General features: G+C 43.6%; 1 protein-coding gene across 1 annotated transcript; it reads left to right on the top strand.

Moving 5' to 3' along the window:
- The first annotated feature begins 37,710 nt into the window (after positions 1–37,710).
- On the top strand, positions 37,711–62,065 carry WSCD1 (WSC domain containing 1). Its single transcript, XM_062012476.1, has 10 exons — positions 37,711–37,817; positions 38,039–38,083; positions 45,865–46,539; positions 49,320–49,434; positions 49,956–50,140; positions 52,385–52,506; positions 57,303–57,468; positions 58,947–59,111; positions 59,754–59,954; positions 61,671–62,065. The coding sequence occupies exons 3-10, from the start codon at positions 46,113–46,115 to the stop codon at positions 62,021–62,023; spliced, it is 1,734 nt and encodes a 577-aa protein (XP_061868460.1). The 5' UTR covers positions 37,711–37,817; positions 38,039–38,083; positions 45,865–46,112; the 3' UTR covers positions 62,024–62,065.
- Positions 62,066–72,089: the final 10,024 nt, after the last annotated feature.

The following is a 72,089-nucleotide window of genomic DNA, read 5'->3' as shown; positions in this document are numbered from 1 at the left end:
ATGTACCCCAGCTACTCCTCTCATCCTGCAAATGCCGAGTGAGCCTCTCTCATGGATCTCCAGTCATGCAGATAATTTTGCTCTTAATTAAACAAATGCCACAATGACAGCTGGGAATTAGCAGCTGTAGCTTGACCAAGTATGATACTTCCTTTAATTAAAAGAAAAACTCTCAAAATCTCCCTAATGAAATGTCTGTTCTGATAAGACAGAACAGCTATGCCTTTGCAAAGCAAGACATAAGTGAGCAGCACAGCAACAAGCACAGCCAACTCAGTCAATGCCATTTTCTTGCATGAAAATACTTAAATTAACAAGAAAAAAAGCTGCAGAAGTTGCAAGAAGTCAACTCGCCAATCGATTTTCCACTTGACTCTGCAGAGTGTCATTCCTGAGCAATGACTGGGAAATGTATAGCATCCAAATTACATACAGGAGCGTGACACTACAGATACTGAACTTGATTTAACTGAGATAGCTCTAAGTAAAACACACAATGTATTTTATTTCACAAGGAGGCAAGGACCTGCAAAAGAGGATATAAAAGCAGCCAGAGGTTCAAATATTTGTGGGGTTTTTTTTAATATTTTCTCTTTTGCCAGCCTCAGGACTACCCAACATAGCAACGTTCTTTACACATCCTTACACACCAGACTCTCTCTCTCAATAGAGAGAGTCTCCATCTTTAAATAGTTGCATATTTTATCTGTTTTTACTCTAAATAAGATCAGATATGTAAAGAGATGCCCACTGGAATAAAATTTCCTCCTACTCATTCGGCTCTCAGTGTTCCCCCCCGGACCCAGCCACTAAAACGCTTTTCATGTCAAGCAAGGGAGCATGAGGAGGGCTCTGCACCCGCCTGTGCTCCCGCAGGATCCTCCTGCTGTGAGCCGGGGCAGAGGCAGACGTGGAGCATCTCGTGCCTGCCCCAGCATGCCGCCAGCACACTGCACTGCACATAAACACAAGTGTCTCATTCAGTTTGTCCCTTGCCAAATAATGTGATCAGACATCTATAACTATTAGCAAGCAATTCAGACAAACTACAGGAGCAGAAACCATTAGGAGCTCGTGCAAAGAGTAGCCAAAGAAAGCAAACATTCAGAGCTGAGGTTGCTGCTGTCTGAGACAGGGATTTTCCCAATCTTTCACAGTCCTTGTGGAAATTATCATTTGCCTCCAGAAACCCATTTCATGATAAATTTGGAAGACGTCACACACCATCTTTGATGTCTTGTGGACTCTGGGTTTTGCCATAGGGAGTAAATGCACAAAAAGTGGAAACTAGGTCAGGTTACTAAGGACAAGTACAAAAACATAAGACAAATGTACAAGGACAAACCCACAAAAGCCAGGAAACCAGGGCAGATAAATTCACAGCAGAAATCCAGGCTAACCAAATTATTCTATTGTACCACTTCCAAAACAAAGCCTAGGTAGCTGAACTTATACCTGTGAAAAGGGGACAACCACTGTCGTGAAAAGGAGTGGCAGAGATGAGGCCTTGCATGCCCACAGCTCACCTGGGCTTGCTGAGCTGCTCCCTGTGGTACTGAGAAACCTGTCCAAGGCTACTGGGAGCCACGTTCACTGTGGCTAGGCCAAGAGGTCGGGGATGGAGGCACCTCAGGGGCTGCTCTGGGGTGGGATCAGGAGGAGGAAGTGATGCATTTTATTAGGATAGGTTTTGGTTTGGTTTTGTTCTATTTTTTTTCCAAAAACCAGTCTGATGAAAATTATCCGTGAGAGATGATGACCTTCATTTCATTTCAGATGAGCAATGTGTATTCAAGGCCAATTATTTTGCTTTTAGCAGTAGCAAACCCATCTAACATTTCTTCAGCATTAGAGGATGTTTATTAGGGTTTATGTGCCTACACAAAAACAAGGAGTCAGACACTCAACTGGTACAAACTGATTTTGTTCCAAGAACTTTGAGCACCACAAATCATTGTAAAAGCAATTAATACAACAGCAGAACTCCCAGCTCTTGTTGATGTGACAGATAACCTGATGTGACAAACATAAGACAATTACTGTCAACACCACATTGACTTTAAGGGTATTTCCAAGAACAACGTCTACAAAGTTTCCAAAAGCGGGGACATAGGGTCCTCTCGATTTATTGCATGTAACTACCTATATTATACCAGTACCTGGGGTGTGTCTGGAAGAGTAACTTTTTTTGTGATAGCACACTCCTTGCCAGTCCAGAAGGCAGTTTGTGCACTTGCGCTATGGATGTCCTCAGTGCCCTGGTTTGCCTCAGGTCTGCACTGTGACTTTCCACATTAATCCAGCTCCCCAAGCCTCTGCCATAAGGCACAGTGCACGTTCCTGTCCTCTTTAAAAAAGCACTCAGAGATCTAGGGGAGCAAAGTGCTGTTTGGTAACAAAATTGCCTTTTCATCATCAAAGTGTATGTGTTTAAAAAAAGATCATTAAGTTTACTCCATGAGCAAAATCAGAACTCCCCAAAGCTTGGCATCCTGGCTCTGGCATATAGTCCTCCACCCTTTTGTCTTTTCACTAAAGGAGAGGGTAGAAAAAGAACCTGCAATCAATCCCACTCTGCTGCAGAAAGGTCAGCGTTCCCCAGCGCTGCGGCCTGACCCGCCCCAGCTGCTGCCCCCATGTCTCACCCTTGTCTGGAAAGGAGGTGAGGCCCATTTAATAGGAAGCAAACCATTCTGGCATCAGTGTTTTCCAGCAAACAATAAGGTTTGCACTGCAATAACAAACACAAGGATGGAGAACAGAGTTGCACTTGGTCGACTCTGATTTGTTGGTAAATAATAAATCAGCTGAACATTTTCCAAGGATGCACAGGACTTAGCTATGAGCAGGAGGAGTTGGTCTCCCTGAAAGGCCATTTGCAACAGTCTGGTTTTTTAGGCTGTGCAGGTGAGAGCACTCCATCCCTGGGGACCCTGCAGACCTGGGGCAGAGGGAAGCATTTTTCCACCTAAGCATGCAGCAGAGTCAGCAGTGCCCAGAATCCAGCAGGTTCAGCTTTGCTGGGGTCTGAACCTGGAACATACTGGGCAGTAATGTTGATACACGTGCCCAAGAGACATGCCTCGCTCCAAGAAACGCTTGTGCACTGCTATCACCTGGCTCTCAAGTCCCAGGGAACTCCCCTGGGCTATGGAGCAAACTTCACTACCATATTTATTACACTTTGATGTATTTCTGCATTGTTCTCAATGCCATGTACAGAACCAAAGAGCTGTATTATTCATGAGAAATAAATATTAATATATATCAAGAAATATTTATGCATGCATAAAGGGAGGATAGCAATAGATCATGGCCAAAGAGTGGCAGTGTATGTCTTTGCACTGGGGAACTTGGCAAACAGTATAAATACATCAACCAGACACACAAATGTACTCTCTCTCTGGAGCCCAAATATAATACCAAGTGTAAACACTCAGTGTTAATATCAGTTACAGGACAATGGATTTTTTTTTTTAAACCACAGTAAAATAAAGCCAGGTGACTCCGAGGGTCAGGATGCTGCTGCACTCAGTCCAGAGAGATGTCCTCTGGAGTGGGACTGTCTGTCATTTCGGCCAGGTTTGCCCACAGAATGGGTGCAGGGCACAGCTGGATCACTGATCTCAGGGTAAGTTTTGGTCAGTGTTTGCAGGACATCTGCACTGCAACTCCTCACATGCTTTTGCCTGCTGTTACCTTCCTTTGGAAAACATTATCTGGTGTACAACATCTTGGTCTTTGTTTGCTGTAATCCAAAATTATACAAGCAGATGGAGATGTGTGTGCATCCACAGCCCCAGAGGAGCCGTCTCTCACCCAGAACAGTCTCCAGCCATCACTACCTGGCACTGAAGGCTGGTGCAAGCTCTGGGTGGTTCAGAGCACTCCCTTTGCACAACACAGTGCCCTGGTCTGGCACCCAGGACAGCCCTCCCAAACTTCACCAAGGCCTCTGGGTCCCTGACAGCAACATGACACTTGCTCCTGCTCGAGGCACAGGGAGGGGAGGGAGGTGATGCCCTCTCAGGTACCCAAGCCTGCACTAGCACTGCAGGGACAGATTTTCCACACATATCACTCATCTTCTCATGAAAGCTCTCCTCCAGTCTCCAAACCTGGTGATAAACTGCAGTCACAAGGTGATACCTGGCTGGTATCATCCCAGTTCCAGGCTGCAGCCTTCACTAGAGTAGTCCAATCCAGTGATTGGACTTTTCTTGATAATTGCTGAAGAGTTCTGCTAAATTGCACAGCAGCAAGACAAAAATGCCACAGGAAACAAGGAACAGTAGATAAAAGTTTTGTCTACCTATACAAAAATCAATCAGTCAAACGAGCCCAGTTCTTTTGAACTGAGTTACAAACAATGACATTTTCAGGCCCTTTACCAGCATGGAGAAAAAACTGCTGAGGTTCAAGCAATCCAAACTTTGACCTTCGTAACAGTCTGCTGCTCACAAGCATAACTGATCATCACTTCCCAGGGAGCAGTTGGCCTGTTGCCCTCTTACCCAGCCAAGCAGCCCCAGCAGCAGAAGCAGGGCTCCAGGTCTCCTCCTGGCTGCCAAACTCTCCCCTCACCCACTTAAACAGCACAACAGCCCCTCCATCTGCCAGAGGCACGTGTGCCATCTCCTATTCAGCTCCCAGGTAGAGGGATATCTAAATTAGTTTTGAACAATTTCAGATTTGTTCCTGGTGGGGAATGCAGCAGTTTCAGCACTTGTCTGACAAGAGCAGTAAACACTGCTGCCAGGGAGTGGGTTCACCCCTCCCGACACACCTCTTATGTTCTTTCCAAGCAAGTGAATGGTCAATCACTTAACAGGAATACTTTTTCTCACCGTGGCTATTATTTAAAGTTTTATTTAAGGGTTGCTTTACCCATTTCCTTTCCTTGCTCTCACACTAATGTTTGGAGGAATACGTTAAGCATCCCACTGGGCACCAGCCCCCTGCACCCTGCTGCTGCCAGTGTCTTTAGAAAGTTTATCTGTTGCACTTTCACCTTAACAGACCTCCAACTTCAAGGTTCTGTTCCTCATCATATGATTTCTCCGCCCTTGAGTACCTTTCTGTCACTTGCTTCCACAAAGCATCTGTGTATTCTGGAGCAGGCAGTAATCTCAACTCACTACTCCTCACTTCCCCCATTGCCTTCCGTGACCTGCTCCTCACCTCACAGATAAACACAGACACTAGAAAGAAGCCATCTCCATACTGCTCATATTTCCTCTAAATGCACCACTTCTTAGGCTACTAACACTTTAAAAAAGACACTCTCACGTGAGAAAGGCTGATGGGAGACAACAAGCAGCAGTATTTATGCAATGTCATGTTGAGTCCCTGTCACAAGAGATTAACTAAAAGAAGGGGGCACAGCCAACCATGTCGAGAATAGTTAGAAAAGCTGAAAGTCAATGAGAAATTAAGGCTCACCAGGGAAGTAGAGGCTGTTGGTAATCAGAATGTACCACCGTATGTTTTAATAACCTCAGATTTCTCACACGTCTCCAGGGAACCTCAGAGGGGTTTTCATGGTTTTCACTCAGTTTTCAAACTTATGGCTGTTCTCATCAATAAAAGATTTGGTTTACTCACTGTGGCAACTGCATAATGAAAAACAGGTGCAGCTATGACATATTTCTCTTTAATTACTATTTGTAGAGTGAAAAAAAGAATTAATTATTCTGCTTTGTTAGAACAGGATGAACCACCTACTAATTACAATCTTGATTTTAATTCAGGTGATGTTGCACAACATGCTATTAGTCCAAGTAAATATTAACACTGTTTTAATCATTTTTTGTTATCTTCCTTGCATAAAACATCTACCTGAAGAGGCTACACACACATAAATTACCAAGTTCGAGCTTTTTCCTCTCAAACACCTAATCCAGAGACACAAATCACTTTTTCCCCCCGTTAGAATGAAAGAGGAGTTGTGTTGTGTCCCTTCCCCTCCCCTACAGCTATTTTCTCTAGCATCAAGTTTGTCTTTATGACTTCCAGGTAAACAGTGTGAATTCAAGGAAAACTTAAGTCTTCTGTCATTTATTCATACTATCCTTCAAAGTCAAACCACTCACAAATTCACAAACATTTCCTTGTTTTAAATGTGTATAAGCATGGACAGATAAGCCTGTTAAATGTTAGCCCTGCTAAGAAGCTTTCTGATGGTCAATTTTTCATCCCTGCCAGGGGTCTGATGTCCAAATCTCACCAAAAAAACAGAAGAAACACAGAAATTCCTACCCACAAAGGAGCTGTGTTAACAGTTACTGAATGCAAGCTTGTGATGAGCCACGCAGAAGGCTCCAGTATTACTAAATTATGCATGGTTGTGCATTCAGCAGATCCTTCCTTTATTTGCAAGAGTTTCACTTGCCAGAGCACTCTAGGGGAGAAGGGGAGGCTCCTGTAAAAACGAATAGTCAACCAAAGACAGAGGCTTTCACTAATTAACTGATAGAGTTTCTTTACTCCTTTCTTCTTCCTCTTTCTCCCTCTCCTCCCACCCCTTTTTAAGCAACCCTCAGGGGCTGAGGAAGAAGCAAGCAGCAGGCTCAGTTTGCAGAGTGATGCAGGGCTGCATCTCCTCCTCCCTCTGGCAGCTGGTGCCAACCGGACCATCCTCACACTCCCCACCCTAACTAGGCTTGAAAGGAGTGACCCAACTCTGGACCCTAAGTTAGCTCATCCTGCCTAACAGCTCTGGAAATACATGGAAGAAGGAGGATGCCATCAGGTATTTCTTTGGCATTGCTTCTTTCCCGGGCCTCCATTTCTAATACAGATTTTTCTACAAGGAACTCAAAGAAATACCAGTAAAGCAGGGAGAAAACTCAAGTGCTCACTCTGATGGTTTGAAGCACAGTACAGATTAATTGTGGTTCTCCAGTGCTGGAAACTCTAACCTATGAATACATAATCATCATAGATAACTGCTGAACAAAACAGTTGCTCAGGCACCCCATTACATGTATTTATAGTGGTGGCAATCCAGGAAAAAAAGAAATACTGCTTTACACAGAGAGTTAAAAAGTGATGCAATTTGCAACACACATACATGCATTAAACAACCATAAAGCTCCCCCCCTGCTTTGGCACAGTATTGTAATATATGTTGGCATTATGTCAGCAAGAGCAGTTTCCTAGTTTCAGTCACATTAATGTTCATCCTAATGAACTCTCTGGAGGAACCGTCATAAATGACAGACTATCGTAAAAGAGCTTTGCTTCCAATAAAGGCCAGAGATAGCACACACTATGATTATATTCAAGGGACAAGCTCTGATCTGTGATGTTTTGAGGCAAGGCAGTGATATTTCTGGTTTATCAGTTATTCATTGGGTTAAGATTGCTCCTTTCATCTCCGCAGTAGCATTTGAAGTAGGATTCATGGAAAAGAACTTTAAAGATGTCCTCCAAAGTTATTAGAAATAATAATTGAAATAGTTCTTTCAGCTGACAATAAAGTCAATGGCTAAAATTATTCAAGCTTTTAAAAATCAGATAATAAACTATCTCTCTTCCTACTGGTAATCAGCTCATTTGGTTGCAAAGATCTCCCTAATAAATTCAGCTTGATTAACTCCAGAGGGTTATTCAGTGTTATGCAGTTTATTTTTGGTGTTTTTTTGGTGGGTTTTGGGGGTTTTAATTGTATAGACACAAGAGAAGAGAGATGTGACCACATAAATAGCAACTGAAGTCTAGTTTCCAGAAAAACACTCAAGGTTCAGGATCCAGATTGCAGCCCCCATGCTGCAGCCCTCCTCTCCCTTGGTGTAGGATATAAGCCCACATAACTGAACACAGGAAAAAACAGCCTGACACAGAATAACTTCTTCATCACTTCCATGGCCAGCAAAGGACAAGACACCAAACACATACATCAAAGCTAATAACACTCCTCTGGAACCATTATGTGCTGGGATCCACGTTCTGCCTCCTCTCTGACCAGCACTGTGCCAGCAGAGCAGGCAAAGGGAAGTGCAGTGCCCTGAGCTCTGCCACAGCTACTCAGGAAAACAAACACTACTGCAGTTTTGCATTTCCCCTCCTTGCTCTCTGTTTCTTTGCTTTCTCCTCTAAGCCTTACAAAGGAGTGACCAATATGAGCTAATACAGCCTCCTCTGAGATGAAAGCAATTTTACATCTCAACCATCCTGACAGCACATCTTCAGCAAGCCATTAAAGTCTGAAGTTTAGTGGGGGCAGGATACAGCAAGGCCTGTCACAGTCACCAGTGAGCTGGTTCCACAGCTTACCTGCCAGCAGCAATCAGGCACCAAGGAATTCCTCTGCTGCAGATCTAAAAAAAAAGTAAAGAGAAATCAATCACCATCATCTCAATGTGAGAAAATCCCCAGTGCTCGAGACGTGCTGGGTAACTCATCACTTCCTCATAATATATATCAGTCTCTTGCTCTTAATCAAAAATAAAACCACCAAGAACTGAACACGTGGAAGTTCTTTCTCTGTGGAGCACTTCCATTCCATTCCCCTCTGCTCCCCCTGAAAAAAAACCCCTCATGATAACTATTATAAAGCAGCCCACCCCAAGAGGTCAAGCATGTTTCAGTCTTAAAAGAACAGAAACCCAGGTGATAACACGAAAGCAAGTCTTCTCCTGGAGTTCAGAGCAAGAAAGCTCTGGAGACAGCCCAGGGTTGAGGCTTCCAGGCATCTTCAGAAGAGCTTTAAATTGTGTCAGCCAACACACCACACCACCACAGTGAACCAGAGCCCCTTCATCAATAATAAGCCAATTTTCAGTTACAGTTACCCAAATCTCTCAGACAGCTATAGAAACCCAGGACACATGAGAACAAAGACTAAGAAGAGGTACCTCCCTGTATTTTATCTACCTATTAATACACACCTCCTGAAGCGACTCAATTGAGACAACACTCTGTTGACCCTGACAGCTGTCGGGTTGATGGTGCCCACCTGAGCTCTGACTTGACCCACCTGAGTTCTGACTTGACCCCAGAGGTGCCTTGCAGTGTCTGTGCTACAGAAGGAGCTGAAGTCACGCACAGGAGCAGCTGTCTGTCTTCTACAGGGACAAAGAGAGGTGAGGAGAACCCCTCTGGAATATGTAAAGCAGCAGGACTCAGCTCCACAGCAAGAGACAAGCTAGATCACAAACCACAGCAGTTGCATGTGTGCTGCACTGCAGGGTAATTAAATCACCACATTGGCACCTGTAATTGGAAAGGAGAGCCAGGTGTGGGGTTTGCAATTTTGAAAAGCAAGCTTTATTTTTTTAGGCTTCCTAAACAGCAGAAATCCACATGCAAATACTACACTGCCTTCTTCGTTGTTTGTTCATGAAAAATAAACCAAAGATTCTTTTGAAAAACTATCCTGAATCCATGTATTTCTAGCTTTTACTCACTGCTTGTACAAATGCCATGGTCCCAGAATACCCTCCCATCTGCTAGATGCTTGCAGAAAGTTTGGTTTGCCCTCATTTACCATGTTAATGAGCTGCCCTGAAGCTTACCTTTCACTGCTCACCTTTTATTTGTTTATCAACTCTTTCTTGCCATATATGCTAATTATTGCAGACACTTTTTGTTTAAGGATGATTTGCTCCTTTCCTGCCAATCCTCTCATTCTATTTGACCCAGAAGTGAAGCTGCTTATCAAAGTAAACACAATCTGCTTGGTTTGCATATGTAAGAACAAAGACAGTAACTGGGAAACAAACGGGCAATGTTACAGGGTGTTCCTGCTCTGCACATTCTCCACCTCTACCCTACTAGAAAGAAGGAGTATTTAGTTAGAGGAGAAGAGGAAGCTCAGTCTCTCCTTCATCAGCTGCCCCACGTTGCACACAAGTAATGGTTTGCATGGAGAATACTACTCTGGAAAGAGGTGGAATATGAGCATTGTTTATGTAAAGTAGCAGATGGTGGAATTACATAATCTGAAATGTTATATATGTGTATAGATATTTATGTGTCAATTCACCGAGGCTGTAGGGAATCACATCTTGGTGACAATGCCTTTTGATAGCTGTAGTGTGATTCTATAAACTCTGTGACAAGTTGAACATATTTTTGGCTGTTACGTCTCAGGAACAAAAAAATTAGGTGCAGATGTCCATCTCAAACCTTATCCCAGAAGAAACAAAAAGAAAATACTTTGTGCTAAAACTCATCAGAGAGAAAGTGAAGAAACTGTCATTGCTTCGTTTCAGAAAGTGTTTGCAAGGTTAGTATTCTGCAGCCACAGCTACAACTGCAACTGCAAAACTTTACAGCCATTTTCACAGGAAAGATACTTTAGGGTAGCATAACCCAGCTCTGGAGGTGTTTGGGAATGAGGCAGAGGGGCCTTTGCTGCAGCAGGACGTGCTGCACCTCCTGCACTTGTACCGGGCACACACTGAAGCTCTGCTCTCCCACCGTCATGTCCCAGAGCCTTTCCAAGGGCTGAGGCCTGCCTGAGCTGAGCAGTGCTGGCTTGGAGGCAGACCTGGCACTGCCTGGAGAGCAGCAGCACCATCAGGTTAATTCCCCACTGCGGCAGATGGCAGAATTACAGCAGAAAGAAGCCCCACAGCACATCAAGGTAATTCCCTTCAGCAGCTCCCATGCTCTTAAAAGGTCTCTGTAGCGCTAGTGCTACAAACCATGCGAGAGCAAAACTTCCCAGCACTGACTCTGCTGTTGTAATAAAAGCCTGTAACACAGTTGTTAAAGTCTAAATGCCACTCAAAGGAATTAATGTGAAGAAATACTTTGAGCTTCCTTTTGGAGAACTTCAGGCTTTCAAAGCAGCACAGAAAGAGTACAGTTGCTCCTGCCCCTCCTCCCTGATACCAACACTAAGAGGAAAAACTCTGCCTGACCAGGATACAAACAGTTATTCACCATATATAAATAAAGCTTACTTCAGGAAGTGATCTTGAAGGCACTTAGGATAATCCTAGTGGTAAGTACCAAACTGGCTGCTGAGTGTTTGCCAGACTGGGATTTAAAACAGTATTTATTTAATTTGTAAGTGTATAGCATGCTTTGATGAGTAACTGTCTGAGGTCAGACATAAGGAGTCACCACTGAGATCAGCTCCCATGACAGCAGCGATATAAATAGCTAAACCTGGAAAAGAACATGAAATACCAGGTTTGTGCTGCATGCTGAAATCCTTTGAAAATCTGTCCAGATCTGATGGATGATAGTGATGCTCTGAAATCCAAGCCTGGAAAGGCACTGCTGCAGTACTGGGTAACTACCCAAGACCTGTTGGTAGTTGCTCCAGGTGTGAGATATGTGTTGTTTGAAACCTGCTGCTGCTTGTCCTCCACTGCACCGAGCCTGAGTCCGCAGGGACAGCCCCGCTGCAGGCAGCCTGTGTCACACACTGCCAGCACCAGGAAGCGATGGGAGACACTGTGGATCCCAGCTGTCCATGCTGAAATGACCGTGGTACACAGGCCATCCAACTGGAGGTAACTGTCCTCACCTGTACAGGAGGAAGAACAACCGTGACCCATATATTCAGAAAAAGTGGCATATGTCATTGCTGATGTGTGACCTGTCCCCCAAAACACAGCACTGTCTCCACCATATACATCATAACGCTTATAACAGCTAAAGACTTGCTGAAGAGCTGGACCACACTACTCAAAAGCCACAGTCTCTCAGGTGTGGTGCAGGCATGTGGCACCAGCCCCTGAGCAGCACAGCCCCGGGAGGACAGACCCTGACAGCAGGTGCCTGGATCAGCATCTATCTCTGCATTGCTGATGCCATCAGAAATGGGCTCCACACTTGCTGTTTCAGCACAGGAGTAGTTACTACCACATATCTCCTGATGATAATCAAGCCACTTTGGAAGGGGTGAATACGGACATCATCCCTGGAAGTTGGCATTACGCTTGAAAATGGCTGCTGGCCTTTACACGCAGAAAGAAACAAGAGCAAGCTTTGAGTGCACAGTAATTTAAAACGTAATTTTCATCTTCTGCTAGGACTCACGTGGGATTTATGCTATTAAATATTAAATACCAAGACCTTTATGCAACGAGGCAGCTTTATTGAATAAAATTATATCAAACAATGAAACCCCAAGCTTTGCAGATATTAACCATCTAACAGCTTTCAGGAAAATCGCAGTGTACAGATGGGGAGGAGATGCATCTTCCAGTCAGTAACTCTCCTGACCTTGGGAGCAGTGGGTAACTGCATGCCCAATGCACACCAGGGACTGGGGGGGGCTCCTTCTGATGTGACACTGCACTGACGTCTCTTCACTTAGACAAGACTCACATAAAACAAGGTATTTCTGAAGTTCAGCTCATTTTCCAATTTGCATGAAGTCCAAGAGCAAATTAAGATTTTTTTTCCCTTGCATTGCACTCTAGGGAATTATTTTGAATATTCTGCATGAGAATAGTGATTACTTTGCTGGGACTGGCTGTCACAGGGACATGGTGCTGATTTCCTTCCATGTCTGGATGGCAATGCAAGCACTTCTCGAGCAATTACCAAAACTGACTTCTAATTAACATTAGTGCCACTAAATCTCAATTCTCCAGCACTTGCAAATAAACAAGCACAACAGAACCCCAAATACGGACAAGATAAATGTGCTGTAGTAAATAAATATGCACCAGGTTTGTTATCTTTATTTATATTTGTAATCTTGAGGAGGGAAGAGGAAATGCTTTCCATGGCTCAGTGGCATGACTTCAAGGAATTCTGTTCCTCTCCTTGGTCTTAGCCCTAGCCCTCAGCTTCTCAAAACCCAAGCACTTCCAAGTTTGTACTACAGAGGACTACACAGTAGAACATCAGCAAATTAAAAACATATGGTTTGAATTCAGAGGGAAAAAAATGGCTGGGCCTAAACAAAACTGTTGACCATGAAGCAGACTTTGCTGTAACTGAAGTGAAAAGGCTAATTCATCAAACTGTAATGAGAACCTCATTGTCATTCATCTTTTATGTGAACGTTTGCAAGTAAGAGCCTGGATGTCAGGGGAAAGCCCTGTAATTAATTTATCTCTGTTATGTAAAAGGTAACAGATCTGAGCGATGGGTTTTGTCCCAAAACAGCTGCCTCAGATAAAAATCAAGCAGATTATTGAGATCTGATTTCTACTTTCCTTCAAAGGAAAAATAAATAGCTCCAGAAAAACTTGAACCATGAAAACTGCACAGGCTGGAAGAAGCAGAAGCTTACCTCCAAGAAATCACATCAGCAAGAACGACTGAAACCCTCAGAGGGGGAAAAATAAAAAACATGTAATTTGTTGCGATGGGAGAATTTTATCATCTAGCCAAAAGTATTCAGTTAGGATTAAGACCAAATAATGGAGGCAGTGATCAAAGTAATTTGCCATGGATAATTTGCCCTCAACATATTCAGAAGACATTGTCAAGGCTCCCTACAATTATTAAGCCTTGGCTTACTCTCTGTTGTGATTGCTTTAATCAAGGTCTCTTATTTTTTTGAAAGCATGAGAGGGTCTGGAGGACCTGACACCCACTGAAAGTCAGCAAAATCTGTGTGCTGAACAGTGATTTCTGCCTTTTGACCAAGCTCTCTCCTATGGCTTCAGGAGCTTTGGTTTTCAGCATGAAGGAAAGAGCTCATGCTGAAACCACTCATGCAGCTCTCTCAGCATTTTGTCCATACACTAAGAAAAACTCAGCAATACAAAGCACAGCATTGCCTCCCCACTGCAAAGCCCTGAAGGCAGATGGTTTCCCTTCCTAGTTGTGTGAAAGTCCTGCCAGGGCAGATGGCTCCACTGAAATCCCGGTGCCAGGGCTTCATGGCTCCACCCCAGCATCCAGCCACGTGCATTTTCTGAAGCAGCAGAGTCTAAAATGTCAAGTTTTCCTGAGTTGCAAATTACCTTGACTCAGAACGTGGAGGTGACTTTGCTGAGGGCATTGTCTCTGCATGCCCAGTGTGGCTCCACAGCACGATTCAGCTGGGGTCACATCCTGAGCAGGAGTGCAGGTGACTGGAGCATGTTGGTGCTGTTATGTCTGTGCAGAGACTTCTCAATTTGCCGTTAGCTACAATTACCAGCAGAAGGCAAACACATCCACTATTGTTATCATTTATCAGGCATAATTTCATCATGTTTATTCACCATGCTTTATTTCAAGATACAGCCTCCCTAGCCAGCGAGACCCTGCAGACATGTCCTTGGCGGGACTGGGAGCGACATGGCACACAGGGCACACGTGGCACATGCAGCACACGGGGCACAAGGGGCACACCGGGCACACCCGCAGCCTGTGCGGCCGTTTGCTCTCAAGCAGGGTGTGAATCCCAAGGGCTTCACGAGACTGTTTCTTAAATCAGTGCACTCTGGCTTAAGGCAACTCACCACCACTTACCAGGGTGACTGCAGACAGAGCACAGCAGCTCACTTTATCATCATCTATCACTGCACGACAAATGCAGCAATCAGAGGATTAACAACAATCACATTAAGCTCAGAGAGTTCAGCTGCTTGCCTGGCAGGACTGTGAGCTTTTTGTTTTTGGTAACACCAGATATGCTTCTGCGAGTGGAGGTGTGGTATATTCAGCACTGGTCAGGGAGCAGGAGTGGTGTGCTGGTGTCTGCTTCAGCACCACCAATTTCAGCAGTTACTCCACTTTGACAGGGAGAAGGATCCGTCCATCTGCCATAACAACTGCCCTCTATACCCAGGCTCTTCAAAATCCCTCCAGGTCCAGTGAGACAATTCCTCCTCCCAGTACTGGGCAGGATGTTCACACTACGGCAGCCCAGTTCTGTATTCCAGCCCTGCATAACCTGAACTCGCCTCAGTGGTATCACTTTGCCGCAGCTGAAGTCAACAGCAAAACTTTCATTGACTTCAATGCTCTTGGACTATGCCTTGAAAGAAAAATGTCCAAATGAATTGAAAAAAACAATTAAACTCAAAAAGATAGATCTAAGTGGATTTAATCTCTCTTCCTGCTTTAATCTGAATTTCGGAATTTGAAGACATTAAAACGAATTTTCTTTAAACATTGCATTCAAAATTATTTCATTTGTTTCAGCGGCAATAAATCTGAGTGAAAACTAACGAGCATCAGCTGATCTCTGTATCTAGGAGGGGTCAATGTTCCCAAGAAATTACTAAATGATGACTACTTAAAGGAAATTCTGTACCAGAAGACTTGGAAGAGTGACCAAGACTTGCCTGAACTGCCTTTTGTACAAATAAGTACTAACCTCAGGTAGATAAAGAAGCAAGTGAGTAGAAAGAAAAGGGAGCAGGACAGCTGGGTCTGCATAAATTAGTACTCACAGTGGATGATGTATCGATACGTAAAAAGAAGGAGCAGACTGGGTCGCTGTTTGCAGCCAACACATTAGGTAAGCTAATTAAAGAGACAAGAAGGAAATTACAGTCAGCGGAAAATGAGGTAGCTGATGTCTGGAAAATGAAAACACATCCTGCTGACCGTGACAGACCTGCCAACGCCCGTGGCCACGGCCACGCTCTGCGCAGCCATCGCGCGGCTGCAAGGCAGAGCTGGGTTTTAGGAGGAGGAATGCACAGCATGGCAGACAGAGAAAAGGCAGAGAAGCATCGATGAGCCCTGAAAAAGCAAACTAAGAGCAGTCTGGGTACTAGAGATGGGGATCCTTTTTTGATTTTTTCCCTTGTTTTACTTTGCACCGTTGTGCAACTCTTCTGACTGAAACACCCAGAATGGCAGCCAACACACTGATGGAAGCCACGAAGATGTAAGTCTCTAGTGATTTATTTTTCCTTCCCCCTCACCCCCTGCCATTTGCTGGTGTGTTTGGAAGTCAGCCTGTAAGGATGTTCTTGCCAGCTGGGAAATCCCAGAGGACATGTTCCTTCCTCTGTTTTGCTGGCAATCATGAGGAAAAATTACAATGAATGACCTCTTTTCTTTCTTCCTCCTGCACCAGCTGGCTCCGATACCCTTTCTCAACCTCCACTCACATCATCTACCAAAACAGAATCTAATTTCCTAGATAAACAGGCTTCTTCAAGCTTCTCAAGATAATGCTTAATGAAAAAAACAATACAATGGAAATACTTTGCATGGCTTTCCCTCTTCTAAATGCACTTACTTTTTTATCTGAAGAGCTATTGAACTAAGTAATTTTCCTCTCTTCTGTTAATCCCAGCTCTCTGCACTTCAAGAAACATCTTTCTTTCTGAACTGGCCATACTGAAATCCATTAGATAACCTTCAAACAGCAGAAATGGAGCTCTCTGAGAGTTCCCTGACAAAGTAGTTTGCTAGAAAAAACCCACTGAATCAGACTTCTTCAAAAGCATGCAAAGGAAAAAAAGTAACAAAAATAGATTTTTTTCTTTCCTTCGTTATTTCTTCCTGATTCTTTATTTCAACAGAACATTAACAAAACCAAATGCAGCCCTTCCTGCCAGCAATGGGACGACCACCTCTGTGGCTGCGGAGTGGCCCCGGTGCTGCAGCTGCCACCATCCCTGGCAGCTCCAGTGCTGTCTCAGAAGGGGAATCAGCCCAGACCTCAGCACTGCATCAGACACAACCAAGCTGCGACCACCATCTGAAGAACAGCACCTTACAGGGATTGACATCATGGCCCCAGAGCCCAGGGTTAGCAAAAACACAAGTGTCCCCCCTTGCTAGAAGCATCAATGCTCCTGAGAGGCAAAATGAGCACGGCAGTAGCTGAATGTTTCTGATATGAAAACTGTCCAAACTGACCTTCTGAAACTCAAGACTCTTAGTGACTCACATTTCAAGCGGAAAAACCTTACAGATGCCATCCAGACAGCAGAATGAACTTCTATTTAATTCATTTTTTTCCTCTACAATGATTACATTTGGAACACTGAGTGGCAGGAGATTTGAACAGCCACACAGAAACAAACCGCTCTGCTCCAGATCTTGCCCATGGTTAGCATCCAGCATAGAGAATGATAGGCCTGGGCCTTGGGCAGGAGAGCTTAGGACTGGTGAAAAGACAGACAGGGAACATTTAAAAACACAAGATCTCAGCCTTTAGCTGAGTCAGAAGGATGGCTCTGCAAAAATTGGGACTTAACTGATGTCTCCCCCCTTCATATTTCCTTTTTCACATTAAGTTTTCTCCATTTTCAGTTGTTCTGGTTCAAGTCCAGTTTGCTCAGTGAGGATACTAGGTTTCTTAGCAACAGAAATTAAAGTTTGATTATTGTATTAATATCGATGCTATTGTTGTATGAATCATGATTCTAGTAGAAGGAATAATTTCTGTTTCTTTAAAATATTGATTTTGGAGAGATCCCAAGTGCAGGTACACAGGGCTGAATTCCCGCTGTCACAGCAGCTCAAGGATGAGCAAAACCAGCCATGCTATGGCAGGATGGAAAAAAAGAGAAAGCAGAGGGAAATTCTGGGCTAGCATTTTCACAGAGCAACCCTCAGCTCAGTGCATAAATTCACAACTGCACAAAAATGTTTTCACATCTGAAGGAGCTGATGTTCTCCTCACACATACAGGAATATTTGGCAGCAGAGACCTATCAGGTTGTGAGTTGCAAATGGGCTCACCTTTCAATCTATGTTTTTAAAGGTAAATTTAGGAAATTCAATCCTAGTTTTCTCTTTTTCCACCTTTTTCTTCTTTTGCCAAAGCCTGTCATGCAGTTCAGCTAAAATGTTTCAGATCATCTTCTCCACTTTCGTAAGTTTCACAAACTTGTTCATTTAACTAAAAAATAAAATTAAAAACACCCACCAATGCAGCTCACTTTGTATCAGCTCTTCATTGCCACCTATGCATGCCTTCAGAAGACATAAGCTCCCAGCATACTATCAGGCAATGAAAATGTGATTTTTCTGTTATTGCAGGACTTCAGCCCAGGCTAACAGGTGAAGTGGCCCATGTCAGGCCAGTAACACTAGTGACAGCGCTTGGCCAGAACTGCTGAGTTCAGAAAATCTTCCTAAACTTGCAGCTTTATGTTCTACAACATTTTTTTTAATAGCTGTGCCCTTCAAGTTGTGCTTCTTTAGGACTTTGGTCCCATATGTATGTTTTTAATGTAACGGTGCTCTACAGGATTCCTCTCAAAGAGCTGTCTAACCTTTCCCAAGGGAAGTTAACATACTCTGCCCTGTTTATAGTTGGTACTGGCAGGTTTTTTTAAAACTTAGTTTGAAATGATACACTAGATTTTTCATTTTTCCCCGTGGCAGAATAATTCTGTACGTCCTCACTTAGAAATTGGCTCCTGCCACTTGCTCCTCAAACGAGTGGAACAGTGGAGGCCATCTCAGCGGCACCGCACGGGCTGCCAAGGTGGCTTCCGAGGCTGTGAACGTGTGTGTTGGGAACCTTGCCTGGAATTTCTAGAATAAGGTGAGAAATAGAAAGCATGAATGTAGAGTTCTGTTAAGACTCACAATACTTGTCACATAAAACACAAAAAATGGGTTATATAAATAACATTTTGTGACAATGTCTTTAACAGTTGTACTTTGACACATCTTTAAGATCATAAACTTCACTCTTTTTAATGTTTTTGGTAAGACTTGTAATGAGAAAAGACAATTCTGAAGTCCTGACATTAATAAGTCTATCGTAAAAAGGTCACCTTCCCCTAAGAATGTTTTATTATCAGTAGAGCAGAATAGCTCTGAATATGTAATGACTTTTATCTTATGATTGCCCTGTATTCTTTGCTAAAGAAAGAACGCTTCAGATGTTGATAATTTGCATACAAGCATTTAAGTGTTTGGCAGCAGCAAACCAAACTGGTTCAGAAAAATTAATTACAAAGCAGCTATAGAAGAGGCATGAAAATGAACTTCTGATCTTCACGTCTCTAAAAGGTACTAAAAACCACCACAGGACTGACCATCCTCCAGTATGCTGCTGCACACCACTTAGCTGAAGAAAAACACACACAGTGGAGAGTAGCTTTCCATATAAAGCCTTGTAAAGACTGATTCTTGTTTGCATTTGGTTTTTCCACTTCAGTGTAGACCACCACTCACATCTGGCAGTACGTAAAGGCTTAGGAGGTCCATAGAGAGCACATATACTAATGTCAGTGGCAAAAGGAATGCTGGTTAGCAACTAAATCCAACATCTGAATGCAAATCCAGAGCCACCTGAAGGTCACTGTGCCCAGGATGTTGCAGACCAGGAAGGACAAATTGGAACTGCAGAGTCAGGATGAAACCAGCCATGGGACATGCAAACCTGTCAAACCCCTGCAGCAGTGGTGAGTGCAGAGCCGTGCATGTGTGTCTCAGAGCACCAGCTCTGCAGGGAAATGAAGCAACTCTGCAGTTTGGAAATGCTCCTCCTGTCTGTCCGTCACGGCAGAGGCAACCCCTGAAAACAATGTGTGTTCTGCACTCATTTAAAATTAGGAGGTTTCCCCAGGAGAACTGTGTGTTCATAAACAGCTATGCCAAAGCTTGTTTGTTGTTTTGAGTCATTAAATTACATTGCACTTAATTACTCCCAATCTACCACCAATGAAGGTTTTCCAACAAAAGCTGCCTCTGTTAAGAAACCATTTTTATATCCTAATGATCTTATCTGAAGAATGCTTTTCAAAGAGCATTTAAACAATACCATGCTCCATTTGCCAGGGGATGCACAGTGGCAAGTAAGTATATTTTAGAAATCATTTTATCAAGAAAAAACATCTAAGACTGCTATCTAGGACAAAGGCTTTGCCTTACTGAGAGGGTCATTTATCTGGGGACCAATTAGCTGCTGAAATTTCATCACTGAGACAATGTTATGCCAATTCATCAATATTTCAAGGGAAACACACTGCTACGTTAACAGAGGACAGTGTTGGACTGCAAACTGATGTCTCCTGACCCCACATTAATACTCAGTTCATGATTCTGCAGGGGGACAGGAATACAGGTATGGTTGGATTTGGGAGGGTTTGCTTTGTTTCATCCCAACACTTGGATGGATAACCAGAGTACATACCAGCAGTACTGGCTTCATAACTGGCCCCTGTACGTTTCTGTTTACACCATGAATATGCATTTCCAAGCTGGATCAAAGATTAAGAGCTCAGCAATGCAATTCCTTGCTTAGAGAGGTTATGATATCTCCAAAAATCAGGTCCTTCAGGAAAGTTAATACAAGTATCCAGAAAGAAACTGATTCAACTGGCCTGGCATACAGAGAAGGGTTTGAACAGTATGCCACCCCTCATAATGGTGTCAAGTTCTTTTCATGTGCCAGCTTATCAGAGAATGAACAGAAAAGCTTTAGAGGGAAAAGTGAGAGACTGAGAAAGAAGATGGAAAAGAATCAGAAAAGTGAGGGAAGGACAGCCAGCAATGGTTAACCATTTCATCAAGAAGCTGGTGAGATTTGGAAATGGCTAAGCAAGGAGAAGCAAGGACAAAGGCAATTTAACCTGCAGTAAAAGTGTGAGTATTTATTTGTGACTCTTCTGAAGCTCTTGATGAGTCAGATTAACTGAAGTTAAGCTCTTGAGGTGCTTCCAAGCATGTCCTGTGTCATTTACACCAATTACAAGGCTGCTGTCCAGTCTGCCCCCCAGTTTGGAGCTTAATGTGAAACAGGAGGAGCCTTAATATCTCTGTATCAGGAAATGGGTATTTAACCTAATTTTTCCAGATCCTAATTGCATCCTTATTCCTCGTAATATTGAGCTAATAAATGAGGCATTTCAGATTTCACCCTGGCATTTCAGCACACCATAAAAAAAAATACACAACAGATTAAGCAACCATTAGATATATTGTTCTTTCTCAGGCAGTGCAACTCAACTGCCACATTTCACAGATGGGTTTAGCAATTGATGTTCTGTGCGGGCAGGAGCAGCAGGGTGTGCTGATTAAACCAGAGTAACAACATAATTTGGGGCTGATGCTTCTGTTTTATTGTAGTAAGTTTGAGTTGGTTTGTGCTTTCTTCTTTCCATCACCAGTGCATCTTTTCAATCAGAAAAAACATTACAGTGACTGCATCCCAGAGCAGTTAACTCGTGAGTGAGGTGGTGATGTTTAAGGCCATGAGCACTGCCATGCTGGGGTTCAGCTATGCTCCCTCGTGTCTCTGTGAAAGACTGAACCCCCGACAGATAAAAATAGTTACGGTTTCCATAAACCTTGCTTCATTTTTTGTTCTGTTGTGGATGAAACATTTTCTTAATGTCTTTTACATCAAAGAAATAATTTCTTTATGTGATATCATCCAATCTGCTTTCCATTCCCAATCTGAGAAAGCTGAACACTAATTGGTATTTGGGGAATAAATTGTCATTACTTTTATTCATTATATCACATTGTTCAGCACCCAAGATGAGGGAATTACTGTTCTCAAAAAGCAGAGATGCCATTGCTATCAGGAAAGAGGGGCCAAGAGGAATAAGTGAACAAGTCCAGAAGTAATATGCCACCAGTGAAAGATGCCTTTTATCAGCACTTCTGAGCTCTGAACTCTGCTTACAGCCCTGGCAATAAAATAATGCATTCCTACCAGTGGAAGTAAGCCACCTCCCCAGGCACTGCTTCTGCCCTGGCATTTCCCCGTTGTGTGCAAGCACACCCCCGCTCCCCACTGCAGTGTCAGCGCACACGGCACCGCGTCCGAGTCTCTGAAGTCACCACGGAGGTTTAAAAATTCAGATAGGGGTTCACAAAGCTAAAGTTAATCTGTGTGGTGGAGTCTGATTCAGGAAAGCAGCAACACGCTGCTTCAGCTCATACGTGGGTAGAATTTATTCAAACCCAACTAGGAACAGATAAAGGTTTTGTTCAGAGGCCACTAAGAAACAGGAACCATAATGTATCTGAAAAAAAGACTCTGTGTCAAAGGGGCTGAAAGGACGTGCAGCTTGTCTGGAAAAGCTGGAGAGGCTGTGGCATGCTGTGGGGGTTGGGGGTGAGGGTGGGCGTTCCTCTGCCTCCCTCCAGAGGGGTCCCAGCTCTGGCAGCAAACACCCGCGGCCACGACCATGCGCTGGAGGGAAGCTCATTTTGTTTCGGCGCGTTAGAAGTGCGAGGGCCATAGCTTCAGCTGAGCTCAGACACGACAGCCTTGTACCCAGGTGGACAAGTTTTTTTTTTTAAAGCATCAACCATCTCTAATTTCCAGCAGTTCAGCACATAAAAATCACTATGTCTTTTAATACCTACTGACCTCCAGAACAATATCCCTCTTACCAATGATTTTGCATTGCAACTGTACAATGAGACTCCTGTACAGCTTACCCTGACTGTAAGCTTCAGCCTATAGCTAGCGTAGCAAAAGCAACAAACTCGGATGACATTTCGCGTTGTTAAGTACTGTGATATCAAAGCCTCTCCCTGCAAATGTGCAAGCTCCAGCTGCTTTGGAGTGTGAGAAACCCCAGAATGCACTGGAGCAAAATACAACCTAAACAAAACAGCCCTGTTCTCTCATTGCAACCGGACACATTTCAGCTCCCACTACCCATTTCTAAAGAACCAGTGAAAAATAGCCAATTTAATGAAGTTTTATTTACCTCTCCTCATTGTCCGCAAATATCATGGCAGGGAGGAGGGGGCAGTGGGGAGAGAGTGAGCATGTGAGCACTTGTAGGGTTCCTTTTGTCTCGGTTCTTTTTTTCTTAAGAAAGAAGGACTTATCTGCACAGCCCAATTCCCAATTGCACATTTCAGTTTTGAGTCCAGAGATGAACAGGCTGCACTGGTGTGAATCGTCACAGTAATATTAAAAATTCAGCAGAACTCATTATCCTAAATTTAATCTCTCCCTCTGAAATTCTGTCAGACTCATTATGTTGGCTCCCTTTTTGACACGCTTTAAGCTCCTCCAGAGAGCAGCTGTACAATAGTAATAATAATGATTAAATTGCTGTCTAAAACTTCACTGGACATCAAAAATAAGTAGTCTAAATTCACACATACAGACACTTTTTAAAGAAAATTATCATTGTAACAAAATGGTAGAGCTGATGTTAAGTCCTTATGGAGTTAACTAAACACAAGCTCACAGACAAAACACAGCAGAGCCCTCTGAACACAGGCCTCTGAGCAGTCTTTGCTGACAGGGTTGTCAGGCATCGGAACAGCTGCCCAGGGAGGTGCCCGAGTCACTGTCCCTGGAGGGGTTTCAGACACGGGTGGATGTTGCACTTAGGGAAATGTTTTAGTGGTTGACAGGGCTGGGACAGAGGCTGCACTCGATGAGCTCAAAGGTCTCTTCCAGCTGAAATGATTCTATGATTCTGTGGTTACAGACACATAGTCTTATGTTTCACATGTAGGTACATTAACAATTTCCTCTTTTACATCTTTTGCAATGCTGATGCAGTTACTGCAGGGTTATATTTTCTAAGTAGTTTCATTCCCATGATGTGAGACAGCACTTGTGTGCCCTCTGAACAGTGCTAAGGGGAGCTACCCTGGATCTGCCAGGTAAATCTGCACCAGCTTTGCAACTCGGAATTAATTTAAAATCTGGACAATTCAGCAGTGGCACAGGGTAAATAGGATCTGTCCTTTAACGTCAACTGCATGTCTAGATAGTGCTGGTGATTGCCACACACTCATGAGCAGGCAATCTTAAGTGGCCTAAGCAGTTGAAGTGATCAAGGATTTTGAGCTCAAGACCAAAATAGTCCAGTTTCACTATACATCAGTAACTTTTGGAAACCATAGTACTTCAGCTATCAGAAAGGCTGTTTCTTTGCTGGAGGCAGAGTGAGACCAGCAGGCCATGGCAAGAACTGCATGATGGACAGGATACAAAGACTCTAAAGGTCCCTTCCAACCCCTACCATTCTATGATTCTATCATTCACATCAACCTATATTCAAGCAATACTTCTTCCCAAACGCCTGGTTGAAGGAGCTTAGTCTGAAAAGACCCTATGCCCAGTAGAAGCACTCACAGGATACAGTCAGTTAGACTCCTATGGGATTCTGCAGAGCCTCACTAGATATATTGCACCTTATGCAGGATCTAGGTTTCCCACCATCCCTTGGAAGTCAATGTACAAAAAAAAAAGGTCAAGATCTCCTAAAGAAAGCAATAACTGAGCCAAATCAACCTCCGAGTAAGCTCCGTCAGTGCTGTTGCCACCCCTTATTCATCAGGAACAATGAGTGCAGGCATTGAGATTCCACGCTGGTTTTATAAACAGAGTGCTGCCTTTTTAGTATGTCACATTTAGGCAAGAGAACAGATTCTGGCTGTAAAAAAGTACCCTTGGAACCTGCTTTTATAGTTCTTACTTGAAATATTTCTAAACAGTCCTCTCATCACTTGCATTTTAACAACTCCAGCCTCAGGAGTACAATAACCTACAGCAAATACGCTGACTTTTCAAGAGCATAAATGCAAGTCTTACACACAGGTCACAATTTAATGAGTTCACAAACAACAAAACCCCCAAATGAAAGGAGAATCAATGCTAATTACCATGGGGAATCCTAGTGTCTCTAGTGCATCTGCAGTGACACTCACCTGCAACCACCAACTTTTCACATATTGATTTTAAGGTTAGCATCAGACACAGTACCTTGATGTGAAATGTGTCCTACCCTCAGATTCACACTGATAGGGATCAAACAGACAAAAATTGGTAGGGGGGAAACATCCCATACTCCCTATGCATAACTGGAACAAGAGAAAACCCAGATTCATGAATATTTAGCAAGTTCTCACACTCTCATTCATAACAGATGTATTTTGAATTTAAAACAATGTCAAAATCATTCATTGCAATCCTCTTGTGCAGTTAGAGCAGTTCCTTTTCCAGGAGGAGACAGTTTTGAGGCTCCATCCCACATCTAATTCTTGAGGACTAATTCAGAGTTGGAACTGCTCAGAGAGCAAAACAGTATCCATACAGACATCTTTTAGTTGGAGGCTGTTCTTTGGTCTTTGAGGTTGTTTACATCTGCTACATATCTATCAGCAGTTCAAGCATAAATGTTGCTCACATTACTTCTTTAAATGAATTACCATGACAAAAGGAGCATCTTCCTTATGAGGAAAGGCTGCAGGAACTGGGGCTGTTTAGTCTAGAGATGACTGAGGGGGGATCTCATTAATATTTGTAAGTATATAAATGGTTGATGTCAGGAGGCTGAGACACCCTTTTTTTCTATTATATCTAGCAACAGGACAAGGGGTGATGGGATGAAGCTGCAACACAAAAAGTTCCATTTAAACATAAGGAAAAACTCTTTCACTGTGAGGTGAGGGAGCCCTGGCCCAGGCTGCCCAGGGAGGGTGTGGAGGCTCCTTCCTTGGAGGTCTTCAAACCTGCCTGGACACGTTCCTGTGTGACCTGATCTGGGTTGACCTGCTTCTGCAGGGGGGTTGGACTGCATGATCTCTAAAGGTCCCTTCCAACCCCACCATTCTATGATCCTGTGATATGCAAAGAATATCACCTAAAGCAGTAGAATACCACTTTCTGTGACCAAAAGGTTACACACCAGGACAAGACCTGCTGGCATCTCAGCCAGGCTGGCTATGGTGAAGAAATGTACCCAGAGCTTGCACAAAGCACTGCCCTGTGCCACAGCTAACAGCATAATGAGCTCACATGTGCCCAGCTGGCTAACCTCAGAGTCGGGAGCCTCTGCTCTGCCCCCAGCAAGTGCCCAGGTATACACCCACTGGGTTGGAGCAAGCCATGGACACCTTCTCACTTCTGGATAGAGGGACAGGAGGACTCCTTGGCTCCTCCTAAGCCCAGGCTCCCCAAGGCAGAGGTGCCATCTGCCCACTCCTGCTCTGCTCCAGGAAAGGGGCTCTGGTGCTGCCAGCCCCCACAGACAGCAGCTGCACTGCCACTCCCTGGGAGCCTGTCTTTGCCCATCGCTGGGGAACACACGCAGCCAGAGCTGTGCAAGGGCCAGGGAGGTACACAACATGTTCCATTACCGAATTTAATGCCTAGTGATAAAGCATTTTATCCATTCTCGAGGACAATATTTAAACAGATGCTATTAGTGGTTGTATTTCAAAAGTCAATGGGGCTAAATAAATCTAACATTTACTTCTACTAAAAATGTTATGAGGTCAAGCTCTTTTTTTTCCTTTAGGTGTTCAATTAAGAAAAAATACATAGATCTCCCACAGAATTTAAGGCTGCCATGGACACGAAAGCTTTCTGGTTAAGCTTTCATCTCTTCATGTAAAGAACTAAATTGATGATTTTTAAATAATTTACATCCCAGAAGTAGTGTTAAAAAAAATGTCCCAAATGGAGCTAAAAGCATCGTAAATATAATTTCCTGTCAGATTACATGAAATACTCTGATGAATGAACGGTTCCTAAAGGACACTAAGTGTGGACTTGGAAGGTCTGACTCCAGTTTTCTGAAAATGCTGGCTTTGAGTAGTGTGCTCTTTGACTCCATTTTTGCTTCTCTCCAGCAAGCCCTTTGCAATACATGAGTCTGCACTTATTTTTTTTTTTACTTTCTCTGATTTATTACATCAATGCTCACGGTTTGAAGAGCCTTATTCATCTGAGGAGCAAAGAGAAGCTAGTCCTCAACCCAGAATTTGGGGAACGGTAGGGAATCATGACTGTTTCCAGGCTGGAAAAAGAGCCTTTTAACCACATCACCAGCTTGCCAATGAATGCAAATGTCTTTTATTTTTCTTTCAGTGTGAGTGTGTGTGGGAGGGGGAGTAGACAGAGGAGGGAGTCAGTGTTATCTCGGCTGTTACAATGCTGAATAAAGACAACCACCTGCCCATCATCTGCTTCCAAATCCTTTTTGCTTTACAAAGATGACTGACATTTCACAAGCCCCCTGTTGCCCATCTTGCTAAAATATTAAGCCAAAGGTTCAGATGGCTGCAGCCATCCAGAAGAGATAATCAGAAATTAAAAGCAAACAGGCAGAACAGAACTGTTAAGAAACGCTTGGTTCTTGCTGTTACAAGAGGAGCTGAGCACACATTCAGCTTGAGATGTGAGTGATCCATTTTTGTTATTAATGCCATATTTATCAGCACCAACTCCTCTTTGTGTGATTTCCATCAGCTATGTTTTCACACCACTTTCATAATCACAGCTTTTCAGTTTCCGTGCCCAGCAATCGTGGGGCTCACACAGCCCCCAGCCTGTCCAGTTTGCTTCCTTGAAAGGCTCTTTCTGTGTCACACACTCTGATCGTGCGAACGGTCTCTTTCTCTGGATGTTTTTGATTGGTAGTCTAAAAAAAAGACGGACAATTTTCATGTCTCATTCTTCTTAAACATTCTGAATATTTGGTTGGCTGACTGAGGACATCAGCAATTCCTAATACAGACACATGCAACTGACCATGGTTAATATTCATGTGAACTTGGTAGCTACCAAGTGTGGACTATGAGCAGCTGCCCTGAATATCTGCTCTGCAAGAGTTGTTAATTGGTGTAGAAATACAATTCAGTAACAGTGGCAACAGCAGAGAGATCTTTAATTCTTCTGTCCCATCCTGTAATATAAAGCCAAGTAAGAGTACCTAAGAAATCATAATTATTATGAATATTATCAAGAATAACAATCTCAGGGATGGGTACAGTCCTGCTTGGGACATAAGTAAAGACCACCTCGGCTTCAAGAATCACACATCAGCAAGGTCTGATGGTGTCATGGTTTGACATGACAGCCTGTTCTGGAAAGGGGGAAGGGGCTGTAAGCACAGATGGCCAGTCCAGAAAGGGCTGGGAGACTTCAAAGGGAGCTGAAGGGGATGCAAGCAAACAGACGTGGAGTAAGAAAGATTTATCTAGCAGATAGTCTACAAGGTTAATCAAAGTTCCTGGCACAGGTGAAGACCAGTGAGCACTCCTTCCTTCAGCCCAATTCCCACCAAAGCATTACCACACAAGATGGTATTTGATGTAAGCATTTTTTTTTCTGTACATAGATAGTGAAAATTAGGATAAATTCAGCAGAGAGGCTGTGCTGGATGTCACTTTCCTTTGTCTCAGGAAATAACTCTGACAGATGTTTATAAATGTGTTGGTAGTGCTTACTTCCTAACGCAGAACATTGATGTTGCTCAAATTATACCTGGTTTTAATTGTGTTATGGAACAGCATTCTTGGGTTATGTATCGACATTCCCTTGATGCATAGACACTTTTTATAGGTTTTTTGTTTGTCATAGTGAAAGTAAAAAAAAACCCCAAAGGAAACTTCCAAGGAAATGTTTCTTCTATGATTTACTCCATAAAAACTCTTTTTCTTCATCTCACTTCACCTGTTTTGAGTTTCAGGCAGATTTCACAAGCAAACACATTAGCAGAGTACCTGTTAAGAAAGGCAAAGGATAGGCAATGAACAGAAAATAGACTGTTGCCCACTAACACTACAGAAAACCATCCACCACGATTCAGCCAAATACCAGAGCACTGAGGGCAGGGTTTCCAAAGGGCTGGCACCCTGCAGGACAGCTGGAGCCTGACATTGTCTCTCGCATCTCATCCCTGAAATGGTCCCCAAAGAGCCAAGACAGCTGTGGGCACTTGAAACAGCTCACAGGTAGTCCTGACCCATGATGTAAGGACCTGCCTTAGTGCTCACATTCAGAAGCTACAAAGAGACCTGAAGTCAGCCTCATCTCTAGTGAGCTCATGAAGCTGGGCATCTCTGGCTCCAGTACCAAATTAATCTTGGTGCCCAGCTTGTTGCATTTGCTGTGACACCACAAATTTGGGATGTAGCTCAGAGACGTGTTCTCTGCACTGCTGGCCATTTCTTCTTTTTCATTTGTGACTGTTTCTAGGTGATGGGACAGCAGTGGTGAAATAAAAAGTGACAGTCCACGTCAAGTGTTGTTAAGATGCTGTCATTTCAATTTTTAAACAGATAGAGTTGGCACAAATTGAATGCAGCTCTTCAGACGCACTAAATGGCTTTAGCATGATTGGTAGAACTGACCTCTGAGCCCAAGACATAGTACTGTTGTTTGAAACACAAGGGATGGCCTCACATTTCCTACCACTGCTGCCGCAGTCAGTCAGTGATCAGGGCACTGCTGGAAAAGGATAGTGCACCTGAGCTCAGGAGCCCTCAGAAGCATAGCACCAAAGCTGGAACTGCTGTCACTCATGCATCCTGACAAGGTGCGTGGTCCTGTACACAAGGAATGACCTTGGGCTCCTCCACCTGCCTCCTTGGAACACCAGACACTCAGCACTGAATCTGCATGAAGAACTTGATCCATCCCCATCCCTATGTGGGCTCATTCACTTATGTTTGAGAGTCTACAGCAACAGGGACCAAGATAAAATTGTCTTGGTATCCTATACTATATGGCTAACATCTTCCTTACGGAGTACTGCAGCAACTTGCAGGTCACCAGGATACTTCCAACCTGCTCTGTCTCTCTTTTAATTTGGCCAAGACAATTAGACTTTATTCAGCTAGTGGCACCGAGTGACACCTCACTACTACTTTGTTTTGCTGGTAACATGGCTGGCCTTCTCAACTGCTGCTCTGTGACATCCTGTTCTAATGGCTGGACTGAAATTCAAAACGACAGCCACAGCGTTTGATGTTTTCAGAGGTCGGAAGAGTGCCATTTGGGTAGCCAAGGAACATTACAGCTTGCAGAACTATCATTAAAACCTGAAAAATCTGCCTTGGCGTGAAAATACCAAGCAGATCTTCTCACTGCTCTGATGATAAAGGTTTATATTTCATTACACAAGTGAGCTCTGATTATTTTGCAGAGCCACTTTGCCATCCCCAGCAATTTAATGGGTGTGAGAATTCGTGCCTGTGTGCGCAATTTGGGAAGTTTGTAACTGTTAATCGAGGGATCGGGATAGAGTGATTGTCTTTCTGGTATTTACTATCAGTATTGTAACACTAATTACGTGGAGGATGTTCTGATATCGATTACGTGCAAAACTTTAGATTGGATAGAAATTAATTACTAACAACAGTTCTGTACCGAGTCTTTGGGAATAACTGCAATGTGAGTGATGTGCAATGGCTGTTCAGCTTCCCACTAATCAAAGCACCTGCATCATCCATGACAGAGGCACTACATGGGCAGGAACAGGAAGATTCAAGCCAATCTGTCATGCCTGTGGAGGTTTACCTGTGATTCTGCTGACCTCAGCTGATGATGCAGTGCCTTGCACAGATAGGTCCCACAGCACTGGGATGGCTGTCCATTAGGATAAAGAGGAACAGAAGGCTGCCATTAGGTGAACAGCAGCAGTTTAGTTTCAGTGTCTGACAGGGACATCCAACAAACCACAATGAGAGCTGAGAACAGACACTGAACACTTCTATGGCACTGGATCTACCTACCACACAAACTCATCCTCCCCAAAAAAGATGAAATACATAACTGAGAAAAGGAAAACTATGCTCAGTGAAGAGCAGAGGTAAGACAAACGCAGACATTACGGGAAGCACTTGCAGCGTCCTTCCGCTCAGACTGAAGTTCAGAAATGATAACAGCTGAACCCTGAAGAGAAGAGGATGAAAGGGCTTCGCTCCCAGGCATGTAACACTACTCCCCTTTGTGGGACCAGATGCGAGGAAAGAGAGCAGAGAAGAACAGCAAAGCTGGAGCTGAAAGACTCTTTTTTTCTTCTTCTTCTTTTTTTTTTTTTTAAGAAAAGAACAAAATTAAAACGATCCTGAAAGAACAACTGCGCCTTTCAAAGCCATTAGTTTGGGAAGCTGGCTGTAAAAGGGCACATTTTTGAAATGTGGCTGCAGTTACCAAGCAACAGCTGAGCCCTTGCTCCACTGCCAGCAGTGCTTCCGAATTCAGGGAGGAAAACGCGGGGGGCAAACCCTGCAGCTCTACCCCAAAATGCTGGAAACAGCCCCAGGAGCTGGGGCAGCTGGGCAGCGAGCAGAGCTGAGGATGCTCTATGGGGAGCAGCCACAGCCCAGCCACTGTTCCAGTAACAAATTGGAGCTTTGGACTAATGAGCAGGTAAAACCAACTGATGCATTTCACTTGACAGAGTCTGATGGAGGAACAGAGAAAAGAGGAAAATCTGAAATAAACTGCAGCAGAAGAGCTCTGTTTTCATGTGGGTGTAATGACAAGCATATTTGATGCATACAGCTAAAATTAAGGGAAACAGCAAACAAACCTCCAAATTAAAGTTAACAGTTCTCACATGCATTGGATACTCTGAAGTGTTTTGCAGGATTCTGAACAGCTCTAACAATGGAAAGAAGAAAATAAATCCTCGTAGGGCCCAATAGTTCAAGGCTGGTTCTGTGGGCAGCTGAGAAGCTGCAACTCCATCTGGGTCCAGAGCTCCATGGTGTTTCATCCCAGTGTCTCCAGACAAGGATATCGTTACACTTACCCAATTCACAAGCTGTTTTCTTACCTCCATGACTGTTCTAAATGAGAATTAGGCACAACATGTGCTTAATTTAGACTATGAGATGAGCTGGTCAAAATCTAAGCTTATATTCAAGCTGTATAAAGAGATGAGAGGTTTTATCTCTTCCCCTTTGGTGAAGAGAACTGGCCCAACATGTTCACAACCTCACACTGCCCCAAACATTTCCCTGACAACCAACCCAAGCTGTCTGGAGCTGAGGTCTGGCTTCAAACACCTTGGCTTGAAGCATTAGCAGAAAGACAGTGATTAAATCTTGTATCAGACAGCTGAGAATGCCAATAGCAAACATGCCTGTCTATACCTGCTCTGTTCATCACGTAAAAAACTGGGACCAGGAACATAAACTGGTTGCTTGCATCATTCAGCATCCTGTCACTGCTGCTGACCTCTCCACACACTGTGAGGGCGTAGGAAAATTGCTTTGTGGATAATAGAAAATAAAGTTTTTGCTCTATTTCTTTCTGTTAACTAAAACTAATGGGACAGCTACTCTTTCCTAGTATAAATATATTTCAACCTCTTTGCATGCCAACAGGCAACTGTATAAATAGTTTAAGTCCTCAAACTGAGCATTGCTGAACCCCTGCTTGTTCCGACGTTACAAGATAAATTAACTTAACACCTCCAGTTCACTATTTCTCTCTCATTTTTCTTCCCACATTTCTCTGTGATACTGCCCTTGTCCTTCCTTCATGATCCCCAACTCTCTGGATTCACCTCTTGACAGTTTTCCATGTTTGTTGTTCATGATGTACTTAAAACTGGAGGGAGAGGGCAGCTTTTGCAATAGAAAACCTAATTGGTCAACTCAATAGTGCTGCCAGACAATAACCTAATTCATGGTCACTGAAGACAGCAGACTAATTGCCATGACTCAACTACTTCTCCTTTCAAAGCTAGGTAAAGGTGGTGAGTATTAACAGAAATGCCAGCCTGCAAAGAGCACTGTACAGTACCCTGACTCATTTAAACTTTGAGTCAGAGTGATCTTTGTTGTGCTGGCTGCCCAGGGCTCACTAATTGTTGCTGTTGGTTCCTGATAATGAATGGTTGAGCCAGTATGGGACAAACCCCCTGATCTAACTCTCTAACAACCTCACTTTTCTTCACAGAATCTGAAAGGGAAGCTATGAAGGTTTTTGAGAGCTGCTGGTGCTGCTGTTTTATTAAATGGGCAGATATTAGAGACAATGTGAGGGTGAGGGAGCCCTGGCACAGGCTGACCAGAGAGGTTGTGGAGTCTCCTCTGGAGATTTACAAAACCCATCTGGACATGTTCCTGTGTATCCTGATTGAGGTGAACATGTTTTAGCAAGAGGCTGGACTAGACGAACTCTAGTTTGGATTGGAACTCCCTTCCAATCCCTACCAAGGCACTACCTGCACTTGTAGAAAGGCTGAGCCTTCAAGCAGAAAACAAGGGTACTTCTACTGAGGCAAAGGAAATGGAAATACATGGGTGGAATAGAGAGGATTGCAAGTGCTGTGACCAGAAGCGTTGAATAGATTGTGAGGTGAAAAAGAGCAAAGACCACTTGTCTCAGCTTCCTATGGAATACAGACCATTAAACACCCAGTAACTTGCATCACAGCTGTGCCCTGCGGTCGTGCTATCCAGAGGCCATCTCTTACGACTAAAGTTGTTGCTCCTCAAATCATAATCAAATCACTTCAAAGATTACAGGTATATAAAACTGCTTTCTGTGCATATATTGCAACATGTTCAATACATTACTGATCAGAAGTGCTCCTATGTTCCTTGGGTCTGACTCTTTGAGTGGTGCTTTTAGCAAATTTACCTTTAGCAGCCACTTAGAAACAATTCCTTTCCATCACGATCATCTCTTAACTGTCAGGTCAAATGATGCTATCCATTTAGTTGCTTTTGCATGAAGTTGCAAGCACAAAGACTATCAGAGACCAGCAAAGTCTTGATTTTTACTGCAAAACTAAAAATTCTACCCCAGAATTCATGTTCACACGCCTGTCTACTCTGCTGAGTGCCTGCAGCTGATTTCCTGTAAGCCTATGCTGCTCACCAACAACAGCTAGCTCCTTTGCTCCTCATCAACAGTACAGAAAAGCCATGTCATCATCCAATTGCTGTTTCACCAGTTGCATTTCTTCTGCCAGGGATGCTAACCACACCATCAACACTTTCTTGTGCAGCAGTATGTGCAATTGCCATCTGTGTAGTTGGCACTTCTTCAAAAAATATTTAAATATCTGCAGAACTTACAAGAGTGTAAATGAAACACGACAAAAACATAACGTACGCCTGAAGTAAGGGAACATCGACAAGTTCACAACATTTGAAATGAGGAAAAAAGCCTTGCACAAGTGATGCACAACCTCCCTCTCCCAGCAGGTTGCAAGAACTACCTCCACTCCCACTGGCTTGCAAACAAGCCTGTTCCAAGAATGTGCCTGCAGTAGATGCTTTCCTCAAACCTTTCCCTTTTCAGTTGAATCAGACTAGTCCCACACTTCTGTACTTGTGCTACATGGTGATTACTGAAGCAGAAACGAGCTGTACAGCTTCATTACACACATTGCAAAGAACCATCACAGATTTTTGTTTACTTTGAGGCTTCCTCTCAACATTTTATGTGATCCTACGTTAAAGGTGAGAAACTAAATGGCAACAACCTTTAGGCCAGCAACATTCTGACCGAAACTCATCATACCTACCTGTTCCTTTCTCACAGTATATTTCAGTTTTAATGAACTGGAAGTTGAGCAGTAGGAACAACTATAGCTACAGCAATCCTTATTTGTGCTGAAAGTTTACCTTAATCTTTCAAATTTCTCACGAAATTGGAAAGCTGCTTGCCTTTCCTTTGTTACATCTCATCTTTTTGAATGTTACTTCACCTCCACTTAGAAACTAGGAATGTGTTCAAGGCCCTAATCTATGTTATCCTTTTTGTTCATGAATCTTTTAAGGGGTTCGATCTTCAAGCACTCATTACTGGGAACAGGAACATCTGGAACATCCCTGTGGCCAGTTCAGGTCAGTTGTCCTGGCCATGCTCCCTCTCAACTCCTTGTGCCCCTCCTCGCTGGCAAAGCATGGGAAACTAAGAAGTCCCTCACTTAGGATAAGCACCACTTAGCAGCAAGCATCAGCATGTTACTAACACTACTCTCACACTAAACCCAAAACACAGCCCTGTACCAGTTACAAGAAAAAAAATGTAACTCTACCCTTTGCAAAACCAAGGCCTTAAAAGGTCGCGTCCTGAAAACCTGAAAAATGTAGGTAGAGATTACATGGGATGCCTAATCGCTGAGCTTTTGGGATTATTAAATAAAATGGACAAGAAAACTATTTGCTACAATACATTCATTTATGAGATCACACGGTCTTTCAGATGTTTCATCTTGGAACTGTCACTTTCCTGAACTCACCCTTACTTTTACAATTGAGCCTATTTTCTGAAGTGACTGAAAGTTTGAGTCATTTAGCACAAGAACTGCTCCCACAACAGGATTCTAAAAGTAATGCCACTCATTTTGTAATTTCTGTGCTGTATTTTGTGCAACAACCAAGCAGAACCATCAAGCAGAGAAAGGAAGTGCTTAGGGTTTTACTGAGATGCAGAATGCCTCCAGCTGCCACTGACTCCAACAAATGACTGATTTTACAACATGACCATAATGCATATACGCTTTGTTCTCCTAGCTTTGCCCCTTTTCTCTTAGTGGTATTATATATAATTTTTCCATGTCTGCATCCTGCTCAGCTTTGTACCTAGTTTTCCTTTTCCTTGCTCATTCTTACACTACTTTTACCATCTAAAACCAGCCTCAGAGGCTGTCCAATACTGTACAGGTCTGATGTGGAAAGTAGGTCTTTTCCCAATGCCTTTAAAAGCATGCCAGACAGTTGCAGACTTGAACTGGCACTCACTCTTGGAGCAGAGGTCCCAAGAGTCCGTTCTTGCCCCCACACACTCCCCTTCAGAGAGCTACTGTGCTGCCAGCATGCCTGCTCAGGAGAGCACCCCAGCACAGCCTCAGCTCCTGCTGGCACCAGGCTGCTCCTGGCACAGTTGGGCCACTCTCTCCGTTCCTCCCTGGCGTGTCAGGGAAGGAGCTCCCTTGCTGCTTTGGGTGCTGGGGAAGAGAGCTTTGCCTTCATGGCTACAGCCTTAACCATGGGTGCAGGAGCTGCGTTGCCGAGATGCTGTTGTGCAAATCGGGAGCTTGGTATGTTTTTAGAATCGTCTTTCTCACTGGTAATGCTGAACTTCATTTCCTGCCACTGCTTCACCTAGGCAGATTCCTGTAATTCTATTGATTTAGGCCTCAACCCAGCATAACATTTAAAAATGTCATTACATTAAACATTTGATTAATTTAATTTCAGTAAAATTAAATCAATGTCACACTTTTGCAGCCTTAAAGCTGTAGGCACACACAGAGGTTGGATGGGTTGCAGCCTAATGGATGCTCCACTTCTCAGGCTGAGAAGACATCTCCAGATACCAGTATTTTAAAATTTTAACATAATACTGCTAAGTCTCAGGGTTCTCCTTTAATCAAAGTTCCCAAAATCACCACACAATTACAGTCTTATCAATAGATTAAGTCTCAGAAAACATTTTTAAGAGCAGAAGCATTTTAGCTGTTCATTTTCACAACGTATGAAGTCTGAAGGACCTTCAGAATTATGTGAATGCCATAACACCTTGGAACTCTTTATGTTTCCTTCCTGGATTTCTATGTACAACAACTTTTTGCAACTATTGCAACATTGTTCATAGAGGGATCTTCTGCTGGCAACTGCGATTTTTTTCTCCTAGACAAAGACAGGCATGTGTTGTGGCTAAACAGATTTGCAGTTTCCGTTACAATTTTGTACTTTTGAATTCTATCCCACCAGTCCCGAGGTACATGCTCAGAGCACTGCACGGGCACCGGATGCAGCACTGGACACAAAGAGCTTTTAAAGCAAAACACAAGATGAAATATCCTTCAAAAACAGGAAAGAAAAAGTAAACTGACAAACTACAAGCAGTAGCCAGGCAGGTAACAGTTTGCTTACACGGGTCTAAGATGAGAAACACACAGGTAACTAAAGCACAAAGGTGGTACAATTCATCCCTTGATACTGGTGGAAACTGATAGACTTTCCAACATCAACAAGTGCAATGAGGCTGCACCTCCCATCTTCGCGGTCTATAGCTCTTGTCTTTGGGTGTGTTTCTAATCTGGGCCTGCTTTACAACCAGAGGATTTTGAAATTACCTAATGTGTGCAGAGATCTGAAATTAATGGCCAGGCCCCTCTTCTAAGCTGCATATATATTAGGGAAGACAAGTGTAATTTAGGTCATTTTAGCATCACAGTAGTAGGTTCTGATCCCACTCATGGGGCGCAATCTGCAGTGAGAAATCTACATGTGGCATCTCTGAAACCCATGGAGCTGGTCAGAGCATACAGCACAGCACAGAGCAGGGAAACAGGATCAGTTCCCACATGTCATCTGAATTCCCACTCTCCTGTCAGACCCAAGAAATCCCGAGCGCTGCTTTCTCACAGCCAGGCAGGTGTGTGGTCTGACGTTAGTGACCCACACTCCACAGCACAGGAATTAAAAGAGGGTCCCCAAAACCGCAGCCAATTTCGTTTCCAAGAGATAAATCTCCACAGGTTTCATTTAAATATGCAAAGACTATGGGGTGCTTCAATGTCACACGCAGTTACAAGCATGCAGCCTACTCCCCTTTAAATGCAGATGTTTTAAGAACAATTACAGATTAATCAGTCTCCATGTGAACCAGTATTAGAAAGGAGTCCGTATGTGCAGCAAAGACAGCAGAGCAGGCAGTCCTAAGGACACCAAGCAAACTGCCTCTCAGCTCTCACATTTATAAATAATTTACTTCTATCCACCTGTGCCCAGAATAACAATTTGCTGCCTGAAACCTCTGAGCTGGTGCCAGGAGACTGCTGGGGACTCGCTTTCCCGGGACCCTCTGGACCTGTTGGGAAGGGTCTGGGTCTCCCGAGGGATCTGCCCCTAGTGGGAAGAGGCACCGAGAAACAAACACAGAAGCATCCGTTCAGCTGATCGCATTAGCTCCTCACACTGCTGCTGCCGGCACTTCGCTATCTGCCTATGCAGCCATCCGTGCGTTCAGACAAATGTATAGGCAGACAGAGTGTATGGGTAGGTCTGGAAACGTCTGGAGCTGCGGAGGGCTGCAGAGCTCTTCCATGAAGCAGACGTAAAGGAAAGGCTCTGTTTCCCCGAACACGGGAAGCGTTACGAAATACGAGTGCACCGACCGTGGCTGAGGATTTTGGCAGCGCAGCGCTGAGGCTGCTCGGATCCCGCCTGCTGTTGCAGGAGGCCATGGAGCGTTCCTCCCCCGCCGGCCCCCGCACGGCGCAGGACCCCGGTGCCCCGGCCCGGTGAGCCGCAGGGACCCCGGCGAGGGACCGCGCCGGGCGGCGGTGAGCGGGGAGCATGTGCGGGGCTGCAAGGGACGGCCGGGGGCACCCGGGCGCCGCGCAGACACGGGCTGAGCACGGAGGGGTGCTCGGGAGGATTACAGCTCTGCGTGCTGGAAGCGGGAGGCAGAGGAGGATTAGTGGGGAAGGGCAGAGGGAGCAGGATTTATCAGCTTTTCAGATATGCATGACAGATTTTTATAATATTTCACTGGATTGTCTAGGACTTTGCCTGGCTACAACACGAGCTCCTCAACCATAAAAGAAAGGTGAGTTTTTCCCTCTTTCTCTTACACACTTGCATTATCTGCGTCTGCAAGCTGTTCGTCAGCTGGCCTTGACACAAGTAATAACCAGAAGACAACTTTTTGCTGAGGTATTAACATTCATTGCAGTCTGAATGGCTGCTTGATTTATTAAATTTATCCATGGCATCTAAGTACACGAGGCTTAGCTGCATTATTTATAAAGATTGCAGTGTGCTCTCAACGTGCCCTTCTCTGAGCATCTACAAAACATTATATATTGAAAAGTAGGCATTGATAATGCAAGTGTGTGTTTGTGTCACATAGCCTGGTGAGGCAGGTTAGAACACTCAGCTTCTCTAAACTGTTTCTGAACCATCACTGTGCTAAATAAACACACTCTAACAATTTTTAGTACGTGGATATTGCAGGAATTTGGATGTTGAGGGGTTTACGAAACATGCTTCTTAAATATCTATGATTTAGCTACAGAACTGCATGTTATTTGAATTCTATTAGATTTCCTTGCACATAGGAAAAGATCTCATCTCTAGCTACTGTGGGCTGAGGCAAAAATCAATATATGGTACATTTTTCAAAACAATCTCTTGCAAAACTTCAGCCTATAGCCACAGAACCGTACTGGGGTTTTTTAAATTGCAAATAAAGCACCATTTGCTGGATGCATTTGCAGGGATATGTGTTATGTATGAATGGTTTATTATTGATCAATATACTTTCTAGGTTCAAGAATACTGTTTACTGATAGGTCTCAGTGTATGAGTTAATGGTGGCAGCAGATTGTACGTTATCTTTTGAGTACACATCCCTCTATGTACAGAATCTTACACACATACATGTACATGTGTGGGTATGTCTACATATAAAGTGTAGGTATGTATATGTCTGCTTCTTTTCCATACTGACATGGAATCACTCCTCCTGATTATTACTTTATCACTGAGCTAAGTAAAATAAAAAGTATTGTATGAATGGAAGAAGCACCATATCACCATAGTGTACTTTTTGTCCCAAACTGTCCCCAGAACACTTTCCAAGTCAGCACTCTGTCTCACAACAAGTCTTCCTGGACCAGCTGCCTCCCATGGGCTCTTCTCCATCCCCTGCCACAGGCTGCTGCCTTACTGCCCAATTTGCATCTACCTGTGCTAGAAAATTGATCTCAAAACTGAGGAATATCTAGTGAAAGAGCTGCTGTGAACAAATATGCACAAGTTAGTGCTGACACTCCAGCCTCAGGCTGCAGCTCTTGCCTTTCACTTCCAAAGCTGAATTACCTGTCAACTTTAAAACACCTCCCACATTGCATAGAATGGCTATCATGTATTTTTTTCACGTGTATTTTCAACTTGATTTGGCTAGTTTATGGACTATAGACCTTTTATCCATCTTCATGATATCTCTGCATAAAGATTTTTTCTGCTTTACTTATCACAGCTCACCACTGTTTATCAGTTTTAACACGGTGTCAGCATCAAAGGTGACTTTGCAAACTCATGACATCTTGTAGCAAGCACACTTGTAGCAAGCAATGGTAAACTTGCTAGAAAGACCTCTCAAGTGGCAACATTTGCCACTGCAGCACAGGCAGAAATTGTGGTGCTTCTACCTCATTTATAGTTTGTTGCCAGACCTTATGTTGAGCTCAAAATAACACTCAAAGCACCAGTTTCAGGAAATAGTTGCTCATGAGGGGCCATGTGCACTGAGTCAAGACGGACCCATCCTCTAGCAAGGAAAACTTTTAAGTCGAAAGTGGTGCTCATTGCTTCCGAAAGCCCAGTTGGTAAAGCCAGATATTTTGGTAAGGAAGCTGGTGCACATCGGAGCTTCAGTGGCCAGGTCAGGCTCAAGGTCCCTCAACTTAGGTCTCACCAGTCACCTCATTACCTTACTGAAAATCCCTAGACAGCAAGCTTCAATTTGATGGGAAAGTGGAGGAAGAGTTAGTTTCTAGAAATACTGTTCTCTACATCAAACAACTGGAGGTGACCTGGGAAGAGATGGGGAAAAAATTCTTTTATTGTATTTAAATACAAAACCTCAGCAAGTTCTACAGCAGCAGAATTGAATGGTGTGTGTTTCACGTAGAAGGTGATGCAGGATGTGCACAAGCAAAGCCTGGACATTAACTCATCCTCAGCTTTGCATGCCTGAGCATGGAAGAATCCTGCCTTGAAGTAATGAAGAAAAGCAATCTGAGTTTTCCACTTGCCTCACAGGAAGGGCAGGGATGAGAAAACTGGAGAGAAATTGAGCTGGCATGAGCTGCAGCGGCTGCTGGGGCCGTGTGGGACGTGAGCCCGTGAGGCATGAGCCACACTGGGGTTGCACCCTGGTGCTGCCCATGCAGGACAGCTCGTGCTGCTGGGAGGATGACTGTGGTTAAAAGGCATCTTCCCTGCAGTTAAAGCCACATCTGGAGGGGTGTCAGAAGAGTGCAGAGGGGGGAATGCCTGCCCAGCGACAGCACTGGAGGCTGTTTCTGCCCCTCCATCTGAAGCTCTAGGAAGGCCAGGCTGGATTCTAGTTGTCTCTAGTTTTAGTGCTGCATTGTAACTGCCAGAAAGGTCAACACTCACGTTATATTCCACAGACCTTACCTCATAGAAAAGTACATGTTTAAGCAGGTGAAGGAAATGAGTATTATAGTAACTTTACATGGAAAATTTCCTCTCTTTTTGGTTAAAGAATGTCCTAGGAAAGGTTATGGAATTATTAAATCACCTCTTTTTCTCTCCTCTGCGGGAATTCCTAAATTACACTGTTAAGTTAGTGAAACAATTCCACATGACACTTTCTTAAGGAGCTAGAAAAAGTAACAATGGACCCAAGCCAAAATCCATTAGCATCAACCTATATCTTGATCTGAGTGGATTTTGGCTTAAGACAGTAGGGTACCAGGATATTTCTTTTAAGTTTTACTTATAGCATGTGTTGCTTTCCACACAAAGGTGACCACTGCTTCATTTTTCTCCTCCCATGACTTGGAAACTGAGTTAATGTGTGATTTCTCTGTCAGTTCCACTCGAGGTATGAGAGGAGAGATCAGATAGCAAACCTCTGTCATCTTTTTTAACTACTTTCTCAAAATTCAAGAGGCCTTGACTTTCCAACCAGTCTCAAGAAAAGAGCAGTGTGTATCCAAAAGAAAGGCTGTGAGCCAGAATCCTTCAGCTAGGTCCTAACTGACAACACTTGTCCTCAAAGAAAGCTGACAAAAGAAATGTGGAAGAGGGATGGATTTTTCCAAAAATAGTGTTCATTAGTCCAGTTCCATTCAGTTTACAATAGAAAACAGTCTTGCTTCTGTGCCAAGAACTCTGAATTTGCAAAATCCTGCTGTTCTTCAGACAAGATCAACTACTGATGACCTGCAGCCATCAATGCAGTATTGAGCTAAGTTTCTGCACTGAGCAACCTACAGTCCTCAACTAAGCAGCTCTTCATCAGCAAGTCTAGGGCTGTTCTTTAGTGTCTTCAGCCTTTACCAGCTTTCACAGCATCACTGAAAGTACTCAGTCTTCCCTTTAAAAGTCCGTAAGCACTCCTTTAGCTAGAAAAGTAAAATTTCCAAGAACTTTACAATGTTTCCTCAATTTCCCTTCACAAATATATTATTGCAGCTGCCTAGTGTGACATCTTCTGTCACACTTTGCGAGATCATTTTGTAAGCCAGGCATTGACTTGCTTTTCCTTATAGCAAATTTTTAATGGCAGGTATATACCTGGTATTATATATGCAAAGAAAGAAAAATAAGGATTAAAAGAAAACCAGCACTCAAAATTGGAAACGCCTCGGGTCTGGTGCTCAGTGCTGTCAGCGCACTTGGAGACACAACGTGCTGAGCTCACAATCCGTGCTTTGGCATTTCTCAGCACTGTGCACAAATCCACAGCACTGCGAGGACACTGAGGGAGGAGTATGTTTCCAGAGTGGTCTGAAACAAGGAGCATGTACAGACAACTCCCTTCTTTGCCTCCTTCCAGAAAGAGCGCCGAACAATCATGTCACTGGTGCAGCTGTTCCCCTACCTGTTAACCACATCATTTGTAAGAAATATTGATAGTTCTACACTGACACATGATCCTTTGCCAGGCATGGCGGCTGCTCCCAGCATCTGCAGCAAGTCCAACTGGGGATTCATATCCCTCGAAAGCAGCTGCCTGCTGACGGACGTGGTCAGGGGACCTGGGTGCTCTGTGGCTGTCAGAGCTCCTTTCAGAGAACACCACTCAGGTCCCCTTGCTTCCACCACCTCGCTCTTCTGGGCAACAGTAAGACCCACAGGAGCAGGCTCTGAGCAATGTGGCCTGCAGGAAGGTTGCTGAAGAGAAAAGCAGCTGTTTTGTTGGTGATGGTAGGACCATGCCTCATACGAGCACTGCAGACTCAGGCAAAACCTCTGAGAGAGCATCTCTCACAGCTGTCACCCAGCACCATGCATTCTGGAGCCTGATGTCATCTGAACAAACAAACAATCCATCTGCAACAGTGCTCAGGAGGATTCACAGCACTGGGACAACTGATATAATTATTTTCCCTTTTTTGTTTTAGTGTTAGTCCTTTCATTGTTCTCTTCACCTAGAGGTCTTCTCTGCCGCTTAAGAGTTCTCACCGCCCATCTCAAAGTCCTTCAATTATCATTTTATGATTTTACTAACTCAGCTCTCAATTAATATGATACTAACACCCCTTTGGCTGTGAGAACTGATGAATAGGAACAGAAGACTCTACTTTTCTTCCATTTCCCTTCATTCATTTTAAGTGAAACGTATGAAAAAGACAAATTATACACTTTCTATTACCAGATAATAGTTCATATCCTACTTACACTTTCCTTTTTAATATCATCATCAAAAGTGATGCATTTCAATTCTTTTAGGCATATTTTGATGATATTGCAATATGCAGTTTATTGAAAAATCAAATGACGTTTTTTAATGTCAGCAGCACTCCCTGCTATTCCCCCACTAAAAAGCAATTCTTTAGTTGCACATTTGCAGTAGTTGCTGTGGGTGGAGAGTCTGCTTATTTATTTGGTTGGTTTTTACTACAATGTACTGTCATGGCAACTGTACTGAGGCTGAATGCATCTGGAGGTAATTTATATTTGTCATATTGTCTGCAGTAAAATTGGCTCGTACCATTTAAACTTTTTCGACCACCGGGCTAGGGCAAAGTTAGCCTTTGGAGATCCAGAAGCAGTTTCTCCTTAGTAAGTAAATAAATAAAAAATCAGGCAGAGCAATAGAAGCAACCCCAAACACTTCTTGATGTTTAGATGCAGAGATCGCTGCATACTGAAATGAGATCCCTTGTCTCAGGCAGTTACTCTGGTTCCGCTGATGCATTGTAGGTTATTCATCCTGCTAACATGGGAGGCAGCAACATCCTGCCCTTTACAGTTACTGTCTGGGCAGGCAATGGCCAAGCCTGTCTCCCCTGCCCTGTCTCCCTGATGCCTCCTAGGCATCACTGTGGGCTGCCCAGACAAGCAGCGGATCCTCTTGTCTGCAAACATGGGAGAAACTCAACTGAAATCTGATGAAAGCACACAGGGACATTAAAAGGAACTAAATTGGGCCAGTGGTGCAGTTTCAAGCATAACATGTCCAACTTCTGCTACATGGCTTCAATGGTTCTTCTCCAGCCGAGCTGACACTATTCACACCACTGACTCACAGCACCTCAAGGTTCCCAGTGTCACAGCACTGCCTTTCCATGAATACCCACGTGATTGCAGCCATCATCACCTCACAGATGAGGCTTTGCAGAGACACTTTATTAAGAAGACCCATGACAACTTTGTTTGCTGTCTGCTCAGTCACCAACCACCACAAAGTGTGGCTGTCTCCTCTGCTGGCCAAGACTCACCTCAAAGCACTGCCTGCAGTAAGGAGCACGGCGATTTCCCAGGCAGAATCTCAACAGCTCATGTGCGCACACATCTCTCTTAAACAGCCTCTTCTAGGAGCAGCTTAAGCTTCCAGTAGCCCCATGTTAGGAACAACTAGTGAATGAAATCACACCTATGCTGATAGACAGTATTTCTTCAGATAAATTAGCGCAGTTACAATCTTCAGTATCTAATTATGGTTCATTTCTTGTTCATCTGTCTAGGTACTTCTAACCCTTTTACTGTAATTCTTGAGCACTCACAACACTGAGGGGAGATTTTCAATAATTCAACTTCAAGGGTCAGTTCTTTAGTTGGTGTAAATCAATGCACTTGCTTTGGCTTTGGAGCTGATCAGAAGGGAGGTGTGTTAAGGTGCACAGCTGACCAGGCGGTCTGAACTCCCCACAGCAGGTTACAGCTGCACAGCCTTTTGCACCTGCTCTCCTGAGTTCTTGGAGAAAGTGTAGAGATAAACACATAGGAGATTTTTGGGTATTACTCAACCTATACAATTAAGACCAGCATACATGAATATCAAAGACAAAATGTTACAAAAAGCACCGACATCAGGCTCTCGGGGCGATCTGACTTTAAGCTTAGAAGACAGGGATTCCTGCCTTGTACCAATCCTACTTAGCAATAAAGGCTAAAGGTCACACAACAGAAATTCAGGCTCAATTGACAATATATTTTCTGGCCCAGATGCTTTTGAGCTTTGATTGCTGCTTGACAGAAAAAGGTGTACAACTAAATTTAAAAATTATGGGTGGAGATTTAATTGGTGGCACCTACTTATGAAAGTGGCGTAAGTGAACATGCACAAAAACTTTAAATCAGACACTGAGACAAAAAATCCAGTGAATGGATGTTTCTTTGCCGGGACTGGGGATTTTGAGAGCGTGCCCCAACTGCAAGTTAAGCAAAAGCCATAATAATATTTTCTTTTCTGGAAAACACTGCATCTTTTCTCAACACTTGCCTGGCTCCATAGAGAAGTGATTGACTGGGAAAACAGGAACTTATGGGGAGATGCCAGCTACAGGAGGTTAAAGGTTCCCTAGAGCACAAAGGAGCTTTTCTTGCCCAGACAATCCTCTCATGGTATACATCAGCACAACTAAAGCCTGTAAAGCTCAAGCAGTCAAGAGATAGATGGTGAAACTTGACTTTTTCCCCCCCTACATTCTCTGGTGCATCCACACATCAATATTTGACAACAAAATCTACTAAAAAGTAGCAGGATCCCTGGTTTCTTTTAAGTGACATGAACAGCAAATCACATTGCTCTGTATCCAAGTACAGAATCCACAAACATTCCAGCATAAACCCTGACTTTATTTGCTGCAAAGAGATTAATAACTATTATCTCATCATTGAAAGTTAATGCAATGTCTCTTTTTTTCCCCACATCGCTGTTTCCTTCTGATGTGCATTTGTAGCTTAGTTACTGTTTAGCTGAAAGGAAGGAATCTGATAATACTTTCCTAAAAAGATGGCTATGCTGTGGCTGCCTGGTCCAGCCAGTGACAAAGTCTGCAGACATCAGCTACTGACAAAAGAAAAAAAGAACCGTTTTTCAAAACATCCCAAGAGCAATAACCTCATCACAGAGGTATTTTTTGTGCATTCCTAGTTAAAACAAAAGAAAAAAGAAATAAAACAAAAAGTAAGGGTGAAGATCTGAAGCTAGCTTCTGCTTAATCAATCACTCTCATTGGATTACAGTTGTTGAAACACATAACTCTAAACCACAGATGGAGGAATGCTCAACAAAAAACCCAACAAAATAAAGAGGGGGTAGGTGGGGGGGAAAATCACCCTGGGTGGTGACCAGTACTTTCTATTTGCATGTGAACCAACCTTTTTCCATTGGCATTTCAGGTTTCTGCATCAGCTGTTGGGCAGCTTGGCAGAGCAGGACAATGGCATCACCCCTGCTGTGTGCAGAGCCCTGGGGCCAGCCAGGCGCCTGAGGCCGTGGCGTTGCCACACGAGGTTGCTCTCTGCCACAGCCATTGGGGAGAAGGCACTGAAGTGATGGGCTGAACTTATGAGAGTAACCGGCACCCTTCCAGGTGGAGATTCAGAGACCTGTTGGGAGGCGTGAAGGGCCTGGTTTCAGTAAGGGCATGGCCAAAGCTTTCTTCAGGCTACAGAAGTTTCTTCGTCGGACACAGTTTCTGCTCTTCTTCCTCACAGCAGCTTACCTGATGGCTGGCAGCCTCCTGCTGCTACAGCGGACACACTTGGTTATCCAGCAAGGCTCCCGCGGGACCTCTGCTAATCAGGCCCTGCCAGTGCCAGACAGGATGGCTGGGGTTGGGATTGTAGACTCCAGGACACTACAAAACGCACGCCTTGGCCCCAGGCTGCTGGGGGGCACGGACGCACTGCAGGAGCCGGCCCTGGACCAGCAGCACAGCCCACGGTGGCTCGTGTCCCGCAACTCAGAGCTCAGGCAATTGAGAAGAAGGTGGTTTCACAGGTTCATCAGCAATCAGGAGCCCATACAAACAGCAGGATTTAAAGCAATGAAGCACACAGCTGAACACAAAGGTAAGGGATGTACCCGTGCATATGAGCTGCATCTCCTCCTGGGACTGTCCCAGACAGACACTGCTGAGCACCACAAAGTGTCCCTGCAGAAACACCTTCCTCCTGGCTCATCACCACTTGCAAAAAAGTCCTTAAGAGTACGCACATGTCAAAGTATGATCCTGATGTCCCTGGTCATGCTGAGCTGTAACTTTCTCCGTAAAAGTATTTTTATTGATTGAACGAAAGTGCAGACAGTGAAATATGTCTCCCTAATTTAAATTATTTTCTCTTCAAGCAGGCAGAGATGAACACTATTCAATTGATTTTCTTTCTCAGAACAGGGAACACTTTAAGAGTAGCTTTTACTCAATTAACTATCCAAAACCACACAACACCTTAAGTCTACAAGTGCATCCTTGCTGCTAAAGCTTTCTAGCATACACTAAACTCTACCATGGCAAACACATTTGCTGTTCCTCACCTGTCCTCAGTTTCAGTGCATTCAAAGAAGTAAATCCAGCTCACTGAACTGAGAGAGGGCCCACAAGCTCTTTGGCTTTGCCCCTTCCCCAGTCCTAATTGTGTGATGACAGCATGCCTAGCTCTCCCCTCACAGCTGCTTGGGCTGCTCTACTCTCCCTTGCCTTTGGTCATTTTTTTACTTCAATGAACAAAAGAATAGATAAAAAGCACAGAAATGTGGTAAGTCTTTACATGCTACTCTAATATCAGGCAGAGTATGAACCTGCTCTTTAAAAACTTCAATTAAAACCAGAAAGATTTTAAAAGTTCTCTATAGAGTAGTCAAAGCTTGTGCTCGTATCAGCCACTAAGCTAGACCCTTGCTCAGGTTCTAACTGCTGCCTGAACAGAGCCAGAAGGACTATTTATTGCCACGTCCCACTGAATTATGTGGGATGCAATATGCATCGCTTGAATATTTGACTGGACAGAAAATGACATTATTAATAACAGTATTGTTAACAAGCACTGGAATGCCTTATCAATTAAAAATTTAACTACCTACGTAAAGCATGTTATCTTCCCCCCTCACTTCTAGTAAACTTACAGCTTGTTATTTCATTATGGATCCCTTCCAAGATATAATGAACTCCTCCGTGGCTATAATGCTTATTAAAGCTTCAGCATGGCCCTGCAGTTCCTGCTCAGCAAAGTGGCACGTTGCATTATCACCAGGACTGTGTGTATGCACTCCTCACCAGTGCCACCCTAACAACACCTGTGCTTCTCCACGCAGCATGGCCGCTCTGCCCTGTGCACACACAGTGCGCAGGGCTTCTGGGGCAGACCCTTGTCCTGAGACAAAAATGATGACATCTGCTTCAGCATAACATCTCCCAGCTGCTATGCCACTGCCCAGGAGGCAGAGGTGACAGGGTCACCCCGACATGATGTGTTGCTCTGAGACTGTGGAGTATCTCCGTGACTCATTCACACGGGGATGTCAATGAGACGTGGTTTGTGGTGCTGGAGGGATGTGGGGAGGAGGGCAGATGCTGACTGGCAGGTGCCCTGTCTGTGCCTCCCTACTCCAGCTCTTTGGCCCTACACTGAGTTTTCTGCTGCTACTGGTTTGAATCAAAGTAAGCAGACCAAAAGCCTCCAGTAAAAGGCAGAATAACCTTACTGCAGGTGTGACTCCCACCTTGCTAACAACATGCTGTGGGTGTATATTCACAGCTTGGAAATTTTCTAATTGCATGTTTGCAAATTACCAACTTGCAGGTCTTTGAAACTACTCTTGTATTTCTAATATTTACATGATTTATTATTCCTAGCTCCAAAATCTCTGCGGCTTGAACTTTCCTTTTCTTTTAGATTATTTTATTGTTACTATGATGCTTTTTAGTTTCATTTCTCATACATTCTCTTCCTGTCCACAGCTCATGTTATTTAATTTCCCTGTATTATCATCTCAATACTGCTACTAAAATCAAATTTCCTTTTTTTCCCTTCATATTTTAATGATAAAATGGACATCGTTGCTGTATAATAGTGGCGCTGCATATCATTCTTCCCATTGCATATCTAAAAAAATGGGTTGGATTTTTATACTATTTTGTTCATGACAACATAAAAGAGGCTTAATCCAGGATGCAGCCTGAAAGAAATATTTATGTTTCATATGCTAAGTAAAGCCAGACATCTTTTAAGATATTCATTTGCACTGGAGAGAAAGAGATAGTTCAAAGTGCTAGCTAGACAGTGCTGCCTAGTTAAGGCTGAAGTTATCTTTCCATTGTAGCTTCAGTATAACTCTACGTACCCAAAGAAAATTGACTTTCTCAATATCTCTCTTGCGTCACCTCATTATCAACTAGAGATTTTCAAGAAAACTTGGTAGAAATCCTCCAAGACTTTCTGAAGTTTATGCCATTTTGAAGATACCCTCTCCTTCACTTCAGAAATTCACAGAGCTTTGTCACTGGCAGGCAGGAGCCCAGAGGGCGGCAGCCGCCTGTAGGAAACGTGTCTCTGGGGCAGCCGCAGCCTCTGGGTCTACACATACACAGGCACGCTTAAAGTAACCTGGGCAAGGGGAAAGGCAGATTTCCCTTCAGTTCATTTCCACTGGATGTTTGGGCTTACTTCTTCAACAGCACCTACAAAGGTTTAGTACCAGCAGACAAGTCTACAGGGGCCCCGACAGCTTGTGACTTGGTTGAATACAATCCTGCTTGCAACTTATGGTGCTGGATCACATGGGATAGTTATTTCCCCTCTCCCTTGTGTCAATCCCATACATGTCGCCTAACTCTGGTCTTGCATGCACACAGGCACCTACATGGGATGCTTCAGCGATGATTCAAGGGAGAGGACACTAAAGGGAGCTGTGTTTTATGACTTAAGAAAAATGACAGTATCTCACTGTCAGGAAGCTTGTGCTGAGAGGTGAGTGGTATTTTTTCACTGCAAGTTTTCTCTTTTTTGACAACGAACAGAACTGAACACGAAACGGGAGAAGTGGGCATACGTTAAACATACACCATCTGTGAAAACTCTGATTATCTTATACCTTCAGGCATGGCGTAACCCTGCTACCCTGCTTAAAGTAGACTATTTCACTGTTACCTATTTTCTTTATTACAGCATGGCTACTTACAATATATTTTCTGTTGTCCTGATCAAAAATTACTAGTTTGTTATATATTTTTTAAGATATCACCCTCCAGACCAAGTTTTCCTGAGGACTGCACTGGGCTGGGCATGCTGGGTGGGCTCAGACCACCACTACTCCCTGCCACACAAGGTGGCTGCCTGCCTCAAAGAGGCTGCACTGGTCCCCAGGGCGAGCTGAGTCTACAGCAGAGCAGCAGAAACATATGCCATACATGGGGACAGACTTCTGCTTCATTAGGTATAAACTTAGGAACAGACAGGGTACCTGTACTGCCTGGTTTTGTTCCCTGCAGGGCTTACAGTTATGCGGGCCTGGCGTATGGAGCAGAGTGCTACTGTGGAAACAAGCTCCCACTGACTGTCTCAAAGCCTGAGGAGTGCAACAGCGAGTGCAAGGGGGAAAAGGGCTCTGTCTGTGGAGGGGTGAACCGTCTCTCTGTCTACAGTGTGGAGGAGCTGCGGGCAGGAGCAAGACGACGTAAGTGGGTGTGTGACCAGAGAGAGGAGACTGCTGCCCCCAGGAGTGACACTCACCCCATGTGGGGAGATGCCAGAGCCGGGCTCAGCATGTGGGCTGTCTCCACTGCTCCTCTCGCTCTGTTTGTCACCAGAGTTTGATAAAGCAAAAGATAAAGGTGCCCGTGGGGCACGGTGTCCATTTGCTGATGGTCCAGACCCTGGTTCCCTTCCCGAAATAGCAGCACTGCTCACTGCCACGTAGGAAGTTAAGTGTCACTGGGGAAGGAAGAAAATACATTGCAGAGTGATTGCAACAGCAGCAGAATTTCAGCTGAAAAACTACTCCCCTTCATACTGCAAGAGACAATCTGAATATGCTTTAAGAAACAACCCTCAAAGTGGGTGCCTTACAACAGAAGGGCAGAAGAGCGCTTGTATCAATGCCACCCTAAGCTCAGAAGGGATCCTAAACAAAGTGCTGTGTGACTGCAGCACAAGAGTAAGGAAAAGAGGAAGGCACACCAATTTCTTTCTTAAGTGAGATAGATGAGACCACAGAGTTTTGCTCTGCCAGGGACTTCTGTTCTAGTGGCAGTTGGGACTTTTGTTTCAACTTGAGATGTCAACTACTTGTCATTCAATTAGTTACCACAGGAGAGAAAACATATAAACCTCTGGGCTAACACAAAGCACATAAAATTTCTAAATAGCTGAGCAGTACACTTTTGGCAAGCTCACAAGACTTTACAGATGTTTGCTGAGAAGAAGCATCAAGACTGTAGGTTGTGCCTGTATTGACGGTACTTCATTTCTTCTTAAAGACAAGTCAAGGTTTCTACAATAATCCACCCAACTACATATAAATTATATATCAAAGGTACATAGACCTAAATTGCCACTGTCAGGCTGACGGGCATGTTGGCAGGATTCCCAGGACATGCATCACTGTTTAAATCTTCAGCATAAAATATATATACACATATCTCACAGAAAAGGTGGCATTCATTTTTTTCTTAAATCTTAATGAATTAGTCATCGAATTAGTCTAGCCTAGAGCTAGATTTGTATTCTGCTTGCCCTTAGTAACATCTGATATTTGACTGCCTGAAGAATCCCACTGACACAAGCTAGCTAAGGGGCCAACAGTGGCACCTCTATCTAAACCTTCCCAGATATGGAGTCTGCTGGCTCCCTTCTCCATCTCTCACCTCCTCACTTCCCACCCTGTCTCCCTGGGCACCACTAGCTGTACAGCTCCTGCACCACAGGACTCGTGCCCCCACGTCACATTAAATGCTGTGAGAGAGTTAGTACAGAGTAACAAAGGGAAAGTATTTTCCACCTTTGTAAAATACACAAAATCCTAAGAATTACAGAAGCATCATACAACACGCAGACTTTTTCTCTTTTCTCACCAGCCACACAATGTTATTTTCTTCATATCACCATTAGCTCATCTGTGCAAATGCAGAGCCTCACCCAGGGTAGTGAGTTTCCATGACAGCTTTTGGTTTTCCTTTGGTTCTGTCAGGGGACATTTTTCCCGTAAGCAGGAGGGAAAGCCGTATTGTTGCTTGTAACAAGTATTTAGGCCAAATCCTAACTTCTTTCACAGGGATTCAAAAAATGGAGCAATTCTGCCAAGCTCTGTGGCATGTGTACAGCAGCAGATGAGATCAGAGGCTGATGCTAAAGACCCATAGAAAGCTCTTCTCCCCGAACAGCTTACAAAAGCCTAGTTCAGATTTCTAAGGCTGCAGCACACTCCCTCAGCCTGAAAAGAAACTGGGAGGGAAGAGGAGAGGTGCAGCTCAGCAAGTGAGCAGATGTGCAGGAAGGTGGGTCCCTGTGCAGGCTTTCAGGATTTATTCAAATTCCTTTTCTTTTCCAGTGCAGATCATGGGAAGCTTTGTAGATTTATATCAGGACTTTTAAGTCTTTCAGGGCAAAGCATGTCTTCAAAAGAAAACTGGGTCTCGCAAACAATAGCAATGCCCTCCACTGGTGGAATTTAATTTAAACTCTGCTGCAGCCCTACTTTCAGTGGTTTGTACAAAGCTAATGGCATGTGCTCCTTTGATATCAAAGGATCTGAAACACATTTTTCTAGTGTATATCATGGTCTCTCTTATTTCCATGGCATTTGGAATATAAAATTTATTTGATTATATTTAGCTTCTGAGTCTAATATTGTTCTCTGTGAAACAGGGAGGATACTACAGAAATTGTTTTCTCAAGAGAAACCTATTTCATATCCCTGCAGGGAAGAATGTTATCTATCGAGGATGTTTTAGAGCTCCAGAAAATTTAACAGACATCTTTCCAGCCTCTTTGATACAGCCCAATTTGACGGTGGAGATGTGCTCTGAATTTTGCTCCAAGAAAGTAAGAACAGTTCTCATTTCACATCCTTTCTTCTTTTTTGTTATTTTAAATTTTAATCTACTAAGGGAACAGCAGAAATTAGTGCCTTACAGCTCTGAATTTGTAAATGAGTTTCTAAAAGACAAAACTCAGAGTAAATACCCAGCGATGTATCTGGTCCATGCGTGCTCTTGACTGGGGACAATGGGAGGGGATGTCGTCAGAGTGATGCCACTAAATACGATACACAGAAAAACTGTTCTAAGTGACGAGTATCGACCATGGGGAAATCAATATCGTTTCCATATCACATTCAAACCGAGCCCAAACCCAGATCTGACCCTGGGGGAGGTCTTTTTGGCTGGCAGCTCATGGCCAGACACACAGCTGGAGGACAGATGTGGGCTGGCAGCTCCTGAAATGTGGCTGCAGTGCCCTGAGGGAGCTGGTCCCGACTCAGGTCTCAGAAAGCTGTGCCTGGGCAGGGCAGGGAGAAGTGATCCTCAGCATCCTCCACTTTGTGCAGCCCTGTATCTTCCCCTACAAGGTGGTCCTTCTGGTCTCAGGCTCCTCGACAATGCAGCAGTAGGCACTGCCATACGAACAAGAGGATTTAATGCTGAGGCATCTACAGAGGATGTTTACACCAGTCAGTGTGTAACTCTGTTGGCTAGGAATGTGATACAATCTTAAACATAAAAAAAAGATACCAGAGAAAAAGTTTCTCAGATAAGCACACTGAAACAGGTGGGTGCAAGCTAGAACATAAGAGGTTCCAAGAAAAAAACTTCTTCACTGTGAGGGAGCACTGGAACTGCCCAGATGGGCTGTGGAGTCTCCTCTGGAGACATTCAAAACCTACCTGGGCGAGTTCCTGTGTGACCTACTCTAGGTGGCCCTGCTCTGGCAGAGAGTTGCACTGGAAGATCTTCTGTATCCCTTCTGTGATTCTGTGTGACTTTCTTGTCACATTTATACAAATGTGTCTCCACACCAGATGACTTTCTGTCACTTTTGCTATAACCTACAGAATTTAAATCTGATTTATTTTAAAATGGCATCATTGTAGAACTTCATGTTGATACATAAGACCACATGTTCTCCACAGTTACCACAGAGTAAGACCATGGATGTAAGAACTGAAAGAGTTTGACTTTGATGCACTTGGGTATCCTCACAGCAGGAAATGTTTGACCCAGTGGCTGTTACTGCAGTTGGTTCCTTCCCTTCCTCTGAGGAAGAGAAGGATTCCTCCCCTTCTCCAAGGGGAGAAGGGTTCACTGGGTGGTCAGATTTAGCCTGCAGCCATATTCAGCCTCATGCACTAAACTGAACATTCAATTACTTTGTCTTCTAGCATCACAAAATTGATTAAAACTATTAAGGCATGAACAACAAATCTTCTTAATTACTAGGTAGACTGGGAAAGCTTTTCCCACTCAACATATCCTCTACATCAGCTCATCAGTATTTCAAGAATGCATCACAGAATTAACTCTGTGCAGCAAGTTGCAGTGAATCACTCATATACCCTGTATATAGTTAGTACCTTGCAACCCTGCATACACTCTCACACTCTCTGTGCACATTTATGTTTGGTAAAGCTGGACTTCAGGTGCAATTGTTTCCAAGTTCTGACATAACCTATTGTTTAATGATGGAAAAAAGTCTTGTTCTGTGTCAGCTTACCCACGTGTCATTTTCAGATGTGCTCTAACATGAGGTCAGTGTTTTTAAGCATGGTCATGCCATTTTGGTTTTGGGAGATGACTTTTCTAAATAAGTGAGTTTTCAGAAGAATAGTTCCTTCAAGGTTTTCTGGCCATGCAGCCAAAAAGTGGAAGCATTTGAAATTACTAGTGACTGAGAAGGATAGGGGAAAAGACCACAATGAAAACATACCACTTTAGTGTGACATTTGAACAGGACTAGGACAGGAGGGAAGCAGGTGGATGGAGAAAACTGTCCATCTCTGCAGAACATGCAATGCTACAGGCTTGGGGCAGAGTGGCTGGAAAGCTGTCTGGCAGAAAACAACCCGGGGGTGTTAATTGACAGCCATCTGAAGCTATAAACCTATTTTTCCTTCCTGCCTCCCACCTTTAGCTTTGCTAGGCACAATGCTACCCTTTGGAAAGTAACTGTATTTGCCTAGAAAGAGACTGGCAAGGTCGTCTTCCACTTAAGCGGCAGCAATTGCACATCCACAAGCCCAATTGTTACACACCAATTTGTGCTTTAACTCTAGATACCAAAACATAATCTGTTACGACACTATAAACATTGTTCAGACTTTGGCTCCTTTAAAAATGAGATGGGCAATTTCCTAGCTGACAACAACACACCTAGCCCTCCTGAAATCAGGAAGGCACTGTCACTTCAGTCCAGTCTGTTACACTGAATGGAATTATCCCACCAATTTCTATGTATCTTGAAAAAACTAGTGTGCTTTTAAATTTAACTAGTTGGATGCTTAAACATGTGAATAAGTCTTTTGCTCTTTGAGACCTAAAAGCAAATTGAGGCATAGCATATTTGTTAGCTTTTGGAAATTGCTTTGTGCAACTGAAATGGTAGCTCTAACCCTTGGAAGCATTTGAGATATGAAATTGAGCTAACAACTTCAGATGAAACCTGCTAAATACCCTTAATTATCAATTTATTTCTTAATTAACGGAGCAATGACATGGTTTAATAGCAATGCATTATCAGCCCATAACACAGATCCATGAATGTGCTTCTGTGCTAGGCCTCTTGGACAGAAGTCATAATTTTCATCTATTATAAGCCAACCTGCATATTAAATGAGCTGTCTCCATTTAAATTAATATTTTTAAATAAACAGTCCTTTTGCTCCCCAGCTGCTGTATGCAGTTATGTATCATGACAAGAATAAAATCTGGGAGAACAGGGAGCAGGACAGCACCGCGTTGGCCAGCGCTGCTGTAGAAGTACGGACAAGCATCTGCTTGCAGTTGCCACTTGGCATGAGGTGCAAGGTGCATCTTTATTCTAGGCTGTGTTTGAGGGCCAGGATGCTCACTAATTTTTCAAAGGAAGAAACACCGCTTCAATGTAAAGGGAAAAAATTCTGTTTGCAGGCAGAAACAGAACTATTTTGCCCTTGGATCAGGTCTGTAAATAGTTTCTGACAATGTCGTATCTCATTCACTAAGCAAATGTTGGCTGTTTGGGTACAGATGGCACATCTGTTATATTTGACTCCTTATCAGAGGATGAACACGTGGGGAACAGTGAAAGATAAGCTACTCAGCAGTCCTGTCACACACTCCCAGACTCCAAAAGACTTTTAAAAGGCAAAAAGTGTTGTTATGGAATAGGTGGAATTGAACGGTCTGAGCTTGAATAGACCCCAAGTTTCCTTCAGTCATGCTGTGGCTGTGCTGAGCCAGTCACTGCACAGCACCACACCCCATGCTGCTGAGCAAACTGTCAGGGACTCAGAAACCCAAGGAAAAACCCCAGTTCTCCTGGCAAAAAGGAGAAAGGCTGAATTTCAGGGCCAGTTTCAACTAAGTAGCATGCATGCTTTCCTTACTGAACTCATAGCCAACTGCTAATTTCTTGGGCAAATATTTAGCGTGTTTTCCTCAAACTTCTCTTAACTTTCATCAATATTAGCCCAGCTTCACCGCTCCGCTGCCACACAGCAATGCTGCTTTGCAGCCTGTTGCCTGTCTTGGGTAAGACTGATACACAAAAAATGAACTGCTTTTCATCAAATTCATTGAGAAGAAATTTCTTACAACCAAAAGTTTTTCTTTGGTACTTTTTCCTTGCAATGAACATCACCCATAACTTTCTTGTAATTGCACATTTTACACTCTGCTGAGAGATCTGTCACTTACAGCCATCCATCTGGATTTCATGTGAGGTCTCCCTATCTAGAAGCAAGGTAACACAAAACACGAAGTGTCTGCGCCTGAAGATAGAGCCTTGGTGCCAGCTGAGCTAACGCTGCGTGCTGCAGCAGGCAGGGCTGCGTTTGTCCTTCACTCATGCTAGCATCAGGCACAGCTGCGGCTGCACTCCGGCACCTCAGGTTCCCCTCTGCCTGTCCTGATGCAGCCCCATGTTTGTTGTCAGTGCAGTCCCTCCGAATAGTTGTACCAAAAACTACTTGCTGTCATATTTTTAACTAGATTGTCCAAAAATACAGACAGCTCTCAAACCCTGTATCAGGCCTCAAACACACATTTTTGCAAACTGTGAAGTAGTCAGACTAAATACATACTTTTTAAATGGCTTTTTAAAACATTTTTAAATACTATTACAGCAATTAGTAGGTCTAAATTTCCTTCTGTGCTTAAATTCTTTAAGGGCAAGTTTCCTCCACACAAACTGTGGTAAAATAACCGAAAAAGGCAAAATTTTTAACAGCTGATGTCTCAGTTTGGGGGAATATAAATGGAAACTTGAATGATGATCTGATTCAAAACGCTCATTTTGTGGGCAAATGAAAGCAACTTTTCCCACACTGATGTTTGTCAGGTGGAATTACGTACTAGGTGCTGCAGGAAGATTACAAAATCATTTTTATGAATAATGAAAAAACCCAGAATATTCTGAATTTTCAAGCTTTACAAGGCTTATGTCTGAAAACCAATTCTTAAGAAATTGCCATATGAAAGACAGTAGCATAAGAAGCACGAGCTTTACAATGATCTATCAAACACTGCTTTGATCTTGACAATGGCCTTGTGAAGATTTATTCTTTCTTTGCATAGCAGCAGCATTCCCCACAGGCCACTGATGCCATGGCATTTACACACCGATCTATTTTCTCTCTTTCGTAGGAGTTTCCCTTGGCAGTCATCCGAGGGCAGGAGTGCTACTGCGGTTACCCCACTGGGCGCTTCTCGCTGCACGACGGCGCAGACGGGCTGCTCTGCGGCAGGATGCACAATGCAAGCAGTGCCCTTGGGGGAAAATACTGCCTGGTCTATCAGACACCAGTCCAAGGTACGAGCTCCAGCTTCATTGTGCCAGGGCCAGATCCACCACTGCTGGAAATCACCCCTGTGCCCCTTCTGCAGCAGGTAAAAGTGATCTAGTTTACAGCAGTGACCCACAACAGTTGGTATCACAACACAGGCAGGAATTTAGGAAACACTCCTTATCTAAATCCTTCCTTGCAAATGCACTCATAAATACACATTTTTCCATTTCCTCATTAAGCAGCATGGCCTCACCTCACACTGGAACAATGTAATTCTTCTGCAGATGAAGACAAGAAGGCAGCATCTGGGAAAGCAAAGCCCACCCAAACCACACAGCACCTGGGGCAGCTGGGGACTCTGCTTGTTAAATGCACACCCACCTGCCATGTTAGCCAGCCACCAAGGCAGCTTTGCAGACTCTAACTTTGCTCTGCTCATCCTCCTCTAAAATATTTCTCTCCAAATATGTTTCAAATCCAGAAAACAAAGCAGACAGTAAGGCTTTAATCCAGGAAACCACTTAGGTGGCGCTGGCAACTTTGTTCATGCCATGATTTGTATTGAGTTCAATGGATCTCTCCACAAGCTTGAAACTAAACAAATTGAGTGCTTTTCTGGGTTGCTATTGCATTTTTTAACTCAATATTTTATGACTTTTTTCCCCCTCCACCTCCCAGTTCTGAGGTAGACTGCAGACATCAGCAGCCTACATCTGAAAAGACCACGCAACAAGTATACTTGCTCTCATGACATTGCTAGCACTTCCCACATCTCTGTAGATCTGTAATAGCAGAAGATGGCCTCCTCTGGACTGTGCTGGCACGTTCTAGCCGTGACTTCATCTAGAGACTGCTTTGAAGGATGAAGAGAGTAATTTCCAATTCATTTTCTGGCTTCTTGTTGAGTCATCACAGAGGGTCAAGATTGGTTCTCATCCTATCCTTGCTTTTATCGGCACGTTAAGAAATGAAGTTAGGGTTTACAAAAGCAGCTGTCTAGCCCCCATGGGAGATGAAGGCAGTGCACGTCCGTCACTGCCACTGGCTCTTTGGAGAGGAATGAGAGCATAGAGGTTTAACTGAATGCCAGCTCCTTTCAGTAGGAGGGGTTTCTCCTGCGTTATAAAACTCACAATTTCCAAGTGTAATGGCATAGTCAGGGTTTTACTGTAGAGTCAAACTGCCAGTCAAAAGCCGTTCACAAACAGGCATCAAGGGGCTTTTATCACAACTTGCTGGTAAGTACAATGGTTTGCCTTAGCTCTATCAAAAAGCACTGCCTAACACAAAAACCAGCAAAAACCTTTTCTGAGGATAATCTCTTTGGCCTCTTATGGCTGAATTAATTCTGGGAAGTAGCTGACTCACAACTGGACTCAGACCGATATCCTATATTTGTAAGAGAGAGAAGAAAGAAGCGATAAACCCTGTAATCAAGAGCTGTCAGTAGAATTATTAAAAAGCCACAATGCTAACAATGAAATATCTTCTGTACTTGCAGACACCCGCTGCACAGACAGGAAGTTCTTAACCACCAAATCCAAAGTGTTCGTTGCTTTGTCGAGCTTCCCTGGGGCTGGGAATACGTGGGCTCGCCATTTGATAGAGCATGCCACAGGATACTACACTGGAAGCTATTACTTCGATGGAGCCCTCTACAACAAAGGTACCATATCCAGAGGGATGGGACACACAGAGTCCTTCCAAGCCACAAACCTCTACTTGCTCGCTCTGGTATCCTTCTGCTTGGAGCCAAAGGCTGTCACTGTCAGTACACTTGGTAAAATTTAAACACACGCCTGGAATGAGCAGCCTTGTACTGCAGATGGCAGCCAGGATTGCTCCAGCAGTGGCTGAGCTGTCAGCTGCTGTCACAGACAACAGCCAGGCTCCTCATTCACAAAATTTGCACATCACCTGCACCACTGCTGCTGTGCACATCCAAAAGACCAGCTGACTAAAAATAACCCCGAGAGTAAAGGCCCATGGAACACAATGATTAGATTTTTTAAATGTTTCTGATGAGACAACAGTATCCTGAGGAGGCATGAAGTTTAGCATCACCAAGCACTGGCCCTGTGAAAAACAGCCCTTTTGCAGAGAGGTGCCAAGGAAGTCCTTCCCAGTGGGGGAAAGCGTGGCTCTCCCACACGTGCCCTGCTCGGTGGCTGGAGCTCCAGCTATGGCTTTAATTGCCTGATACTTTCACAACAGGTTTATGCCACTGTAGGGGATGATTTACAGTGGGAAAAAAAGACACAGGTATATAATCAAATGAAAAAGCCAACAAACCTGTCTTGTAAAACAGGTTTTAAAGGAGAAAAAGACCACTGGAGAAGCAGAAGGACCATCTGTGTGAAGACACATGAAAGTGGCAAGACCGAGATTGAAATGTTTGACTCGGCGATCCTGCTGATAAGGAACCCGTACAAGTCGCTGATAGCAGAGTTCAACAGGAAATATGCCGGGCACCTGGGCTACGCCACAGACCGCACCTGGAAGAGCAAAGGTAATGTGTCACCCCAGCTGGGGCCGGGGGGGCCCGCTGCCATGTTGGATAGTGTTTGAAACTCATCTTCTCAACATGTTGGGAAGGGGGGGAACGTGCTGGGACCTGAGTGAGGACTGCAAACAAATTCAGCAGGACCTGAGTACCACCACAGACAACATCAGTCCCAAAACCACTCAGACCTGCAATTTGGGAGTGACTTGGTCTTGTCACACATCCACCACCATGGAGAGGAGGGTCACCTGCTGTGGTCACCTGCACACAGTAACATTGCTGTCATTGTACTGTTTGGCAGAGAAAACACATCCAGGTACAACAGTCTTGAGTACAGCCCATTTGCCAAACTACGTGAAGTGACAAAAATTTGCCCCTGCAGCATGTAATAACTGTAAGAAATCTAAGATTTGGAGTATTCAGTGGAGCATGACGTTTCCTGAAGGAAACTTTAGAGCACTGTACAGGTGCTACAGCACAGCAGATAAATAAGGATAATAGCAACAAGGGGACTTGAGATTCAGTGTTCCTTGAACACAAGAAAAGACTTCAGAATATGCCTGCCATGCTTCATGCATTTGACAGACAAGCTGGATGGCATGACTACAATTATCCCACCGAATACATGGCTGCAGTCAGACTCTGCAGCAGAGAAGAGATTTGGCTTGCATTTCTCCTTCTGCATGCTTTAGAAATTACAGCTGTGGCTTGGCAAACCATGCAGCACAGGACTCAGGGGAAGTGTCCTCTGTCACAGCACATTTCTTTCCCAAGTTCATGTATCGCTTTTCATCACTCACAACTCAAGATCTATTTATCAAAGAAACAAACAAAATAGCCCTTAGAAATGACAAAAAGCCTAAAAGGAATAGCTTTCCTGTACTGCAAACTACAAATTTCAGACACACATGCTCTTTGTCCAGCCCAAAAGCTTTGGCTAGCTGAACTTAAAATCCCTCCCACATGCCAGGAACAGAAGAATCTTCCCTATTAATCATATTTCCTTATCCAGTCTCCCCATAACCAGGCTGGTAAGCATGCAGAACGAGACGTTATTCAACAGATTTGGAAGTCAGGAACATCTTGGGCCACAGCCAAGACTAGCAACTGATGCTGCATTTACATAATAAAACAGTTAATACATTATTGTTTAATTTTTATTAGATATGTACACAAATAATACGTAGTAAGTAAACCTGTCTCTCAGTTTACACTTGAAATGGAGGTAAAAGGGTAGGAAACCCCCAGAAGGGAAAGAATTTGCATGAAGTTACATGGTAAAGCATCGCTTAAGCCACCATCCAATATCATCCTGCCCTGGTCCCTGCACACAGCCACCTGCTTGTGGCACAGACTGCTGGCAGAGAGCCCAACTCCTACCAACACAGCACAGGAAAGATGCAGAGCTGTGGCTCTGCCCTCCAGGTTGCTTCCTCTCCTGAAGCTTCCCATGCAGCCCAGAGGCACTCAGCCCTGTGAAGGGCCATGAAGGTGGCACAGGCTGAGTGACAGGGGGGCAGCAGGATTAAGCATCATCTGTCCCCATGCCAGAAGCCACAAAGCTGAGATGCGTCTCATGAGCTAGCCAGCCATGCTGCGCTTCTCCAGCACACATCCATCCAGCAACATCAGACCAGTCTTGTTGCACAGATAACATTTGGAAAATTGCTGAAATACAGCATGGTTGACATTGTCTCATCTTCCTGTTTTATGGTCATCTAGAGTGGCCTGACTTTGTGAACAGCTACGCGTCCTGGTGGGCCTCCCATGTCCTGGACTGGCTGAAGTATGGGAAGCGCCTGCTCATCATCCACTACGAGGATCTGAAGCAGAGCCTCATCCCCAAGCTGAAGGAAATGGTGGAGTTTCTGAACATGACTGTGACAGAGGACCGACTGCTCTGCGTCGAGAATAACAGAGACGGGAATTTCAAGCGGTCTGGTGCTAAGCAAAGGGATTTTGAGCCATTCACCCAGGAAATGAAAGATCTTATCAACAGATACATCCTGACAGTGGATGAAGCCCTCAGGGGAAGAAACTTCACAGGGCTGCCCAGAGAGTATGTGCCAAGATGATAGCCTGGCAGAACTCTCTCTGCTGAGTTTAAAAATAAAGTAATTTTGGAGAAAAAAAAAAAGAAAAAAGGACCAGAGGTTTATAGCAGTTAAAGAGAAGGTACTTGTGGGGTCTGCTGAGCACAGCAAACTCTCTCCACTCTTGGGTGTTCTTCAGGGCACTAAGTGCTCTAGAAGGCAAGCAACGAAGGATGGAAATTGGGTTATAAACCAAGGCAAAAAGCTATTAGTGTCTGCATTTGTGTGCCCCTCCCAGCACAAGTGGTGTAGAACCTCACAGTGGAGCACTCCTGCTTCTGCAGAGGGCACCCTGCCTCCTCATTCCACTGCCATCACAGCTCTGCCAGGAGCTGCTTGGGTTTGCACAGCAACTCTGTTGGAAAATGACGTATGTAAAAATAGAGGAGGGGAAAAAAATGTTAATACTGATCAACAATTTCCATCTGAGCTTTTAAGAAAAACGATTGCTTTCTTTTAGTATAGCCCACTAGGCTCCTTCTCACAGATTTGCTGGTCAGGTCACCTGCCATAGTGGTGTCAGAGGTGTCGGGGGAGAAAAGCAGTGGGCAAAGGTGCCTCAGATGCTGGGCAGAGAGGCGCCTCAGGACTGACTCCAGGTTTCCTTTGGCCCTTGGCCGGGTGAGCCCCACAGGGAGGTCTACAGCCACAGCATTCCCCCCAACAGTCAGGAGCACAACTAGGGACCCAGAGGAGAAAACAGACATTCAGCATGGCCAGAGGCAGAAACCTCTGTGCGTCACCAGTCCCAAACAGACCCAACACCTGGACCATGACATGGAGGAGCTCCCAGAGGGGTGGAAAAGAAGGGGCTGTTGCCTGTGCCCTGGGCTCAGCACAGGTTTCTGCAACTCTGTCCATGAGCCTGGAGAGTCACAGCAGGTCCAGTGGGGTCACCGTGCTTGTGCTGCCCAGCTGTGGCCACTTCTGACATGAGCCTGGACCATCCAGGGAGCAAGGGCAAAGGGGATGAGTCCCAGCCCTGCTGGCCCCAGCACAGGCAGGATCCCTGGAGGAAGACTGAGGCAGTCCAGCCCGAGAAACATTAACCTATTTATTGCTGCTGTCTGGAGCCATCCCTAGCAGCAACGCGTGTTTTATTTCTAACTCGCTGCAGTTCACAGCAGTATGTTTCATGCCATGGTGGGCCACACACAGGGTGCACAGGGAATACAATGTGGGGTGGGCAGCCCCAGGGCCCTGCCTGCAGGCAAAGGCACACCTCACAGCTGAAGGTGCCACCCTGTCGAGAGGCTTTTGTTCATGTGAAATAAAGGACTCCTTAAAAACTTGAGTGAAAATACTAGTTTTAATAAAACAGTAAGTTTATATAAAGGAAGCTGCACTTCCTCTGTCTGTGTATCTTTGGTGCTTTAAAAAAAAAATACAGGACATGAATCACACTTCAGCCCAAGTCTCTCCCTGTTTATGCTGCACACGTGGCTCCTTGTGCGCAGACTGGCCAGTGCAGGCTCCCATCACCATCCCCAGCCCCTCCCTGGCAGCGAAGAGAGGAGGCTGCAGGGCAGTGGTGGGGACTGCACTGAGCTGGTCACAAAACTCAAACCTCCTTTTGTTTATGCAAGTGGCACAGCTTGAAGCATCTGAGTTCAGATGCTGAAAGTCCAAATCAAGGCAAGTGTTAATAATATTGAGTACTTTGTTTAAATAGGAAAATGGTCATATTTCTAAACCAAACATTGCCTTCAAATCACCAAACTGGTTCTCTGTTACATTGCAGCTACATTTTCTCCTGCGGCACATCTGGATTCAGGTTACCCTCACTGCTCTCCTGTTTCATTCTGGCTGCTCTTCTGTTGACTCAAAAGCTTGAAGACAATCTCCAGCCACACCACAAAGTTCAACCAGTTTTTCTCTTAAAGAAAGAAGTTCCTCATGCTTTGCATTTCTCCTCTCCTTCCAGAATAGCTACTTCTGGGATCAAGAGGATAAAATATTTGCAGACACCCTGCCCAACACTCTGAAATGCATTCAAGGTCCATCATGTCAATAAGGAACGTTCTGCAGGTGCTCCAATACCAAAAAGCCTGGTCTCTCAAGCTAACATCCCCAAAGATTATAGTAACAGTGCAAGTACACACATTCCCTACAAACCTGGCCAGATACAAACCCATTGTATGCACATAAGCTTACCACAGACACGTGCTGTAATGGCACAAAATCAAAACCAAGTTTTGACAGACTTGGCTCAAAGGCAGAACTGTGATCCCCTCTCCTTGTCAGAGCTGTAGTCCTGGAAAAAACTTTCATATGTAGGTGTGAGACAACCTCACTACAGAGAGAGGCTGGGTCAGTATCACAATTAGAGATTTACCTACTCAACTGCACTTGTTCTCTTGGGGTGGGGAAGAAAAAAACAAAGGGATATAAGTAGGAACAAAGGACATAATAGGAGAGAAAATGGGTCTGCTTCCTGGAAACCAACTACAAAATAAAGCCTTTAAAGCAGTACTAAAATAGCATGAACTTCATCACCGGCCTTCATATGCAATTCATTCCACACTGCTTTATTAATTTTCCATTAAACTCATTTCTACTAAAACCCATTATTCACTGCTAAGACCAAGCTACTACTCTACTACAGCAACATTAACCTCCATAAAATAATTAAAGGATGGATTATCAGCATGAGACCTTACGTGTCACCTCTCTGCAACCTAATGAGTCTTTCGATGGCCTAGAATATAATGAGATGTTCAAATATGGAAAGTTGAGTTTCTACTTTTCTCAATTGTGACACTTATTCAGACAGAAAGCTATGAATTCTCCACTGCATTACTTATAATTTACTTTTGATCCTGGGTAACTGAGAGTAATCTTTAAGGAAGCTATCCCTTTGAATGTCCTTTTCATGTTAGCATTTAATTTCTCTAACAAATTTCAGGTGTACAAATTATAATGGACTGTAAATCAGCTCTTGCCCTTTGTGCCACAACATCTCATAGGAAGGCATTTTTTTGCCTTCTTCATACTCAAACCAGCAAACATATCTCAACATTTGTTCTTATTCCTTACAGCACCTATTTATGTTCAGATAATGGTTCTCAGGTCAGAAGTTTTTCCTCTTGTAGTACTCAACATAACTGTGTACCCAAACACTGTGGTATACTTTCAATCTGGAGACCTCTCAAGTGGCACTATAATGCTATTTTACTTACAAATACAGCAACTCACAGGAAAATGAAATGTCCAAGAAAATGAAAGAAACACATCAGAAAAAATGTAATTTCTAGACATGAGGTATGGTCATCATTAATAGATGCAGGTAGTTTGGTCAAAAATATGCAAGAGCAGCAAAAAGAATGGTTACTCTTAGTGACAAGAAATGGTGTGCAGCACTCCTGTAAATGAAACCAGATACAATTAACCTGCATTGTTAAATTGAAACAGTTTATGCCATAGTTAAGATGGTGTGACAGACCCAAAGACTCTTAAATAAAATAATTTCTAATGAATGCTCTTTCATTCCAACAACGTGGTTTCCTGTCATCTTTTACCATCTCATCTTTTCCTCTCATCTTTTATCTCCTCTATTTTTGGAGTCTGCCTGGGGTGGGAGATCTGTAGCCACCAATGTGGCTCTTGCCCATACCAGGGACCAAAGGCAGGACTTTTTCTCAGGTTCATGGCTCACCAAAGCCTTGGCAAGAAATTCTTCAGGTCCTGCCCTAGTACAATGAATAATAACCAGCTGCCCACTCGGTTATTGCTGCTGCCTTTCAGCAGTGCCAAACATAAAAGCACTGAGCTTTGCAGACAGAAGATGCTATGTAATTGCAACCTCTTACAATTACTGAACAGGAGAATAATTTTCTTATGTGGACCATAGTGGGGAGATGTTTCAAGGTCAGTTCTGCATCAACGGGGTGGGTCAGAAGAAACACTGCATACCTGCAGATATGCATTGACTGGATTACAAGCAATTATCATAAAAACACTGCAGAGGCAGAACAAATGATCATAGCCTTTGGTTTTTAAGGTGTGTTGAAAGTCTGCATTAACCTATAATGCTTCTAAAATAAAGCACTTAGCAATGCCTTAGCAAAATTATCCAGCTCATTTCATAGAAGAAGATTCATGTCACAATGTGTAAAACAATACAGATATGGAAATGATTTAAAGGAAACACCTTGCTAATGACGAGAACATTTCTTTGTCAAGTAGGGTTATAAAGGAGCAGTCTGAAGTAAAACTGTATCCTTCATGAAGCATCAAATATGCTGGAAAATAAACCAAATCTTCCATGCTGACTTACCCTATTAAAATGATGTTCTGGAAAATTGTCAAATGCACACAAGCACATGTACATGTGATCGCATGGGCAGTTGGTCCCACCTCTCCTGAAACAGACCAGCAGGTCTGTCCTTGTCTCAAACCCCCTGGCACTGCTGAGCCACCCTGGTGTGTGCAGGGCCAGGACTCACCCTCTCACCCCGGTGCAGGGAGGGCGCATCTTGGGCAGAGCACCCACCCCTCAGAAGACAGGCACGGCTGCACTTCAGTCACTGCACTCCCACACAGTATTTTTGTTACACTGTGCAGAATATTTGTTTTCTCAGAAACTGTATTTCTTTCTCAGTCACTCATTTAAATGGATTCCACTGTGCCTGTTTTATGCCTCTCTCCATTCCAGCAGAGACTAAATTAAGCTTTGAAGTTTAGTGAGAAATCCCAATGGCATAAGACTTCAATGCTATTTCCTGAATCCTAGGGAATTAAAGAAGGAGGGAGAGCAAGAGGAAAGAAACCACTCTTATTGTTTTCTACAGTTTGATTCTGAAATAACCGACTTTGAATATAACCCTAGTGCCTAACTTTATGCATTATTCATATACACTAGAACACATAAATATAGTTTTCAAAGGTTAGAATAAAATTTCCTTCCTATACAGTTTACAATTATTAATTAGACATAGCAACTTGCAACATTAATATTAAACAGCAGATAGAGGGGAAAAAGTGACCAAAACCAAGCATGTACTTTTCTCCTCAGTATGGAACATTGCTCAGAAAACTCACAGACTACAAATGTGCATGAGGTCTTCCAAAATGGAAGGAAGAAGTAGGCCTTTTAATTTTGCCTAAAACTGTATAGTTGGGGCTTGCCATTGAGTAAGGACATAGTCTGTCTAAACATCTATTTGCAAGGTTTTTCCTGACATAGCAGTAGTCTTCAGGGATCAGGCAGTATTATTATTTCAGTTTTCAGAAACAATGACAATTTAGTCCCAATTAGAAAATAAATTATGAGTTTGGTTTTGATTACTACAAAAAACAGGATGCAACTGGAATGTACCTAGCATATCCAAGTCTGGATTGATTTAAGCCTGTGTCCTCCCACACTGCAGAACTTGCAGAAAATCCAGACGTGCTGTGAAGTTTATGCAAAAACACTTGTCTCAAGGAGCAGACCAGCTGATGAAGTAATCTTTTTTTTTAATCATTATTGGGTCTTTTATAAAAGACCCACACATTTTGGTCTTTTTTTCCTTCCCGTCCTAGGAAACTCTTTGGTGTAAGTAATCCCAGTCCAGCTCAGCCCATGGCCACAAGGACCAGGGGGATGCTGCTCAGCCGGGGCACTTGCTGATGCCAAGCTGGAGGGAGGAAGCAGTGGTGACAGGCAGGTCTGGTGGGATACCAGCCTGTCCACACACTCACAAGGGTTTCACAGCTCCATAGACCACTGGAAAGCTATTCCCTGCTCCCCTGTGCCTCCATGGCCATTGTGAGCACAGTGATCACACAGAGTAGTGATTCTGCACAACCACTGGAAGTCACTGCTGGTGGGTATCCTGACACCACACTGATGGACAGCTTCTGCTTGGCAAGCAACAGAGCCAAAGTCTGTATTACTCAAAATGCTACATCTTGCTGGGTACAGTGTTGGAAATTGTGCTCCAGCAGCAGTGGCTTGAGGCGCAGGAACCAGGTCAGCATCCCCACTCGTTGCAGCAAGCACAGTAACTGGTAGAGCAGTAACGTACATAATTTACTTGAAACAGATTATGCTACAAGCAGAGAGATGTGGCAAGCACAAACATTTCCTGCATATATAAAGGACATTCTCCAGAAAAGGGAAGGTCTTAATTATTCAATTACTTTAATGGTTGTTGAATCACACTGACTTCTCTGGTTTGTGAAGAATGCAAAAGCCAAGGTCTGATTCTGTCTGCTCATGCTTGCATAAACCAGAATAACTGCAGGAGAATTCAGTCGAGTAACCCACATAAAGAGAGCAAGAGAAGAGGTCTCACCTTCTGACAAGCCCTCTCAAACGAGCATGTCATTTAATCATCCTTTCAAGGATATCACACTCTTCAGACTAGAGAGGAGTGAATGAGCACTCTCTGTTGAAAACCAAGCTCAGCCAAACTACAGGAGAGCCACTCTGCTTTCTGGAGACTGTACAAAGCTTAGCAAGTTCTATTTCATGGAAACTAAAATAAATTGTATTCTAAAATCTGCTATAACAACAACAAAAAACAAATAAAAATAAAAACTCATCAGGGTAAATCAGTCCTCTTTATACCTTGAGATACCAAATAAAAACTATTCTAAACCCAAAATACCTTTGGAAATTCTGTGCTCTTTGAGCAATGTCAACATTCATTTTGCCCACCACTGTCACGATTAAATTTCCTTACTGAAGGATGAAAGAATTTTGATCTTCAAGCATACATTCATTTCTTCTAATATTCAATCAGACAGCAGAGACAAGAACTTCTGTCTTTGACAACTCTTTACCAGTTCTGAACAAGACTATTCCTAATTGCCAGGGACAGAAATCCTGTTGGGCTATCTAGGCCAGTAATTTGATAGCAAGGGATATTCCCCCCAGGCTTCTAGGTTTATATCTAGTGCTTTGTTTAGTCTGTCTTTTTTTTGTGTTGATACCCACAACTGGTACCTAAGCACCTCTCAAGTTAATTACACTGCTAAGAAAGATCAATGAATTTCAGGAACTCTTCAGTTCCTCAGTGCAGGTCACTGCGGCACACAGGGGGAGTAGCAAGGTACCAAGGGTTAGATGTCAACAACAGCATCTGCATCCTCTTCCTGCTCTGTCAAAAACTGATGATGGAAAAAGACCATGTTCAAAGTGTCCCAAATTAGGAAAACAGACTTGCAACTGCCAAAGCAGAATTCATTGAAAAAATATTTGGTTTAGTTCAAAGTACATTAGCATTACAATTTCAGGTTGTGGTTCATCGTTTTATATGCAATTGAAGGTGAAGTAACATCTTTTCTCAGCCTGCTTCCTTCCTCAGACTAATCACATTCATGCACACAACCTATCTTTTCATCTCTCATTTAAAGTGGCAGCAATATAACCGAGTAAAAGAAAGTAAATGAATTGGAATCTCAAATTTCTTCTGGGACAAGAAACAAAATCTTCTGCTCATATCTACAGCAGTGTTAAAATTAGGTTCTGAGCTTTTTTAAACATAGAAGTTTATTACAAAAGCTTATACAATCTCTATCTACACCAGAAATATTTTCAGTGTAGTGGCTGCATTATTTGACAAAGGATTTTTAATGACGTTTTATGTGCCATTGAAAATTGCTAAATCATTAGCATATATACCAAATACCTTTGATCAGACCCATGCAGAGTGGAACCTCCAAGACAACTTGTTTCCACAGCATTTTACGAGAACTGATATTGCTGTTTGTACTCAACTAACTTCCAAAAATAAAAACAGGCCTGCACCAAAAGCACTGATAAAAAAAAGTTTAATAAAATTCTGGTCAATCCTGCCAATTTCATCTGTACAATAAAACCTTAAAAAAAAACAAACCAGAGTGAAAAATGGGAATGACTTTCATTCAACTAATCTAATAATTAATTAAAATAAAGATTTGCTGTCAGTTGTGAGCATCAAACAACACACACAACATTATTGTAATAATGGCTTATTACATGGTTTTTCTGCTAGAATGCAGTATTGATTAGAAATCCATGGGATGGAACAAATTGAATATTTGAGCAAATCTAACAACTGTTTACTTACAAATGCAGACACTTGTTGTTTAATTTGAAATGAGTCTATAGACAAGTTCTAGGTGCTGACAAAGAAGGTCCAGCACAGCCACAGGTCTAAGGGCTTCGACCTGGAGTTAGTTAGTCCTGGGCAGGTTTTCACCATGCAAAGATGTGACTTGGTCCAGCCTTTCCCAAAACACTCCCTCTGAATCCATATTCTATAAGGTGATGGCTTAGTCCCACAGAGCTGTATCCTATTCCCACACTGTCAAAAGCTTATGGAAAAAGGCCACATTCAGCCCTGGAGTCAAGCGTCCTGAGAAGCAGGGCTGGCACCCAGGACACAGCATCACCTGCCCAGGGCACCGACCCCTGCTGGGATGCCCCTCGGGGGGCTTACTGGGGCTCCTTCCCCTCTGCAGTGCCCAGGCAGCCAAGCATGGACACCAAAGCAGACCCAGACAAAAAGCTTGGTATGCACAAACACTGATCCAGCGAGAATCATGATGCCAAACTGATATAAAAGAAACATTTAGGACGACTGAAAATATCCAGAGATTAGTTACCCTCCATTTGTGGCTACCGAATCCACTGCACATTTGACTTAAATTTCTGGGTTCTGTAGCTACAATTTAAATACTCTAATTTAATATTAAAAAAATTTCAATCAGCTTGCTGGGGAAAAAACAACCCCAAGCCACAAAGAACCATAGACAGCAGGAGAAAAATTCCACTTGCTTCTTAGTGTGCAACATGAAAAATTTCAGTCCTGACCCTGAAGAACTGTCCTTTGCCCCAACAGCACAATTTTGTCCACACGTCTGCTTTGATCAGTATTATTAACAGCACAGAACACCCTTCCTACTTCCAGTGGGGCCACCTCCAGGTCTTAGAACAGTCAGTGCATATATTTAAATTAGAAACAATAGCACACACACTCTATAAATAATTTCCAGTGTGTCAGCAACATGCATAAAGCAGCTAAAGCCTCTGATAGTGCCCATGTTCAAATCATTCCTGCTTTCTTAGGGTTTAATTTCTGTATTATTTATGCCGATTTAAAATTTCCTAACAATACCAAGCCTGATGGCAGAATTTTAAATTAAACAATACCTGCAAGGTAGAAGGGGATGGAAATTAATAGAACACCACCACAAAATACCAAAATTACTCACTCTATATGAGCTACACATAAACCCCACAATTTGTTTCAGACATACCACAAAGACCTCAAGATTGTCTTCTTTTTGACCCAAAGCAGACAAAAAAAAAATCCACAAACAACTTTCTCTTGATTTAAACTGGGATACCACAGGAGTAACAGAGCCCCACTCTGATCCACAGCCCCAAGGCAGCGGTCTCTGCCTGCTGGCTCCCTCCACACAACCAGCTCTCTGCTGAAGGTAACACGGCAAAAAGGAAATTGGAGGAAAAGCATTGAGACAGTGGGAGTGCACCACAGCATCCACTTTCAAGTCACAGAAGAAAACAGTAACAGTCACATCCACAGAGCTAAAACTCTCTTTTGTGCTTTCCAGAGCTGGATTTACTCACAGCACATCTGCTGTATTGCTGAATATTTGGTCTTATAAGAAGTGAAGCAAAAAAAAAAAAAAAGCAAAGAGTTTTTTACTAGTAATTTGTCTCAACACAGGCTTTAAACTCTCAATTTATCTCTGTCATTGCCAACACTTAGCTTAATCTGTTGCTCTGTCTCTTTCTTACTGCTAAGAATCCCAGAAGGATAAGGAACCGATGTACATAAAGAACTGAATTTCAATTAATGTAGGCTCTTGCTAATTTTTCCACCACACAACTGAAATATTCTAACTCACTGTTTTCTCATTGCTGCACCTCTAGAGAAACTGCTTCTACATATTTATTTTTTCTGCAAGTTAGTATTTATCACCCACCGTGGCTGTGTCAATGCCATGAAGGTTTGTAAGCAACACCTCTACCTTCCCAGAAATAAATATTTACATTAACATGAGAAGCAATTTAAATATATTTAAATAATAGCCCAGCTGCACAGTGCCTTGG

This window comes from Colius striatus, chromosome 20, assembly GCF_028858725.1.
Source record: "Colius striatus isolate bColStr4 chromosome 20, bColStr4.1.hap1, whole genome shotgun sequence".
Lineage (NCBI taxonomy): Eukaryota > Metazoa > Chordata > Aves > Coliiformes > Coliidae > Colius > Colius striatus.
The sequence above is the reverse complement of the archived record's forward strand: the minus strand, read 5'-3'. Positions and strand labels throughout refer to the sequence as shown.

Coding starts and splice junctions, on each gene's coding strand:
- WSCD1 (XM_062012476.1), top strand. CDS start 46,113: ATGGCCAAAGCTTTCTTCAGGCTACAGAAGTTTCTTCGTCGGACACAG. Junction 50,141..52,384: donor GCGGGCAGGAGCAAGACGAC/GTAAGTGGGTGT, acceptor ATATCCCTGCAG/GGAAGAATGTTATCTATCGA. Junction 59,955..61,670: donor CCGCACCTGGAAGAGCAAAG/GTAATGTGTCAC, acceptor ATGGTCATCTAG/AGTGGCCTGACTTTGTGAAC.